The following is a 55,464-nucleotide window of genomic DNA, read 5'->3' as shown; positions in this document are numbered from 1 at the left end:
TACAAGAAGTGATCAACACCAACACTCATCAGTTCACTTGATTGGGATGAGTATTATTAGGAGAATTGTAACATCTGGTCCAGAGTGCTGTTAATGCCATGTTCACTACAGTTTCCTCCCGTGCTGCAATATGAAATCATCTTGCCAAAACGCATGGAATGTGAACATTGGCTTTTGCTGAAAGATGTAAGCTACTTAACCATGGCTTCACAATCCTTATCAGTGTGCAAAGTATTTGTGCAATAGATACTTAATTTTAACATAAACTTCTAGAAACCTTAGATTTAAGGTGAAAACTCCTTGCATCTTTTCTTCTCATACAAACAGTCTGTTTAATGACACAATGCCATTTAATGGGGGAAAAAATAAAATGTAGCAACTTCAAAAATATTAGTGAAGATAATTGCCTGTAACTGTAAGATTATAAACACATTTACCTTGACGTGATGTTTTCAGGTCAAAAAACTGCAGAACAGACAGACAAAATGCATGGCATCCAGGCAGATGAACATACCAGACGTGGTGACAGTTCCTGCACAAACAAGCCAGCTCGGTATGCTTTATTACTTTCTTTATTAAAGAATAACAGTTCAACACTGCAATTACTTCAGCCAAATCAGGACTTAGTATGGTGGTGCCTTTCAGATGCCCTCGTGCTCTTTTAAGGAGAAACTGTACAGTGATACTAGCAGGAATTTTCATTAGAGTCCTTCTGTGGAATATTTAAACATCTTCAGCTCAACAAGCATCCAGTGATATTTTGTACTCAATAAATTATTCCAAGCCATCTACTGGAAAATGTTTGCTCATGTTCCAAGTTTCCGGTTTGTTACTGGAATGCTGGGATAGCTACTTTGGAAAAAATGATACAGATTTTTAAAAGGATTCAGAAAGTGCATATCATTCCTTCGCATATCTGAGAGGCATCACTTCAGCAATTAAGCACGCTTATGTTTAAATAGGGTTATTTTATCATGTTGTAGCAATAGGATACGTAAATTGTGGAATAGGTTGCCTAAATTGTACTTCTGTTAATGGGTTAATAAGATTCTGTTGTGGAAAGCTAGAGCTGGACTGTATGAGAGGAGGAAAAAATTACAGTTGTCATACGACTTCACCGCTGGTTATCAAGTAGTATCACTATCACAAGTAATATCACTAGTATTATCCCTGAAAAATTATTGAAAATGTGTTTCCCTAGGACAAAAAAAAAAGTGAGCTTGATGTTAAAATTACTGAATAGTTTTTACGTGTGGTTACAGTAGATAATGATAATCCTTTTCTGTCCTTCAATTTTATGAAAGATCTAGTACAATTCCGAAATATTAATGTCTTATTTTCTCTGCGCTGTTCTAGGAAAATCAGAGTTTGAGGGGGGAGTTTGGTAGTTGTTACCACATTAAACAAAGAAAAAAAATGTAAAATATAACATGAATTGGAGTTGCTTTAACCTGTGTGTGCTGAAAATATTTATGTTCATGTTTAATATATGCTTATCTTGATCATAGTTGATGAAACTGTGGCACTTAAGCAGAGAGCTGGTGAATTTTTCAATCCTGCTTTGAATGAGCAACAGAAACTGGCAGTGAAAAGGATAGTGAGTGGTGAATGTCGTCCAACGCCTTACATTCTCTTTGGGCCACCAGGAACTGGAAAAACAATAACGGTAGTCGAAGCTATTTTACAGGTAGAGGTAGATGACGGTTGGGTCATCTATAACCATTTCAGTGTTAGAACACTTAGAGTAGTTCTGTAAGTACCATCACATTTTTTTCCCAAACAAGAATTCATGAAATGCTCTTGCAAGCAATTTTCTTGAGCTATGCAAAATAATGAAAGATTTTGATAGGAATTTTACAGAATTCCTGAATGACTTATTTTCAAGTCTTTCCGTTTTTATATTTTTAAAGCTTTTGTGTCTAGTACCTGACTCACAATTCCAGGACTGCGTAGTGCATTCCTAAAACACAGGTATACATCAACATGGTAACCATGAAATACTTCTGCTGTTGGTACCCTTAGGTTATGATTGTCAAGACTAGTGTTCTTGAACTGCAGAAGTGTGGATGAGTATAACGTGTTCAAAACTCATCTGGATTCTGTATTCAGTGGCACAACATGAGCACATTTTAGCTATTGCTGTATCTCCAAATTAACCTTACTTTATGTCCATCTTCTCGAACGTAGATACATTATACTTTACCAGATAGTCGGATCTTAGTTTGTGCTCCATCAAATGCTGCAACAGATCTGATCTGCTTGAGGCTGCATCAAAGCAATCTCTTAAAACCAGGAGCTATGGTCCGAATCAATGCTAGCTGCAGATCACCAGAGGTAAGTATTACAGATAACTACCAGTTATTATTTCACTTCTAATATTTTATCTAAAACTACTGATTTATTAATGTAACTGTCAATGTTTAATAGGCTGGTTAGGCTTGGTGGGTAGGATCCAAAGTAATAAGTACTGTAGCCGTTCCAGAGGATGAACTGGAAAATGTGTATATGAAATATATCTTAAAATTTGGATCCCTAAGATGAAGGAAATGCAAATATATTGCTTAAGCACATTCATGAAGAATTCATTTCAGCTTCAGGTCTAAATCAAAACGTTTTGTTTAGCTTCCAACATAGTTTTCAGTGCTTTTTCTTCAAATGAAAACAACAAGTAGCATTTTTGTTTTACAAAATACCTTTTTGTTTCTGCAGCAAATTGATGACATAGTGAAACCTTACTGCAAAGATGGTGAAGATATTTGGAAAGCATCTTGGTTCAGGATAATAATTACCACTTGTAGCAGTGCAGGAATGTTTTATCAAACAGGAGTAAGGTACTGTACTACAGACAGGAGTATTGCCGACGTAGCTGGAAATTACAAAATCGCAAGCCTTAGATTCCCTCTGTATTGTAACTTCAGCTGTTTTAATGCAGTTTATTGCATGTACCTCTGTTCCTAAGTTGTCTTCCTGGCAAACCTCTTGTTTTTAGTAATGTTTCAGCTGAGACTTTCTCCATACACAGGAAGCTTAACAAATACCTTGAATAAAAATAAAAAGTCTTGATGCAGTAGTTTTCCACCACCAGCAGTTGTATCCTTAGAAACTATATTGCTTCTTACAGTCATATTGGCTTAAAAGTATTGTTGTAGGAGTTCACACTAAAAATTAGATTTTACTTAGTAAAGGTGACCTGATGAGAAAACTAGCTGTAAACAACCTCAATATAAAGTGCTATTAAGCAAAATCAGAGGAAACTAACGTTTTAGAAGAATGCTTTAAGTGTTTAGCTGTCTTAAGAGTTGTTTGGTGGAAACAGGGCCTAGTGATTGTCTTTGCATAAACCAAGTGCGTTATTCTAATTACGTAGCTGAGGGAATTTGAGAACAATTATTTTTTTTTTCCAAGTTTTTTGTTTTTTTTTTTTTAATCTTAGCCTTGCCCTAACTAATACTTTAAGATAAGCAGTGGTTGCGTATATGATAGTGTGGATGAGAAATCACAGATGAGGAATCACTTAGTGAGTTGTTTCTTCTACCTTCTGTGTTTGAAATACTTTAATCTTTGATGTATATGTGGAGGGGAGGTTCCTGGTGCACATGACAAGGAAGTTTACGGAGCTACTGAGGTCAACCACAGGGTGGCAGAATGAACTAATCTGAAAAAAAAGCCCTCTTTTGAGTTCATGTTACTTAATTGTAGGCTTGGACACTTCACACATGTGATTTTGGATGAAGCTGGGCAAGCATGTGAACCAGAGAGTCTGATTCCTATCGGGTTGATTTCAGAAGCTAATGGACAGGTAGGTCTCTTAGAGTCATCTTCTGAAAGGAAGAACAAGTTTTTTGCTTGCTGTTCTTACCGTTGTGAATGTTGTAGAATGCAAGCTGCTATTTTTTCATACTTCTGGGCCTAAACCTGTGCAAACAAATTAGAAGTCTGAGGAAAGCAGAGTACTTAAACACATCTTGCGTTTCTTGAAGTGTGCATGTTACTGAAACTACATTTTCTAATAACTGTTATAATACAAGATGGTTTTTTTAATCTATATATACAGATAGTTCTTGTTGGAGATCCAAAGCAGTTAGGACCTGTAATAAAATCAAAAATTGCATTGGCATTTGGATTAAATATGTCCTTGCTGGAACGACTGTTATCAAGGGATATGTATCTGAGAGATGAGGATGCTTTCAGTGCCTCTGGATCATATAATCCTTTGTTGGTGAGTAAAACCAAATTATTTTAGTGTATTTCTCATGAAGAAGGAGAAACTGTGGTTGCTGATGTTTCTTTTCCACCTTTCTTTACTCCTTAATGCTTAGACTTAAAACTAACTCTAACAGTTGTTTTTGCAGGAAGATTTGATTATTTTGAATAAATACTCAGAATATCAAGGACGTTCAGCCTTCTAACCTCCTAAAGTCCTTTTTGGCTTAAAAACAGACAGCCCCTTCAGAGTTGGTCAAACGTAGTACACACAGCATAATTCTAAATAACAGCTTAAAATTCCCTTCCATCTCCATTTTCCAAACTTGCTCATAATTCTCCACAAATGCACAAGCTTGAACAAGTTATTTCAGGAAGGGGAAAAAAATAAACTTCCTGTTTCCTTACCTCTTCTTCCTCTGAAGGATAGCTTTGGATATTTGTCATACAAGCATAAGAAAACAGTGTTTACAGGGTAGCTGGAAATAGCTGAATGTTCCATGACATAGAGAAATACTTAAACTATTCCTTTCATCTCTGAGCTGTAACTACACCTAGCAGCCCAGTACATGAACTGGGGTATCAGAAGCAAGTTACCATTAGTGAAATGTTTTTAGTACAGTTGGTGAACACGTTTTGGTGAGCATATTTCAGAATCAGGATCTGGCACCCCGTTGATATATCCTTGACCAGAGTAGCCCCTTAATGTCATTCCGAAGTATGGATTTGAATCGAAGAGCCTCATAAGTAGATTTCATACGACTCACCAGAACCATTACTTCTTACTCAACATTTGTTGAGTAAACACTTAAATTTAAACAAAGTAAGCTCAGTCTCGCTTTGTGGTCTTGCATAGCTCTGAAGGTTGAAAGGTAGAGAATGAAAAGCTGGGGACAAGGGCACTATTTGGAGCAGTAAGTTCTTGAATGAGGACAACTCTACACATGCATGTTGAATATGTTAATTCTGTTCTAACTGAAACCAGGACATCCATATATGGAGTACTAAAAACATCCTTTTTTGCTAGACTCTGTGTCAGTTTGACTAGTAGGGAAACAGTTCAGAGTGTCATTACAGTTTCCTAATGCTCTTGTACGGTGAAGTGCCTAAAGTCCATTTCAAGTGCCAGAGGTAGCATTGCTAGGTAAGTAAGCACAAATGTTTCAGTGGCTTTAAGTTCTTGTCACAGGCTGAGATACAGGGCTAAAATGTAAACTTGATTTATTAAAGTGCCTTCTCATTCTTCTGGTACTATACTCTGAAAAATTAAAACCAAAGGTGACGCAATAATTGTGTGGCCAGAGGAGGAAGTCTGATGGCAGTTGCTGGAGGGGACAGGGAGTGGGTGATATTTAGCTCTAGCTTTTAGGTTGGGTTCAACCTAATGAAAAGTTACTTCAAACTTCCTCTTAAAATCTGCTACAGCAAACTTCTGTTCTTGTGTTACATATACAATGCTTAAGGCAAGCTGGCATGGTGAGAGAGCACAAAGTGAAAGCTTTAGTGCTCTTTGAGCTGGCTATTAATGGCTGGAATTGCTTCTTCGAGGCCATTTTTTCATTTAGAGACAAGTAAATTTTCCAAGGCCAGATTCTGTTAGCTGTTCTAATAACAAGCTCGTCTGATGCTTTTTCTCTGCCCATCAGGGCTTCCCCCGAGAAGCAGGTTACATCTATGGAAACTCCAAGAAAAGAATCTGACTTGATTAAAAAAGGAAATGGGCTTGCAAATAGGATGCCTTAAACTGGAGAATGCCAATTTCATCTTTTGTGTAAATTTCATTCTTTCATTTTGTCTCCTCTCCCCTTAGAGGAAAAAGAGATGGTCCTTCTTAAGACTTTTTTTATTTAGTATTTACTTACAGATCACAATTACAATTTTTCCCTTTAATGCAGTTCTTTGGCAGCTTTAGAAAAGCTAAATACTACAGGATGGCAAAATACCTGTGTGGGAGCTGCTGCATGCTTTGAAGCTTGATGAATAGCTGCCTGTTTCAGTAACAGATTTGTATTTTTTTGGTCTCTGCAGATCACAAAGCTCATAAAGAACTACAGGTCACATTCTGCCTTGCTTGCTTTACCATCTAAACTGTTTTATCATAAAGAGCTGGAAGTTTGTGCAGACACTTCAGTAGTAACTTCTTTGTTGCATTGGGAGAAATTGCCCAGGAAGGGATTTCCGTTAATTTTTCATGGAGTCAGGGTATGTAAAAAGTTCACGTAGTCAAGTATAAACAAAGGGGCCTCACAGAAGTTTTCTGATAATGTAGACAGCAAATTTTATTCTTATGAATGAATTTCAGAAAGGGTATGAAAACAAGCTTTTTGTAAGAAGTGTGGCTTCTTGGTTTTGAAAATCTACTTGTTCAGTACTTGGTTGGGTTTTGATGAAACAACCACTGAAGGCAGATGTTTACAAACAACTTAAGTAGCTGCAGATCGTAGCGTCTTGTGGAGACATTTTAATATAAAAAAAAAAATCAAGTTGGCAAATAAAGCAGCAGCACGGAGCTACAGGCAGCTTCATTAGATTTAGATAATTTCTGATAAGAGTTTGCTGTATTAGAATGAATACAATCCCCTACAACTGGAAGATTATTAAAGATGAAGTTGGAGGGAGGAGAGGGAATAGTATATCAGGAAGAAAAGTTTTCTTTGGTCTTCCAAGAAGTGGTGAAGTAGCAAGTGGTATATCTACTGTTGGAGGTGCTTTTTGAACTCCTACACCTTGCAGAAAAGCAGGATAGCAGCTTGGTAACACCTGTCACTCTGAGTTGCGGTTTGCATCCTCTGTCATGTATACAGAGCACTGTCATCTGTAAATATACTATAAATCTAGCTTTTAAAAAAGGTGTTAAGTGATGCTTGTTCGTTCATTGGAAAGGATTTATAGCAAAGAAGTATATAACATTAGTCTCAAACATCGTAAATGCAAAAAATAGATGTGATATAATCTGTTAAATACATACTAATTTCTGCACATTTTCTTCATCTGCTCGCTTTGCTTCCCCTAATCCAGGGCAATGAAACACGTGAAGGCCACAGCCCCTCGTGGTTTAATCCAACTGAAGCAGTCCAAGTGATGCAGTACTGTTGCCACCTGGCTAAAAATGAAAGCACTGCAGTGTCTTTGACTGATATTGGAGTGATTACACCATATCGTAAACAGGTATCAGTAGTGTTTAAAAACTTCAGAGTTAGTGTATTTCATGTTGTGGTTTGTTAGAGCAGGAAGGCCTGTGTCAGGATGTCACTGTGTCATTACATAGCGTGTTATCAATCTTTAATGATGTTTCCATTGAACTGTAAACCTAGATAGCACTAATGGCATTCTGCTTTGCTTCGTTTCATAAATTAGGAAGTGATAGGGAGAGATCTGCTTGTGGTTTCAGGGATCAAAGCAGGTATTTCAGTTGTTGGGAGTAGGGAGCAAGTAAAGAACTTAATATCTGACAGCTGGAACAGGTATCTGATATCCTCACTTACCATGCACACTGAGGAGCGGAACAAAAGGGAAATGTAGCAAGTAGAGGGTATGTCGCTTTGTTGTGACCTTGAGGAAAGTACAGGAATTGGGACTTAGCAGTCCAGCAGTCAGGCTCGAAGCTTGTACTGCTCTTTGAACACGTACAGAATGTTGGATGGCAACTTCAAGTCTGTTAAGTGCGTGATGTCTGCTTTCATTTTTAAAATCTTTGATTTCCAGAGGATGATCTGGACAGGTTGCGTTCAGTTTTTTTTTGATGTGCGCATCTCAGTCTTTGTGGTCATGCATGTGAGGGCTGGGGCAAACACAGTAAGGCATGTGGAAAAGACCAGCCCCCTTTTGAAGAACTCTGACTTGCAAATTAGAGTTGTCTGTGCTGATTCCACTGTTGAAGCATATGCACCCACCTGTATTTACAGTTACTACTTATTTTTCAAATACTTATATATGGTAGAGATGTGGCTGAACCTCTTATATTAAAACCTGTGAAGTGGTTCAGGGAGTATGATTGTGTCCTTCATCTGCCTATGGTGCAAGGCATACTAATAATGTCTGCTTCAGGAAAGTCACTTTGTCTTGCAAGAATGCTGATGTGAAAAGAAGCACTGTAACCCTTGGCTTAGCCGTGGTTCATTTTTCACTTAATTTGGAGCACTTCAGCTGCAGTCTCCAAGCAGCTTTTTCCTGGTGGTCGTATGCTTATCCCAAACATACCAGCATTGTGGTGGAAAACACTGCCTTGTACCCTCCAGAAGAGAGCAGGCACCTGTAGGCACACCTAGCCTCTGCTTTTCACTCTGCATGGTGCAGCTGGCAAGCAGAGGGGGAATCTCTGCACAGTCTTCTGGAGGGATGGGGGAAGCTGCTTGCCCTACCACACCTGTTTTTAGTCTTGGTTTTGGATACATTCCACACTGGAAGAAGGATTCCGATGGATAAAATCCTAAGATCTAAGTTGTTTTTCTCATTAAAATCTGGATTTATCAAAAAAATGTCAATTTCTGTACACATGGTGAAAGCATTTCACCTGCTGCGTCATGTAAGAAGTATTAAACGTCTCAGAAAAAAGCTGCTGTTTCATTTTTAAATTTCACTAGTAGCTAATGGCTAACCTTGCTGCGGGCATTTCCTACAACCCGTCTGCGTTAAATTCCCTATTTTTGTGAGGTATGTTTTGGCTTTGAAGTAATCCACTCTCAAATGTGGAAAAAAAAAATCCTTCAAATCTTTTTTTGTAGGTGGAAAAAATCAGATTTCTTCTGAGAAGCATTGATTTGTCAGATGTTAAAGTTGGCACGGTGGAAGAGTTTCAAGGGCAGGAGCACCTGGTTACCATCCTATCAACGGTATGTATTTTTGCTCTGGTCCTGTGTAGAATACTTTAATATATTTTTAATTCTCTAGCTCCTTTGGCATGAGGCTTAGGGAGGGAAGGGAAGGAGGAAGCTATATTTATTATCAGTAGTCTGCAGTATTTGGGAAAAGTGCTTATTTTAAGCACATGTGAACAAGGTGCTGTCTGGGCTTTTTGAAGTAAACTTCAAACCTTTTTGGATGTTCACACTAAGTTTGTTTTAGAGTTTTATGCAGATAACATACCTTCAGTTAAACATGTTTAGAGAAGATGCAAACTGGAAGCATTATAAATATTAGAGAACTGAGTGAATCACAATGATTGATTACCACACTCCAGTCAACAGCCTGAAAACTGTCTGCAGCAGCTGAGACACCAGGCCTCAGAAGACTAGGGAGGAGCTCCACACACCAGTGTTTACCACCCCTTTGTTTTTGATTAGGTGCAGGTGTGTGCCAGTTCCTGCTCTAACTGTAAATGCTAGATGTTCACTCCAGAGCGTATGCACACATCTTTGGTATGTGGATTCACATGAAAACCCCATAAGGAGAAAAAAAAAAAAAAAACATCAGGAACAGAATTTCTTCTCAGGAACAGAATTGTTGGATGGGGCTCTTGATAGTGGAGGTTTTTCTTGGTGCTTGTAAGGAGAATTCAGTGTGGAGTCAAGAAGTAGAAGCAGCAGCTGCTATAAGCAATTAGCTGATCAATCTTGACACGTTTTGCAGATGCCTTTATACAGGAATGTGTGATATTGATCCTTTACGTTCTGAGCTAACATCCAAGTACACTCTGAAGATATTGTACATACATGCTGAACTGCTGGCCAGGAGTAAGAAGCTGTGCTGAGTCAGCAAAGAAGGTGGTTGGGAAACTTGAGAGAAAAGCTAACCTGACACTGAACATCCCAGTGATAGCAGTTCAGTGTATGTGATTGTGTTTTGGGGCTTTAGACTTTTTTCTGGTGGGTATTACAGGCCCATGCGGACCTTTATAGACCTTTATCTCTGCAGTGTGAAGCTGGGTTCAGAATGCAGTCTGTGTGCTTGCTTTTGGTTCAAATGGTAGGATGTTTTTGGAGCATTAAGTCTTAAAGTAAAGTAAACGATGTAAGTCTGGAATGTGGAGTTCTCGAGGCATTTGTGACCTGGGATCCTTCAGAACTGTTCAAGAATGTGCACTATTACAGGCTGTGCCCCTGTGAGTCTGGGTAATGACACAGAGGACAGACTGGTGAAAGGAGGCAATGCAGACCAGGAATGTGTGGCTGAAGATACACTGGACTACTTCTAACAGCAGTGCATAGGATCTCTAAGAGAGAGGACAAAATAGCTATTAAAACAACCAAAGACCTGGAAAACAGGATGACTGGGGAGGAAAAGGAGGGAAGAAATCTGTTTGGGTGAGGGATTGTCTTGTGGGTTGGAGGAGGCATTTGGGGGTTTGCTTGCTTGTTTTTTTCCTAAGGGCAGCAGAACCATGCTTACTCTTCTTCATACTTTATCATGTCGTGGCTTTTCACTCCAGCATTGTAACTATCTTAAAAATAGTTGTAGGTATGTACTGTGCTCCTACTTACACAAACCCATTATTAGTGATGGAAAATTACTTTATCAAATATGAGTTCAAATATTGATTGAAATAAAGGTGAAAACTTGATGAGAAATCATTACAAAGCACATTAGTTGCTTCAGTGGCATTTTCCTCTAGGCTACGGCAAAGCTCACTGACGAGACACTCTGAAATATCATTGAGCTGTAGAACTTAGAAAACCAGTAACTACCATTTCTTCTACTGAAAAGATTAAAAATAAAAAAAAAAAAAAAGGTTTTTCAGGATGTAGTGTTAGTATTTTGCGTTTCAAATTACAGTGGGTATTCATGATCCTAAAATAAAGCTAATATGCCATTCTTCTGAAATTGCTAAAGTTGTGTTAGGGGACTATAGGAGAAGAGACCTCTGGGAAAATCCATCGTGGGAAGTGTGGTTATGAAGCTAGCTTGTGCATTGCTCACACTGACCTGTGGTTTGCTGCAGTGAGCAAATCATATGTTGCTCATCATAGTTACTCTATGGCTAGGGAAGTTGGTTTCTCATTATTCCAATTCTGAAATTAATTTCTAGGTGCGATCTCATGAAGGCATGTTTATGGAAGAGAAATACTATTTGGGCTTTCTCTGTAACCCAAAGCGATTTAATGTAGCAATTACTAGAGCAAAAGCTTTGCTGATCGTTGTGGGAAATCCCCACGTTCTTGTGAAAGTAAGTGTTTGTTTGCTTTTATTTTTGATTTGCATGTGATATTTGCCATGATAAATGACTAATCTATGGGGTTATCTGATATGAGAGAACATCTTTTATGTTGATAGTTGGTGTGCTGTCCTCAGTCTGCATTTGGGATTGCCTCAGCTCCAGAGGTAAGGGTGGACAGTTCAGGCACCTATACAGTAGACTCCCAAGCACTTCTTAATATCTGATAAAATAGAAGAAAAACAGTATTCCAGAAAACAAGCTGAATAAAAAGCTTAGTCTCCCCACACCTATATGCAACAAATGTAACACTGCAGCTCTCAGGATCTTTCTCCAATGTTATTCCACACCTGCACTGTTTGCCGCCTTCTGTTCCTTGAAGAGGTCCAGTTAAATCTCCTGCATTCGTGTGCTATGCTAATTTGTTTGAAAATTCATTACACACAGTAGCATGATTTATGTTAAACATTAATCTTTTCTTGTAGGATCCCTGTTTTTGTGCACTGCTGGAGTACAGCTTAATGAACAAAGCTTATGTAGGTTGTGACCTGCCTTCTGAGCTGGAATGCCTGCACCGGTGAGTGTTGCTTTAAAAATATCATAGATTGCTCTATACCATTTGAAAGATGACATATAAAAACCTCTGCTACAATATATTAAGATTTGATTTTTGCAATCTTAAGTACAGTAAACATAACATGTAACAGTATTTTCCCTCACTCTGTAAGAAAAGTCTGAGCATTAAGTACAGGGTATTGCTGACTTTGGTATTTTGCATACCCCCAAATGAGGCATCATGTATTTAGGGATCATAAGGGGAACTTCGGTGGGATTGTGGTTCTGCAGGGGGAAGTATTTATGGTGGCTCTACTATAGTCAAAGAAATTTGTTTGAAAGATTGGTTTAAACGTGTATTACATCTTGCTAGAAGGGAAGTTCCAGAAGAAAAAATTATTAAAATCATTATTTATGTAAAGGTAATCAAAATTAATTTCTCTTATTTCCTTTAATTGACAGATGTGAGTGATTTTTCCAGTGTTGAAGATGCATTCAGTCCTCTTCTGATTTTAAAGCTAAGAATGCTTAACAGAAATCCATTCCTAAGCGAATCCAACACCTTTTGGCCTCAGGGAAAGGCACACGTTCTGAAATTCTGTGAAGTTTATCCAAGAGACACTTGTAATACTTCTGAAAAGTGTAAAGAGTGGCAATTAGTCTGCTTTTTTTTTTTTTTTTTGGAGGGGGAAAAAAAGTGTATAGCTTTATGCTTCTGTTTAGAAGTGTAGACGAGTCCTGCAAGCTTCAGAAGATACTGATGAATTATGTTAATTTTTTCTTATTCTGTTTTTTTTTTTTTTTTTTTTTGAGTTTCTCAATGTTCTCAGACTTCTGTAATGACTTCTGAGACTGGTCTGTCCCAAGAACATGTATGTCTTGTAATCTTGTTACGGGAGCGTTACAGTAATATATATCCGCACAGTGAACTTGAATGATGCATGATTCATTCCAGTTAACTGATGCTGAATATCTTAAGCTAAGCAGGCTTAAAAACCCTACTTGCTGGTCTAACAACTTGGAGTTCATACAGGGTTCTCCTGTTTCTTTACTGTAGTCCAGATGTCTGCTGTGGTGGATGTCAGAATGTGTCAGATGACGGATTTAAAAAGGAGGCGGTGGGGTGAAAACTGTTCTGTGTTTTTGCAAATGCACTGTAGAATAAAGCATTGTATTTTACTTCAACAAAATGAAAAATAACTGATGGGCTGGCTGATGGCTTAGCAGTAATCTTGCAGTCACCTTAACTGTGTGCTGTGCTGTTCCCTTAAACTGAGTATTCTTCTCTTGTTCTCTCCTTGTTAACTAAGTCTCACCGTACAACACTGTAGAAATAATAGTGAAGTAGTATGTGCACTTATGATGTACCAGATCTTACAACCACTACTCAGCCCTACTGCTGCTTACACCTATTGTCAAGTGTGTTCATGCTCTCCTTGAGGAAGAGATTTATTAATTCCTTGCTTTACCAAGAAATGGTAGAGGCCAGAGTGCTGCAACCATTTCTTGAAGAGCAAGATGGAGGTGCATTAAGTAAGAGAGCACAGGAATACCTCGATGTTTTTCCCTCCTTGCCCTGGATTAGAGATTGATGGGTTACAAAAAGCAAGAGGTAGCCTGAGCCGTTCATGAGCCGTTAAGAGTTGAAAAATCCTTCAAAAGACCAGTCAAGACACTGCAACATCCCAGAGGTTTTCTTAAAATTTAAGCATGTAGTATTCAACTGTGTACTCATCAGGTTGTTCTGTTTTTCTCAATATGTTTCAAAAAGTAATTAAGGTTTGAGAAGTGCGTTCTGTTGTGGCTATTGCAGCCTTACAAGTAGTCCAGAGTTAAAACTGTGCTGTGGCAAGGAGTTCCCTCAGTGGCTTTCTTTGTTTTTGAAAGAGATTTTGAAAGAGATACTTAAACCTGTAAGTGGCTGCATTTAGACCTCAAATAAATAAATAAATAAAAGCATGTTCTTTAATGGCATTTTAGAATATGAAGGCTTTATCAGTCATAGCCTCTCCTATTGCTCATTCTAGTCTTCTGCTGTTTTCAACCTTTTAAAGTTCTGATTTAATGGAATTGCTGTCATTGATCTGTTCAGAGTGGTTCAGGTCAGGTCAGGCCAAATCATTGGCGTAGGAGTTGCTGGGCAAATAATTTTGTTTCTGCTAGTTCCATATCTTGTCATAACAGATATTTGTTTTATCTAATAAAAGTTGCATCCCTAACAATTACATAGCAACATATTGAAGGTCAGGCTGTGGGCTTCCAGCATCAGCCAAATTATTCAAGCCTGCCAGCTCAAGCAGTCCAAGATCCACGTGTGTGGCTGGGTGCTAGCCGATGCTGTGCTGAACCGGCTGCACAGGCAGGTGGGTGTATTCCAACAAATAATGGGGGGTCAGAGCCCTGTTAAATTTGTCTTGCTCTTCATTCTCTTGAAAAGCGGTCAGTTTGTACCTGAATGAGGAAAAAATAAATAAAATCAGGTTGTACTTGCAACCTGTATTCTACACCTCCCGTGACTGTATTTTTTCCATTCCCAGTAAGGATGTTAGATCAATGGGGCAAGAAATAGATTCAGAGTGTGCACCTGCTGTATACTGTCTTCTGAAACCTTGATTTTACAGTGTTGTGAAAGTTTAACCCACTCTTCTTTAAATAAAATAGTTTTAAGTTGTCTAGGGATATTGGGCTGCATATTTTGGAGTTCAAATACAGAATACTTATTTTTCTGCTATCTTAATAAGAAACAGACTCTTAAAAAAAATGCAGCATTCATTCACAGATTTAGAAACAATTCATTTGTCTCTGTTTTACTAGGCTGATTATTTAAACAATTGGCTCTTGTTGTAATGGTAATAAACGTGCTATAAGGCTGCAAGCTTGAGGGGGGAGATGTCTTCCAGCATATGGTGAATAATGGGAGTATGGAATAATCCTTTTAAATGTCTTAATATTTCCTTACAGCTTTAGGCAGTGTTACATCTCAATACTTCTTTAAAGATCTATCAGTACCCTAAAGATATACCTGTACCAATTTCCTGAGAAATGCTCTGTAAGGGTAAAAGGAAGCACTTCCACTGCTGTGTCTCACCGGAGCACAGTACGGATGTGATGTGCTATAGAGGGAACAGAAGGCAAACTGCAGACCATGGAACGGACAACTGTCTATAAATAGAGGACAAAATGCTGTTGAAATGTTCATTTTGGAAAGGCTTGGAATTTGACCAAAAGGCACAAACGAGCAGAATAGTTCTTCTAAGAAATAGTAACGTCAGGGAAGAAGAGCTCAGGAACCAGGAGAGACTAGAGTTAAGGAAAAAAATGCAGTCAACAACTGGAAAACAGAAAAAAGACACTTCCCAAATAGTCACTTTTTCTAACCACTACATGGTTATCTCTGATTTTCTTCATATATGACTTCTCTTACCTATGTAGAAGGTGCATGTGGCAGGGAGGTGCTAGAACTGAGCAGAAGATTCTTACCTGGTGTCTGCACAGCTGCAGCTGAATGCCTGAAAGTTGTGTTTCGACTACATTGTCCAGGCTACCTTTCTAGCTAATGGAGAGAAACGAGGTGGTTTACTGCATCCTAAAATGTGTCTGGAATATGTGAATGAAGGCCCCAAGGTGCCTGGCTCCCTGCACTGACTGGAGAGGGAGGCCAGAGGCTGGGAGGAGCTGGGTTCTGGACAACTGAAGATAGGTGAGCAAAAACCTGCCTCAGGTGCCCGTCTTCTTTCCCTAGGAGCACAGGAGACAGATCTTTTCCTGGAAGTTGATGAAAAGAATCACAGAATGGTTTGGGTTGGGGGACCTTAAAGATCATCCTGTTCCAACCCCCTGCCATAGACAGGGATGCCACGTGGTAGATCAGCTTGCTCAGGGCCCCATCCAACCTGGCCTTGAACACCTCCAGAGATGGGGCATCCACAGCTTCTCTGGGCAGCGTGTGCCAGTGCCTCACCAGAGTGAAGAATTTCCTTTTAACATATAATCTAAATCTCCCTTCTTTCAGTTTAAAATCGTTCTCCCCCACTATCTGCCTATGTAAAAAGTATAAAGAGATAAGTGTTACTAAAACCTCGGCATTTTATGGTTTTTGCTCATGCTGAAGAAGCAAAGCTTGCAGATGTAGAGGTGGACCTGTTTACCTCTCCGTGGAGCACGGCAGCACAGAATTAAACGCCTCAATGCACTTTTTAGTACGGTGACGCTTAGCAGAAGCGTGTATTTTTGTAAGAGATCAGAGCGTTCCCAACAGCACACCAGAGGAGAAACAAAACAGTATCAGTGTGTGGCCACTGCTGCGGTGGGGCTGGGGCAGAGCAGCCCCTCCACAAATCCCTGCAGCGAGGTTGGGGGGGAATGTGTAAAGTATGCACGTGGGCTGGAAATGCTGTGGGAAGTCTTGTGGTGGTTTCTGTTCCGCTGCTAGCAGGCGTACCCTGGGGTAACAGGGAGAACGGGATAGCAGGGACAGAAGGGTAGTGACAATTTCCCTTTTGGCTTCCCTCAAATTAATGTGCAAACAGCACAGATGGGATAAATGAGGCAGAAGAAGAAATGCAGCTTACATTTCCTGTAGAGCTACTAAAACAAAAGCAGTCTTTATGGAATAGGACAGTGACCAAAAGGCATTTTAACCTCTATCATAATTTCTGTTTGGGGCAGAATTCAAAGTTATGCTGGAGCTCCCTGGTTTAACGCCTGGTGTTTGTCAGATGTGGTGATATATAACTGAAGACCCAAGGAGAAAGTACGACTGAATTGCTGAGAGGTTGGCAAATGAGACCAAAAAAATTCCTTAACATGTTTAAACATGTTCATTCTGTGTGGAGTCACTGCTGCCACCACTGAAAAATCCAGCAAGAGAAAACCTAAAAAAGTGATTTTTTTTTTAATGGCATTGTAGAAATATACATGGGAGGAAACATTACAAATGAGCAGAATTAACTTTTATAGGATTTATTAATAGTAGAAATAAAAATGAATTTGTTACGGATAATTGCTGTGTAATCTTTATCCAGACTATCTGCACATCTGCCTGGGATCAAAGCCAGTAAGACTTGGTCTGGAATCAGAAGTCAATCTCTGTTGTCCTGCTTGTAGAGATACCCTGAAATAAAATGCATTAATGTTTTTTCAGCAAGAAAAGAGAAGGGAAAGGTATCTTGAACTGGTAAAAACTGTTTTTCACTTTCACTCCCTAGTGTTCGTATCACTGTGTATAGGTGCAGGTTCACCTTTAGTCGTAACGTGCCGAGGAGGAGCTAAGACGTAGTGAACAAGCATTGGCCCTGCTTATGCCATCAGTGAAGACATGGTGGTAAGCAGGCCAGGTTCAATGGTCTGAACTGCACATTAAAGAGGTTTCAAACACATCCTTGTTCCCTGTATAAATGATTCCTCGGGCGTTTTAAGAATAAATTATTCAAAGAACCAGCTGAAGTTCAACTTACTTCACGTGGTAGGTACATTTTAAAATCTCATGAAGATGATGAAGTGCTTTAAAAGTACGTTCTCCTTTCTTCTGTTAGTCCCCAGTGTGCCAAGCTCATCATCATTTTCTACCAAGTAAAGCTGTGCCTGTGATCGTGGAGTAGCTCTGTTCTAAAACGTATTTCAGGAATTACTCGGATTCCTACTGCAAAAGGAATTCGTCATTTCCACGTTTTCATAATATGAGTTTTCACATTGGACTTGGTGCTGGAAAGCCCAGCAAGCATGCCTTCTTGTTAGCTCCTAGGCCTGAGGAAGCAGCTATTGGTACTTGGGGAAAAAAAAAAAAAAAAAAAAAAAAAAAAAAAAAAGCCCAAATAAAAATCATCAACAAGGCTTTGGCTGAAGGACAGAATGCCTCCTCAAAGGATCACCCTATGTAATATGAGGATAAGGCCCAAGAACAAAGAAGAAAATTCACTCACGTGAGCAATGCCGTTGAAGTTCAGGCATTTGCCTAGACAGGGCTGAGCACTTCATGCCCAGAATCAACATCATTTAATCCTGTGAGTAACCTCACTGACTTGACGGACTTCAGAAAGGGCAATGGTAGAACTTCCTTATTTCAAAAGTTTCAATTTCTCATCTCCTTTTTGTGCCATATGCTAGGGATGTATGCAGAAAGCTTGACAATGCTTGAGGAAGATGTTGACTCGGTATCTTGTGTCCGAATATAACGGTAGATAACTAATGGTGTATTAAAAGTATGAGCAAGCTCTCAACTTCCATGCAGTCAGTCCTGTGGGTTATTGCTCTCTGTAATTCACTTTAAAGATTGGGAGCTGCAGAACTGGTTAAGGACATGAGAAATAAAATAATCCCAGTTTCCAGTTTATCCCAGGCAAACTTTTAAAGAGTTAGAAATCTTGGGATTTCAGGATCTGTGCGCTGCTTGCATCTGTTTTTGCTAAGCATTTTTGATGTTCTGAAAAACGTGTTTTGAAAAACTGCTTCATATGGTGCAGATACAGGCTTGTGTAAGGACATCACCCACTCTCTATGGACAGCAGGAGTCCTGCTATAGGTTTTGGCTGGGGAAATAAAATTTAAAACCACAATTAAAGTTTTTGGAACTGGATTGCCTTTACATCAGCATAAATTTTCAGGCATTGAGGCTGACAACCTTTAAATGATGAAGTTTTGTCAGGTACTCGTGTAACCTCTCCCTTTCTCTTGATCAGAACATCGCAGATCAAATGTGAGATCTGTGACAGCTGCCTGCGTGCCCTGCGGTAGCCATGTACAGCTGAACAATCCGGTAGGGCCCGAGCAGTCGGGTGCCCCAGACAAAGGAGGAAGGTACCTCAGCAATTCTTCCACCTCACCGACATTGCACCAGCACAGCCTCTGCAGTGCATCAGGCTGAGTACATCCATCGTGATCAAAGAAACTGCACAGCTGTATTTAACTCCCCCTGCCGCTGGTTCCTGCCACGTGTATCAGACTTGGGTACAGCTGCTCCATTAGGGGAGGCAGATGGAGGTTTCCACAGGCATCTTGTTCTTTTCTTCAGGTAACATGTCCATTTTATGCAGGTTTAACCAGGATGACTGGTGAAGACTTTTACCACTATGATGTTCCTTTAATATTTTTTTTCCAGTTTCATTTATTTTGCTAATTAAAACTGTGTATTTCTCATACATTTATATAAGATATTGCAATCTAATATTGCAAGGACTAATTTCTCTTTCATGGCTTCAGGATCATGATGAACAACTGCAGTCTGCAGACACTAGGCTGAATGCCCTGAGGGCGGCACCACACTTTCTGCAGACATTACCTGTCTCGCTTGACTTGACTTTTTTCTCACTCGATTTTTGCTTACTTGACATTTTTCTTCTAATGTGAAAATGTCATTATATGCTAATTTAATTCTGCTGCAGCAAAAGCTTTATTGAATACCCTAAACCTTTAAGCCTTTGCCATCAAATATCTGTGCTGTTTGTATTACCTAGCAGCTTGTGAATCAGCATGAAAAGTTATTCATATGCTTTAATTTTCTGTATTGAAGTCCCCTAAGTACATATTCAGTATCTTAAAAATGCCTCTAAAAAGGCTATTACATCAAGTAATTTTTCCAGAGTTTATCAACCAAGTTTCTAATTTTGGCCCAATATATTTGGTAGAACTTGCTTCAGATTTCTGGATTCCTGGTGTAACATCTGGATTTCTCTTTAGCTTCTCAGCAAAAATCCATCAGTTATAAAAACCTACAGGGAAATTAGGTCTCTGCGCAGAGCTGGGCAGCCTCTGGCCCCTACCAGCAGAAAATACTGCGTGATCTGATCTTAGGAAGGTTGGGAAGAAGCCACATCCCAGGGCAGCACTTACCTTCTTGACTGATACTAGTTACAATACCATAGGCAGCATATTCTCTACAACTTCTCCTCAGGGAAGACTGCCTGGCCTGTAGTTCCTTGTGTCGGGGCACTCACCCATTTTAGTTACAGGTGAAATGATGGGGGGTTTTCCAGACTTAACAGAATTCCAGGGTTCAAGCAGTTTTTTAATTCAAGCCAATTCAGATTATTTTTAGTTCACTCATTAATAATATGTCTGCAAATTGACTGGTTCCCTTAATTTGCCCCCCCTTTTTTTTTTCCACATGACTAGTTATTTTTAGCAAGCTCTATCAGATAATGATCAAATACAAATTATCTCCCCATTGCAGCCGTATAGAAATCGTATCTTCCTGCTACTTGCTAAAGAATATGCTGATTTCGTGCAGCCCCACTTTCTGCACTGTGACTGGCAGCTTTGCCCTCCTTGCCCACTATCGGAGCTGTTTGCCACTGGGGTTTCATTTGTTCCAAGTCCACACAAGGAATTGTGCCCGTTGTCTTTATCCCCACAGACAGAAGGATTTTGGTCAGTAACTAACTTACAGCTTTAGGCATTCTGTTTAACTTCAGCAGCAGGGGCTTATGCCAAAATGAGTGTTTTCTAATACAAATGCAGCAAAATCAGAAACTATTCAGTTGCTGATATCCTCTACTCAGAGGTAAGTAGCTCGGTGCAATCAAGTTAATATCGCAGGGCACCGCGTTATTACACCCAGGGTGCAGCAAAATATACAGCAGCACCTAGAGAAAGCTCAGGCACTGTGCTGATAATGTATAAACAGACTATTTGCAAACACATGCAGTGGTTTAGCCTTACTGATATTTCCACTTTTTTTTTTTTTTTTTTTTTTTTAGTATTTCCACTGTTCAGACTTGTGTCCTTTGCCTCTCATGTTGCCAATTCTTTGTACCCTCATTAGGAAAGTGAAGAGAAGAGTGTTTCTTCAGTAATGTTCTCAAATAAGAAAAAGTCAATTACAAATACAAAAGCTCTCTATCTGAAGCAAGTGGAAATCCATTATAATGCATCTGGAAGGATTTGTTTGCAACTTTATCCTTTACTGTAGGACTTCTAATTACTAACTTTCTCTGGAACAAGACAAAATATTTTGTGATAATATCTTTTTAACACTAAGTCAGTTAAAGTACTCAGAAAACGTAAAATCAAGAAATTATATTTATTATTCAGGTTTGGAGTTGTAGTTTCACTGTGGCACATGAGACTAGGATACTCCAGGTAGCAGTAAAATCTAGGTGATGCACATGCAGGTAGCAAAACCCACAGAGTCACACCAACAGCCCCAGCACTTCAGATTCCCAGGCAACTGGTTTCTGCCCTCCCCAGCCCTTCCCTTTGTCCTGCACTGCCCCTGAGCCAGAAAACCCCATGCAGAACTGGGACAGAGCTGCTGGATGGACTGGAAGGACTTCGCTCATGACTTCCAAGATCTGGGCAGTTCAATTGTAGCAACGTTTCCTGAAGAAACCTTGTTGCTATATTGCTATTAAAAATGGCTTTATAACTAGCTAAGCAAAGCACTGGTTTTATTAGTTTTCTTCCAATCTTGTTGTTCCAGAAACATATGTTTTGGCATCTGTGAGAAAATGTGCCCGTGTCTGGAAATAAAAGCCAGAAAATCTCCACTTGTACTTGCCCATTTGCAAACACCAGACAGCAAAAGCCCCTGAAGATTATACTCTGGTTCTGCAACATCTTTTCTGTGATGTTTTCTTCTAACAATGAAGAATGTCATCAGCTGAAGTCCTCTGGATGCCGAGTCCTTCCAGTATCTGGTTCAGTTTACGCTGAAGTTAGCCTGGTGCCCAAAGCAATTCACGCCCAGCAGCATCTGCCCAAAGGTGTGATGAAGGCTGCCTGACCTCGTGAGCACACAAGAAGTCACTGACCGTACAAGGCAAGCACTTGTGAGGAAATATCCACGCATTTGCACATGTGGATGCCAAGCTCGAGGCAGGGAAGCTCCTTTTGCTCCCACACTTGCTGTCTTGCCTGGCAGGCACCTACCAATGGTTATTTGTGCCCACGCGGTGACTGCCGGTCCGTGTGATGGTTGGGAGGCGCAAGTCCATCCTCTCCATGAGAATGCAGAGCTGTTCCCGGGAGGACTCTCCCCTGTGGTGCATTGTGAGGCTGGCTTTTTTCTTAGCTGCCCCAAGGGCAGCCGGCTGCCAAGGCATATGGCTTTGCTGGGCCTGCGTACTGTTTGGTTCTGTGCTCGCTGGCAGTTGTGGTTTGGGACACCAGATCAGAGAGACAGTTCATAATTCTGTGAAGGCATTGAGTATGGAGGCTGGACACAGAGCGGGTGATAAATCTGGCAAAGGAGATGAATGCTGCGGCTGCTTTCTCATCCATCAACACTTCAGGAGCAGCGGCAGAAGGCGCAGCATGGTAGGTGGGATTATACAGCCTTGCTGACATGGGACGGCTATCAGTGGCTCCACGGTGTCTGAAGGATGTCATGGCTGAAAGGGGAGTACTCCAGTCTTCCAGGGCCGTGGTACATGACTGAAGAAATCCATGCCAGTACTGAAACAGGCTCTCGGCAATTTCCCTTTGCAGTTCCAGTTCATTTAGAAGATTTGGGAGGGGTTGGCCAGCACATGTGGAACAAAAAAGCAAAATGGTACCAGCCTGGAAAGCACCTGGATGTTAAGATGGCAAAGGCATGTAGGTATAGCCATGGCTTGCTGGGTCATGGTCCACAGCTGGAAAACCAGAGGCGAGTATTTTTGCGTGGGGCAGAGCCCACATACCGATGGATCCCTTAAGCACACGCTGCTCCCTCATAAATACTGTAGAATTAAGGTTGAAACAGGCAAGGGAAATTGGGGATACCATATGTGCTCAAATCCATGCCACGCCTAGCAACTGAGTTGTTGCTCACTGCAGGCACATGCGCTGCTTTGTGGGCTGTGAACTGTCGTTAGGCATTTTACATTGACAGGTTACAGGTCTGAGGGGCCTCGTTTGCCTTCTGGGGTTGTGTGGGTTGGTTGTGGGTTTGGGTTTTTTGTTTGTTTATTTTTTTTTTTGAACGCTCCTGGGATGTTAATCTTTGTAGACTATTTTGTGCCTAATTAATTGTAAGGACTTAGGTAGCTGAGGGCTTTTATTTTCCTTCACAGAATAAAGTATCAATTAAAATGTAAATTTCTCCAATTGCTGGCTTGGGGACAAGGGGATCTGTATCACTGAACTGTGTAGATTACTCACTGTTTTCAACTGCATCAATAATAACATGCCAGCACAGCTGCTCCTTCTCATTTCCGTACAATTAAATGGACAATATCAAGTGTTAAAGACCTATATGAATTTTACTAATGTATCCAAGAAGGTTAAAATAGCCACAGTAGTTAGAGCAGCTGATTGATATAGTATGTTAACAGTCCCTATCAAAAAGACTGCAACCTGCATGAAAAAGAAAAAAAAAAAAAAAAAAAGAGAGAGAGAAAAAAAAAAGAAGAAGAAGAAAAATGCAGGAATTTCATTTATCTCCTCACTTCTCCTCACTTCCTCTCTTTCACATCTTTACTTGGGCTTGTGATACAGGGCTGGCTGGAGAATACCTGGAGGATAAATGTTTCTGCCTTCACTACCTTGAGCCATCCACCTCCCTGGAATTATCTTCACTTTGTGGTACAAAGTAAGGAAGGCTGGATTAACTCCCTTTTGAGCATTTGCAAAGGAATCTAACAGTGAAGGACGTGTATCTCTCCAGCACAACACACCAAGGTCTGACCCACGGTGGGGGGAGAGGGGAGCTGTGTACTCATAACCCATCACAGATCACAGACCCACCAGAGAACATGCTGGAAGTAGTTTAGGCTGGCTGTGAACCAGCATTGCAGTTCCTCACAGACTCTCTCCTTTTCTTACACTGTGTGAAATTCTCTGCTGTGTTCCTCCTGCATTTCTCCACCTTGAAATGCCCTCTGTCTTTTGTCTCTGTGGCGGTATCTTCCACAGCCCTCTCTGTCCTTTCCCAGCAGTACGTTTGGGTTCCTGCAGCACAGCTTATCCTGCAGATCTCAGAGCTCCTTGCAAAGCCCATCCAAGTAGAACTCCTTAATAAGCAGGCAAGAAATGGAGTCCCTCCCATACTTCTGTATGCCATGATGCAGGGTTAAAACTTTTCTTGTTCTTAATATACCAATTGGTTGAAGGCTGATGCACAGAAACAGCAACACAATTGATCATAATTGAATGCTTTCAGCATCTGTAAGATCACATTAGCATTTTCCTTTGTTTTTCCTTAATGCCATTCCAATATTCCCTGCCAGAGGACATAACGTGATATTGGAGGGGTTGGAATGCCTCCCTGGGAAGTGGGAAATGTGAGCTTTAGGTCCACTTCAGCTTGAAGAATTTGAAGCTGTACTTCTCAGTAAAATGCCTAATCATGCTACAAAATGGGCTACAACAGTGCTGTTCTCCATCTGTCCTGCTGAAGCAGAGCCAATGTGCAGCAAAGAGTGCAAGATTAATGGGACCAGGGAGAGGGGATAAGCAACAGAGATACTGCATGTAGCACAGCAAGATGGGGACAACCGGCGTTTATGAGTCCTGGAGATTTTTGCTCTTTGCTCTGAACAGTATTTGTGCATTTTAGTTTGTGAATAGCAGCAGGAATCATGTCTTGTACACCTTCACTCAAGTTTAATCAGGAAAAAATAAATAAAAAGCCATCATCACCTCATCTGCACTTCCTTGTTCATTTGCATTATGAGTCTACTTCAACTTTAAATGCTCTTTGCTACACTGAGCAGGAATTATGACGGCCTTCCATGTGATGGCTAATACCACTGCCTGGCAGGATGAAGCCTTTTCCTTGGAAGCTTCAGAATGGAGTTTGGAAAAGTGTTGCTGATTGCAGTATGTGTTGAGCAAAGCAGGTAAGCGAGAGCTTGGTTTTCTTATGTCAGATTTTGAAACTTTGGAGCAGGAGAATAAAACAAGAAACAAGCGATCTTCTGGTAACAGAAAAAAAAAATAAACTAAAAAAATAAAAAGACACCACCAACTAAATACCCAATACATTTTTGTCTCTAGCCTCCTCTGAAGTAATATGAATTACTAGAATTAAATTCAAATGGATTTTTAAGATGCTTTTTTTTTTTTTCTTCGTGTTAGTTTCTCTACTTCACTGGGCTCTGTCTAAACGTATCATCAATCTTACATTGGTAATTTCATCTCCAGGTCCCACGCACCAACTTTCCTAATATTTATGGATTTCCTGAAACACGAAACCTGTACATAGCTGTGGTCTCTGCTACAGAAATATTTTATCACCTTGAAAAAGGAAAAAAAAAACTCTGTTTTTTTCCAATTTATTCAGCTACAGTATTAACTGCCAGAAAACATCTGCATTTGGACACTGGGCAGCCTTTTGGATTGCACCACTGTAAGCCCCCTTGACTCCACAATGATCAACATCATAATGATATTACAGTAGAAGTATAGGGTCAATGCTGCATAAAGTCCAATGTCACAGGACACAGAAGTATTCCTTTGTCACATTTTCTTGGTTGTTTTGGATAATTAGTTGGGAAGTCTTTGGGAAATGAAATGTTTTTAGCTTTGTGCATGTAAAATAGCTTTTAAGATAGTGACCAAAGTATATTACATGGCTGGATCTTCTCCTTTAGACTGGAGAATTGTGATGTAATTGGTTGACAGTTATGATGCGTATTGATTAAGAAACATACCAGTAAGTGGCTGATAACACCTTAATTGGCTAATGAAAAATAAAATAAATAAATAAAAAACAACTAATATTAGTGGTATTCATTCCCAACTGTACCACTACAAACACTGCAATACTAAGTTACAATTCTACCTCCTATTAGTACTAGCAATAGTAATCCACAATTATGTTACTATAAAGAAATATTGTAAATTGTATGAAAACTATTACATTACAGTTCTGCTGTCTTTCCTCCTCCACTCAGCACTAGAGCACAAGCCCATCCCACAAGGATCATGGTGTCCCAACTCCTGGCTCCACACAGGACCACCCAAAAATCAGACCATGTCCAAATGTTCCTTGAACTCCAGCAGCTCGGTGCTGTGCCCACTGCCCTGGGGAGCCTGTCCCAGTGCCCGACCACCCTCTGGGTGCAGAACCTTTCCCTAACCCCCAGCCTGACCCTCCCCTGTCCCAGCTCCATGCCGTTCCCTCGGGTCCTGTCGCTGTCCCCAGAGAGCAGAGCTCAGCGCCTGCCCCTCCGCTCCCCTCGTGAGGGAGCTGCAGGCCGCCATGAGGCCTCCCCTCAGCCTGCTCTGCTCTGGGCTGAACAAACCAAGGGACCTCAGCTGCTCCTCATACGTCTTGCCCTCTAGGCCCCTCACTATCTTCGTAGCCCTCCTTTAGACACTCTCTGATAGTTTTATGTCCTTCATGCACTGTGGTGCCCAGAACTGCACAGTACTCAAGGTGAGGCCACCCAGCACAGAGCAGAGCAGGACAATCCCTTGGATCCTATGGATCCAATAACTCATACTGTTACCTAGAGATTTCCAAAACCCCCTTCAGACCCTTTGGTTCATGCTGGTTACATTTCACCCTGGTTACATTTCCTCTATACCATACACTTTCTGGACAGAACTACCTTATTTTAGCCTTGACTTCCCTGCCTAACTCATATTAATCCAAGTAGTTTCTCTTTTCATGCAGAGACAGCTTACACACCCAAGCAGCAGACTAACCCATTTCGTGCTCACATGGTGTCTTTGCCCTTGAATAGTTGCAGTCTCCACCCTAGCTCCCAGGAAAGGCTTTAGATGGTGTTGAATCCCAGGGTTTGAGCAGGGCGTCTTGCCCACAGCATGCTCCTGCACGTGCCACTGCTTCTACCCAAGCGGACCCCTGTGCATGACAAACAGACAGTGCAGCCGTAGCTAAGAGGATGTCTTTCTGCTTCAAAGCCTCACCACAGGCCTTTGTGTTAAAAAAAAGAGGACACAGGAAAGGACGGACATAAAGAAGGCAGAAATTGGTCTCTGCTGGTGGGCCGGCAGGCAGAACGTGGCAGATGACAGGCGGAAAGAGCCCAGGCCACATAATGTCCTCCTGCAGCGATCTCTTCCTTCCTCTGCGCAGAAGAGAGAAGCTGAAGTAGCAGCAGCAGGAAGGAGGGCGAGCAGCCAGCCAGCCTAGCACTCTGCTGTCACCCGCCAAGCCTGCAGTGTCAGCACGATCTCCTGTCACCTGCACCATCCTCTTTCGCTGGAATGTGTTACCCATGCTCAACAGAAAGGAAAGGGAAAGGGACCTGGATTCAGGACGGCTTCTCCAGGCATTTTAATGGGGCTGGTTGGAAGGTCTTCAGACCTGAATGGAAGGGAGCAAAATTGGATTTTGATCACTCACTTCTGCTTGAGAAGCACTATACAGAAAAGTGAGCACAAACTTTTGAGGTCCAGCTGAGCAGGATTCCCCCCAGGGACCTGAGGGATTGAGAGGATGAGACACAAATAAGCCCAGAAGTTGAGATCCATTAGCAGGGAGATGTTTTGTTGTTTTTTTTTAAAAAAAAAAAAAAAAAAAAAAAAAGCTTCGCCAACGTCAGCAACAGCATTACATCTTACCACTAAGAGTGAGTTTTTCTTGACAGGAGAACACAGCCTCCTCGTACTGCCAAAGCCTCAATTCAGTGCCAGCAGCCACATCCAGGCAGCACCGCCAGTTGCCACTTTTTGCTATCATCTGGCCCCTTGCTTCATTTTACTGCCAGAACTCTCACCTCCGTGCTCAGCCCCACTGTCACAACCCCCTGCCAACTGCCGGTTCCCACTGCCAGCTCTAGGCAGCCTTGTCTCGCTGGGTGCATCTGCACAGCATCCAAAGGCGTGCCTGCGGCCCACGTAGGCAGGCGGCAGCACCGACAGAGCCATGGTAATGCTGGCTGCAAACCCAGCCCAGCGAGAGCATCTCTGCTCCTTTCCTGTGTCATCGGGGAAGCCTTATCCTTTCCATAAAGATACCCCGGGGGGCCGCATGAAGGAGTTGTGGTAGCATGACTGATGTTAAAACAGCCAGCTAAAAAGGCGGCGATTCCCTAGTGAGTACGAACTGACAAGGACAGCACACAGTCGCCCTTGAGGAAATGGCTGAGCTGGGCCAAGATGTAATGTAAGAGACAATGAGTGGGATTTATATGTAAACTCTGGACACCTACAATGTGGAAGTGATTCATTTCGTTTTGAAGAGGACATCTGCATTTGGTCACGTGAACTTCGCTGCTACGTTACTTCTCCTCCTACATGATTCAGAATGGTGCTCTGCAATACCTAGCTCAGATGCCTTCAAGTTTGAATAGATAAATCTCGACCTGCACCTAGAGGTGGTGTAGCCTCTTCTTATAGGGCAAATCATTCTGGAGGCCACAGGTTCCCCTGTCAGAATTTGCCATCTATCTTTCACCGCTGTTCATTTTCTTTTAAAATTCTGAACTTTCAGAACTTCAAAAATCAAGGCTTTAAAAGGTCACACATTTTACCTTCAAGAAGCAATGTATTCTAAATGATAAAACCCAGTGGTTTATTCAAACTGTGACTGTAAAATAATACTCCTTTTTTTGATCTTTTGTTAGAATTAATTAGAATTCATTCACAAGCCTTTCCACTTTGATCTGTAAATCAAATTCCGACCCTACCAGCAGCTTGTGAAATATTTATTAACATAGGATTATTATCACAGCCTGATTATTGTCTAGATTATCCAGCAGCATACATACCAGCATACATACCAGCGTGTTATTGCTGAGAAACTTGGCCATGGTGTTTGTCTATAAATTATGACAGTAATTTTTCTGTGTCCCCCTCTCTGCCCTACTACAGGTCTTTGTTTACCCACGTTTTGGTTTGACAGTACCGTTCCATCTTGATTGTCTCTTTGGCTTGCTACAGAGACATAATGTTGCCAAGCAAGATTACAAAATCGATATGATTAAATCAAATAATGGTATTACAATGAATAAAGCTTTGGAAGAGAAATTTAAATTACTCATGGAGGCCATTTATTTTAAAAACCAAGTGACTGATTTATGGTAATTTTCCTATGTGAGTAGGACTCCAAACCTTGCTTATTAAATGTAGAACTAGATATAATTTAGGGGAAAGATATAACAGATGCCTACAAAAGCATATGTGTCATGAAAAAGATGGATGGGGATTAATCCAAATACTTTCCCATAATCAGGGCCCATTGAATTAAAACAAACAAACAAACAAAAGTTGTTGTTTTTCACGTAACAGGTTGTAAGCCTGAAGAAGTCCTTAATAGGGGATGTTGTGGACAAGAGACCCAAGGGAATACAAGCAAAAATACTCTGAGAAGGGGCTCTTTGGGTGTTATTACACCATCACAAGCTCAAGGAATTCCTTGGACACTGTTGGAAGCTGGACCAGTACTATGGAAAAGGCATCAACACAGGTTGCCTCATGTCCCATTACAGCCACTCTTGGAGATGAATACAGGACTAGATGGCCCCTAGATGCTTACACTGAGCTCTTCAGAGGTGGTTACTGCAGGCTGGAACTCTTTCCTCATGTGAAAACATGAGGAAGCACCTAAAGTCAACATCTTGACAGCAAATAAGTAGTAAGGTCTTAGGCTAGGGAAGATATGAGGAGAAACACCACAGAGGCCTCCGAAAACAAAAAGGAAGCAGCTTGTTTTGAATTAAGTAACTGGATGGGCAATAGAGGATTTGAAAAGGAGATGACAAAGTGAGGATTGGGAAAATGGCCTTTCAGCAACACTCTCAACAAGCAGGACAAGACTGTCAGCAGCACGGAAGAGCATGATGAAATGATTGCGATTTTGAAAGCCTGAGCAGAAGTTTTGCAAATCAGCTGTACTGGTCCGGGCTGTCAGCCCACCTCGCTCCGTGTGGTCCCTCTGGCTGCAGCAGCAACAAGTGCTTAAGGAGTTTGCGTTCCTTGTTGCTAGTTCGGAAAGCCAGTATTTTAGAGGCTGACAAAATGCATGCGTAGCCCAAACACAGCCATGGCGAGAGAATCTGGCACATCTGCCCCACATCCTGGGTAGGACGCTCGCTTCCAGAGCTCCTCACTGCATGTCGGCCCTTGGAGCTGCCTCTGCTGCCACGGAGCCTACGGAGGGTGAGGAGCTGGGAAAATGAAGCAAGTGATGGTGACAGCTCTGGGCCCTTCTCACCCCCGGTGCCCTTCAGGAGCGTGCGGCAGTGACAGCTTTGTCTCTGCTGCCTGGGCTCCTTCACCAGGGCTGTCGCCATCAGGACATCCCTCTCGCCTGGCTCAGCACATCCCTGCCCGCATGGAAGGACCCCTGCAAAGCAGCATTAATTTAAGTTTGCATCCCATATTTAAACTTGAGTAATTGAACTTGAATAGCACGCAGTGATCGTCGTATTGTTGGCAGTGAGTGGGGAAAGGGAAATTTCAAGGCAAAGACGAAAATCTCTGCCTTACTCCTGCTGTGTTGCAGATGACAACTGCAAATCTTTGGGAGAAAAAAAAAAAATAATAATAATAGTGTCAGCGATATTTGTTTACGGGTATCTCTGGTTTTCATCCGCGCACTGCTGAATATAAACTCCCTGAATAACTTGGGGGCTGCGACCTGGCGCTTTTGTCTGGGTGCCGCGATGCAGCACACACGTCCCTCGGTGCAGTGTGCCCCCAGCGGGGCTTTAAAACCCTTCCAGCGGGGACACCTCGCGCCGGGGACACCTCGCCCTGGGGACACTTCGCCCTGAGGTGCCCCGGGGGCTGCGGCTGCTCCCCCTCCATCACCTCAGGAGGCGGCGCGGCCCCGGCCCCGGCCCCCGCCCCCGCCCGCCGCCGACCTCCGCGGGCCCCCGGCGCATGCGCGCTGCCTCCAGCGGTGCCTCCCGCGGGGCCGGGGCCGGGGCCGCAACGTGTTGCGCGCTGCAGCCCCCGGGGCTGTGCCTGCTGCGGCTGCTGCCCCCCCCCCTTCCTCCTCCTCCTCCTCCTGCTGCTGCTGCTCCCAGCCTGGCAGGCTCCAGCTGCTCGCATCAGATCCTTAAAGGACCCCTGCGCTCCCGCAATTCATTCCGGTGCTGCTCTCTCCTCCTCCTGCTGCTGCCAGCCCCCGCTGAGCCGCCCGGCGCGCTGCAGCCCGGCGTTTCCATGCATTGCCAGCCAGCCGCGGCCAGAACCGGCACCGGCCCCGAAGCGGCGGCGCGGGGACCTCTCCGCCGGCAGGAAGGGCCGGTGTAAGTTTATTTGCGCCTTCCGCTGCTGCTGGCGAGGCAGCGCCTGCGAACCCAGGGAGCCGCAGCTGCCAGGTAAATGCCCGCTCCCTCGGCGCGGGGGCAGCCCCAGCCCCAGCCCCAGCCCGTGCTGTCGCATGGCCGGGCACGGCGGGGACACGGCTGCTGGGGTCCCCCCCGCTTCCCTCTGCGGAGCTGCGTGGGGAGGCAGCCCTCCTGCAGCACCCGGGGTGCTGCTGCTGCTCCCCGGGGCTGCGGGGACACGGGGAGGTCGGGCTGGGGCGGGCAGCACGGGACCCCCGCAGCACCCCACAGCACCCCGCAGCACCCCAAGGCAGCCGGCCCCGCCGCCACCCTGTCGGTGTTGTCCCCGCAGGCCACCGCCCGTCCCCGTGTCCCCGTCCCCGGGGGAGGCCCGTCGGCGTGAGGCCGCCCGCAGCCACCGCTTATGCAACACATCATCGATAACCACCCCGACATGGCCACCGCGCTGCTGGCGGGCGAGAAGCTGAAGGAGCTGATCCTGCCCGGGCAGCAGGATGACAAGGCGGGCGCGCTGGCGGCTCTGCTGCTGCAGCTGAAGCTGGAGCTGCCCTTCGACCGCGTGGTCACCATCGGCACCGTCCTCATCCCCATCCTCCTCGTCACGCTCGTCTTCACCAAGAACTTTGCTGGTAAGGGCTGCGGGCTCCAACAGCGGCCCCAAAAATAGCCCCGGTGGCTCCCCGCTTTGTGGCCAGCTCCTGGAGGGCAGGGGCAGCGGGAGCAGAGGGGCCGTGGGGTGCCCCAAGGACAGCGGTGCTGAGGGAGGGGAGCAGGTGGCTCCGTGCCAGTGGCCCACCGGAGCGCCTCTTTGTGCTTCGTTACGAGGAGCCAGAGAGGTGTAAAGATGAGGTACGGCCTGAGCGTTGGTCCTGATGTTGAGTCAGGTGTGTGCAGCACGGGTGTTTGACTGGCCCGCGAGGTAGAGGGGTGCCTCGTTATACTGGCTGCTGGTAATTACATACAGGTACACGCCTCTTGGGCTTTCCCGTATCATGATATCTCTGGTATTTAAGGGCTTGCATAAAAATTTTCACAGGTTCAAAAGCCCAGGTTGTTCGCCCATCACAGCCAACACATCGTCCTGCCTGTCAGGGAGGTTAGTCCAGGTTTGTCTGGAAGGACAGTTCAAGTCTTGGTGAGCCTCAAAAATCATTCACCCAGTAAATTGCTGTGACATCGTTTGGGCCATTAGCAGGCAGGTAACCACTGCTTTACTTTCTGAAGTGTCGCCTCCAGGAGTGGAGCTGACAACATGGGACTTCTTTCGGGTCCCCCGAGGCTCCATCCTGAAGATCCCTTTGGAATTATTAGCGCCTTCGTGTACAGACTGGAAGCCTGTAGCTTGTATGGTCAGTGGGAATTAGCTGTGTTTGATCTGTAAGCATATCCAAATCAGGCTCTTACTTAATATGTGGCTTTGGGGTTGACTTCCAACACTGACAGTGAAAGCAAGCATAAAGCATATGTAAGATTAAATTACCTAGAAGAGTAACTGCTTGTGAAGAGCATCTTGATTGAAGATTTTTCTAAATCATAGTTAAAACATTTTGAATTTGCCTTTTTTTTTATGACTTATATATATCTTTTATATAGTTCTTCAGCCGCAGTTGATGATAACATCATTTTTTTGCATGGTCATCTAGAGGTATCTTAAAGAGACCATATTTTCAGGGCACACCGAGCTTGGTGAACATCTGAGAACTGTCTCCTCATGGTGACCTAAAGGCAGGATACAGTCACTTTTGTGGGTCCTTTGTGTAGAATGCAAAAGTGTTGGGGCCCTTCCTCTGTTTGGTTTGTAGAGAAGTAAACATCGATGAAAAGGCAAGCCTACAGAAGGCAACGAGAGTGCTTACTTCACACTGTTTGAGATTTACAAATGTGAATATTAGTAGGCCTAAAGATAACCTTGGGTGCCAGAAAGGTCATGCTCTTTCACTTATGTTTCTTTATTGTAGTGTGAGCTTCCTACCAGAGATCTGTGATGAATCACTGCTTGCGCAGACAGCAGGAGCTTACTCTGTATGAGCAAGTCCTGTGAGGCTGCAGATTGCAGAGGAAGACCCAAGTCTAGGAGACTCAGAGATTTATACAGGGGATGTTACTCTGAGAGACTACACAGTGGTCCATGGAAGTTTAGCAATTTTACTCACTATTCACATCTGACCCTATTTCTGCAATTGGGTTTGTTTTATGCCATGAAAGACTACTCTAGGACAACAGTTGTGGTCTTAAATGTTGCAGTTGTTTTGTTTTGTTTTTCAGAAGTACCAAAAACAATGTCATTTGTGTCTAGTCACAGACCTTGTGTACTCATTTGACCCTATAAGAGCATATGCAATGCTACAGGCTTGTGGTGGAGTGGCTGGAAAGCTGTGCAGAGGAAAAGGATCTGGGCATGTTGGTTGATGCTCGCCTGAACATGAGCCAGCAGTGTGCCCAGGTGACCAAGAAGGCTGATGGCATCCTCGCTTGTGTCAGGAGTAGTGCAGCCAGCAGGAGCAGGGAGGTGATCGCCCCCCTGTACTCTGCTCTGGTGAGGCCGCACCTCGAGTGCTGTGTTCAACTTTGGGCCTCTCACTACAAGAAGGACATCGAGGCCCTGGAGTGTGTCCAGAGAAGGGCTACGAAGCTGGTGCAGGGCCTGGAGCACAAGTCCCGTGAGGAGTGGCTGAGGGAACTGGGGGTGTTTAGTCTGGGGAAGAGGAGGCTCAGGGGAGACCTTAGTGTTCTCTACAACTACCTGAAAGGAAGGTGTGGGGAGCTGGGGGTTGGCCTCTTCTTGCGGGTGATGAGATGAGGGAATGGCCTCAAGTTGTGCCAGAGGAGGGTCAGGTTGGAAATTAAGAGAAATTTCTTCTCAGAAAGAGCAGTCGGGCATTGGAATGGGTTGCCCAGGAAGGTGGTGGCATCATCGTCCCTGGGGATATTTAAGGAAAGCTTGGACATGGCACTTAGAGACATGGTTTAGTGGGTGATATTGGTGATAGGGGAACAGTTGGACTAAATAATCTTGGAGGTCTTTTCCAACCTTGATGATTTTCTGATTCTATATGTGCTATAAGAGCAGTAACCTGTTATGTCCTACCTGGACAAAGTTTACAAGGCAATACAGAAAGCACCCTTATGTCACTGAAAAAACATGGGACAGCACTCTTCTCACATACAATATACATACCATGAGAGAAAGGGGAAAAAAAAATGAAGATACAAGAAAATGTCATACAAACTTTAAAGGGCCGACGAAATGAGACTTCTTTTTCAGGTGCAGTAAAAGAGCTCAAGATCGGTAGATTCAATTCTGCTTCCAGTGATCTCAAGAGCAAAACTCCTCCTAATTTTAAGTGTGACCTGATTTAGATGTTTGCAGCCCTGTTACCAAAACAACATTTACTCAAACTTCTTTACTAAGAAGGTTGTCCAGAGACACTGACCATGGTAACAGCAATAGTCCTGCTGAGTATGTGCTTATTACTGGCTCTGCTGTTTGTGTTAGGTTTCACCCATGCGCTGCCACTGATCTTTTAAAAAAATATATTTTTCTTGCTTTGGATATTACTTCCTGTATGCAGTTTAAATAATACATATGAAAAGTGCAAACTTTGTTGACAAAAGTGCTGGCAAGAGGTTCCTGCTGCCGCTTTGGGTGTTAGTACCATAGTAGCTTCCCAGCCTTTTCCTTGTGCCCTTCTGTGCATCGGTTACAGCCTCGGAGTAGGAAATAAAAGCTGATGCTTATAATTACTCCTAATGCTGTTAATGATATCCAGTGCAAGCTGTTTAAAGCTACCATCATGCTGCTAAGCCAAGAACAAACCCCTCTTCTGGTTTCTGTCCCTTTACTTGAAGAGTCTTGTAAAGGCTCTCGGAAGAGAGGTGCGCATGCTCAGGGCGTACGTAGATGTGCAGTGAACGTGGTTTCTCACAAACCCTTGAGTGCCAAGAGGAGATAAAACCCTACACACTGCTGATCTGCCTGTGAGTTTGTGGAGGATCCAGCTTACCTTAAAGCCTGGTCAGGAGTGACTAGGCACAGTGCAGTGCTGGGCTCCTGGGCCCAGCAACAGCACGCCGTGTGAAAGTTGAGCCCAGCCTCAGCATGTGAAGCAAGGAGGGCGTGCGTTATGCCAGATGGATTTAAAAGGCAATCATTTATTTGTAATTTTAGAAATCGTTATGTCTGTGGGATAATACATTGCATAGTGTAGTTTTCCTGTGGGTGAAAATAAAGTTACTTAATGAATTGTGTTGTTTTAATGACAGGGGCAAAGTGGTTGCTTAGGTTAATGTATTTGCTGTTCATGTACGTGATTTGTTCATCCTCGTGTTTGAGTACTCTGATCTCCACATTGCTTTTGAGAAATTAAATCACAGACGGTATAATGCTTGCACTGGCACCTCTGCAAAGAAATGACTACAGCCTTTCTTTGCACTTCCCTGACTTTCTTTCATAAGAGAAAAGAAAGTCCCTCAACTAACACCTTCTGTTATCGTTTCTGAGTCTCCCAATTCTCCTTTAATGTTTTTCCAACAAACTAGTGTGATTCCAGGAAGGATGCACCTAGAAAAGTAATTAAAGTAAATCTGTGTGCAGTATTAATACTGGGCAAAATAATTGGCTCGATGGCTGTACCCAGAGAGTGGTGGTCAATGGCTCTGTGTCCAGGTGCAGGCCAGTGACGAGCGGTGCCTCAGGGGTGTCTCTTGGGACCGGTGCTTTTCAGTATCTTCATCAATGATGTAGACGATGGGGTTGAGTGCACCCTGAGCAAGTTTGTAGATGCCATCAAGCTGAGTGGTGTGGTTGATACACCAGAAGGAAGGGGTGTCATCCAGAGGGACCTGGACAGGCTGGAGAAGTGGGCCCATGTGAACCACATGAGGTTCAGCAAGGCCAAGTGCAAGGTGCTGCACCTAGGTTGGGGCAATCCCAGACATGAGCACAGACTGGGAGAAGAACTCATTGAGAGCAGCCCTGAGGAGAGAGACTTGGGGGTTCTGGTGGACAAAAAGCTCAACGTGAGCCAGCAGTGTGTGCCTGCAGCCCAGAAGGCCAACTGCGTCCTGGGCTGCATCGACTGAGGAGTGGCCAGCAGGGGAGGGAGGGGATTGTCCCCCTCTGCTCTGCCCTTGTGAGGCCCCACTTGGAGTGCTGCATCCAGGTCTGGGGCCCCCAGCACAAGAAAGATGTGGGGCTGTTAGAGCAGATCGGAGGAGGACTACAAGGATGATCAGAGGGCTGGGGCAGCTATCCTGTGAAGGAAGTCCGAGAGAGCTGGAGATGTTCAGCCTGGAGAAGAGAAGGCTATGGGGAGACCTCATTGCAGCCTTTCAGTGCTTAAAGGGGTCTTATAAAAAGGACAGAGAAGGACTCTTTACACAGGTAGATAATGATAGGACAAGGGGGAACGATCTTAAATTAAGGGAGGATAGATTTAGACTAGACATTAGGAGGGAGGGTAGTGAGGCGCTGGACCTGGTTGCCCAGAGAGGCTGTGGATGCCCCAACCCTGGAGTTGTTCAGGGCCAAGTTGGATGAGGCCTTAGGTTGGAACTGGATGGTCTTTAAGGTCCCCTCCAACCCAAGCCATTGTGTGATTCTGCGATAAAGTCATTCAGGAACAGTGGTCAGCAACTTCACAAAAAGAAAGCCAGACAAGCGTCCACAACAGACAAACGAATAGTCTGCCTTTCTAAAACTCACCCATGCGCAGACTTTATATACCATCAGGATGTCTTGTATTTATGGGCCAGTGTGCACTGAACCTTGAGGATCTCAGGGGAACTGTTGGAGGCATTTGCCCTCTGTGCGCAAAGGAAACCTCCCTGCTAGCGATGCTCTTGTTGAGAGCTACAGTGCACACAGGTGGTAGTCCCAGGGGAATTTACTTGGTTTCATTCTGTTTTCTTTCACAAATTACTGCCTTAAAGATTTATTATTTTATTTAAATCCAAATACTGTTTGAATTTCTTTCAGAACAGTGGCATGCCCCCATTACACCCTGTGTGATTTCCAGTATCCGTTGTAGTGCTCCTGCATTGTATGCACAATGTTTTGCGAAGGTCCATTTTTTTTTTCCTTAGGGGTTTTATTTCTCATATCTGAAGATCCAGAAGCCTGATTTTTCATTCCCTAGCACCTTGAAGAATTAGTTACTCCTGTGCAAATTAGAAGTAAAATACAACTACCTCTGAGTGGAGAGCTCTACTTCAGTTAGTACTGCAGTGTCCCAGTGTAGGGATAGATAACCACGCTGGGTGCCAGCTAGCAGAGGAGCAGACTGTAAGCCTGTAAGTAGAGGTTGTCACTTCTGTTCTTCCCATTTAGCTGCCTTGGAGCCTGCAGGGTTGTTCCCTTCCACATGATAAAGGGTTTGGGGTTCTTTATTTAGTTACCTACCTACTTTCTTTGAAATAAATCATTAAAAGTGTTTTCTTGCTGAAGCAAACTAGCCTTAGGCTAATACTTAGTGGAAAAAAATGATAAAAGGCCAAACTTTAATTAAAGATTAGTAGGTAAGACTCTAAGATATGTAGTTCTAGTCCAGCTGTAGTCTGCCTCAATGTTCAGCAGCTTTTTTTAGTTACGATGTTTCAGTATCTCCTATCAAGGCCTGGTGAGTCTGGGGAGGCACAGATCTAAATACAAGGGACTGGTCCTTTAATATACTGCATTTCCATTTTTACTTCCTTGTCAAAATGCAGAAAATGCGTGGTATTAGACTGCAACATTCATTATCTGTTTGATGGGCATCTGTTTGGTGTTCTGTGGGTTTTTCATCTTGCTCGCTTCGCTACTCTCCCTGGTTTTACCATGGAGCTAGGTACTTGCAAACCACATGGAACTAGTATTCACAACCCACAGCCACAGATAGGGCTCTGATGGGTATTAAACACCTCTCCATCAGCAAGTATAGTGTCTGTCCTCTGACACTGGCAGTGAACAGCAGCCTTCCGTAGTGAAACATCTCACAGCCTTTGCTTAGATTCCAAGACACCATGGACAAGGATCTTCACAATATTAACATATCTTCACAATATTGAAATATTTTGGTTTCCAAACTTTCAAAAGCTTTAGGATTCATGTTGTCAGCCACAGCAATTGCTAAGTCATATCCCTTGTGTACACTGCCTTGTGCTTTCTATTCACAATGAATCATTCTGTATTGCAGTCATGTCTGCTTTTCCCTCAGAAGTTGTTTAATGCCAATACTTAATTAAAATAAAGCAAAACAGTCATCCAGTTGATTTTTATACTCCCATCAAAAGCCAAGCTTTGGTGTTCATTTTCTTGCTAGGTTTATAAAACAGTGCTTACCAAATACCAAAAAGTTGCTCACAGATACTGTATTTCTATGTCTCTTAGCAGTTATGTAGCTCAGCCCTCTACCACCCTTCTGCTAGAAAATTCTCATGAGGAAGTCATGGAAGGAGACAGTAAGTTAAATGACTGAAGAGTTAGGACAAGTTTTATGTTTTATTTTCTGATTTGTAATCATTTTGCATAAGTGATGCTTACTTCACTGTGCAGTACAGTGTATGCATGAGTTCAGTGTCTCTTTATGCATTTCACCCAAAAGTATGTTTGAAGTAGTGTATGGTGAGGATTTCTCTGCTACAAGATGGAATTTTATTTTGTATTGCCGGTCAACTTTTTGAATTTGTATTTCTGTCTCAGGTTGTGGGCAGCATATTTACACACACTCTCACTTCCTGACCTGACTGTTAGTTGGCTTTTGAGCTTATTTTCCATTTTTACTCGGTAGCCGTACTTAAAGCCACATACAGTAAAAAAGTGAAGATGAAGTTTTCCCAAATGGTTACTGTTACTGCTACAAGTACTGGGACAGATTGTTATTTGCATGCATGTGAGGACATGGATGCAGAAATTAGTTCTGAGGCAGTATTAGCTGCTGAGACACTCCTTAAATTCTCTTCTCACACCTCTTGTGTTTTAAGTGCTTTCAAATCGTGTATTTTTTAAAGAACTGCAGTAGTGCAAGCAGCCATGGGCTGGCCGTGGTTCAGCCACTGGCTGTTTGCATTGCAGTTGGAATTCTTACCAAAGGGTGAGGGCAAAACACAAACACAATGTTCATGGAGTATGCAAGCTGGCTTTCTCGGATTTTTGGTCACTTATAGATTTGCAGTTATGCAGTTGAATGTTAAATGGAAAAGTAATCTAGAGGAAACACATGAGCCTCACATAAGTAATCATTCCACTGCAATTCCTAGAGGCCACAGACGTTTTTCTGTCACAAATTCCATCTCTCAGTCTTCATTGACACATACGTGTCGTCTTTTTTTTATATTGACTTGGATGACCCTGTCTACACTATTAACCCTTTCATTTTCTTGTGTCTCATATGTGAAGAGGTCCAACATATGGATAAGATTTAGCTTAATACATACTTTCAGGATAACTTCAAAAATCTGTACAGATAGATGGGTCAAAAGCATTCTTGTTTAAGAGCTACTTAACTCATTCACCTTTGTCAAGAGGGAACCTTTTGAATAAATAAGAGTAAGGCTGAGACTGTTTTTCAAAGCTACCATGAAGTATTTTGAAGCTTTTTCTCTCTAAACTAGACAGAAATTACACATCCAAGATCTAGAGGTCTCAGCTTGTATTGCCTCTTAGATTGGTAAAACTCTTCAAGACGAATCTGTATCATCCGTGAGTTCCCTGGGATTTTTGAACACTAAAGATGACTGCAGCAGGCACCTTCAGTAGGTATACACATTTAATTAAAAAGCTGAAATATTTCACAGTAGACTGTCATCATTCTTGCAGAGGTTTCTTTTGTTTCCCGTGATACAGGATTTATTCTAAGAAAAGGGTTGAAAATAATGCCTTATGTTTCCATCATAAGGGATTTTGTATATTATTCTCCTGTATTTGAACTTGGAAACTCAGTTGTACTTCTTAACGATAGTAAGGTTTGGGGATTTGTTTGCTTTTCTCTTCTGGCAGCAGTTGCTGAATGCAGGGTGCGTCTTTTGCAGCTTGGAGCTCAAGTGACTGTTTTGGAGCATTTCAGCTGTACAGGGAAGTAATTAATTCTGAGGCTGAGGTGCCTTGTCTTCTGTGGGATCCACAAACTGTACAGGAGGGATGGAAACATCCACGCTGGAGGTTGCAGGGTCCCTGGGAGCCTTTTGAGGCTGATTCTCTTTTGCTCTGTCATGATAGATCAGCACAGGTCTGATACTTCACAACCCCCAGTTTCGCTATACCTGGAGGGACCAGTTTTCTAAAAAGCAGTAGACCAGTCATCTCTGCCTCCAAATACTGAGATACTAAAAGAATATAATTACCTAATGAACTAACTACTTGTATTTTTCTTTACTTTTTTTTTTTTTTTTTTTAATATGAAATTTTCCAGGTGCTGTGTTTATGCCAAGAGGTACTTAAAACAAGCCATCTTTTTTCATTTCTGACCATTAAAAAGCAGTAATGCAGTAGAACAAACCTGCTGTTTCCTGTTGTTTCCTGTGCTTGTATTTTGCGCTTGACCCTTGAATTAAGAAGCCACCCTTGTCTGTGTGCCATCAGTTTCACTAGGTATTCATTTCACCTTGGCATTTATGTGTTCTTGCAGTTTGCTTTAGCTGTTACTCTAGTTCGCATCATCCTAGTGTCTGGGTGCCTGTGTAGCTGCTTTGGGGTTCTACTTCTAGAGGGGAATTTTTGAATTGTCCAAAAATGTTTTTTGATCTTTGGGTAACATGAACACACTTGCTTTCATGCATTACTTCTACCCCTATAGAGAAGTTCTGGCATCACCAAATTCCACTTACCTCCTTATACTAGGGATAATTGTAGAAGTCAATATTATTCAGATCTCTTTTGTAGAGCTATCTGGCGGAATTAATTATATTTTGGTGAATGCATTCTGTTAGTCAAATCTAACTTTTCCTCATATCTTAACATAGTACAAAACAAATGATAATACAGAAATACACCTCTAGGTGCAAATGCAAGCATTGTAATTTCCTTCCAGATGTCTTTTGTTTTCACATAAGGCTCCATTAACCACAGGAAGAAATGCTCGCAGTGTTGCTCATCAGTTCAGTCATTACAGAGAAGCTCTCTTTCTAACAACATTGCCACCGTACTGTGTGACCATCATGTGGTGGATGGTAGCTCATTATTGAGGAAACATTTCTCCATAGGAACAACCTCAGGGATTTCATTTAGGTGTTTCTGCACCTTCCGTGTAACGGTTGCCATTTCTGGAGTAATCTTTTCCAACATGTCAACATATGAACCAAGTAGGACTAGGTGCTTTGCTCTCCTGAATTTTGCAGGGCAGGCATTACAAGTCTTGAAGCCTAAGGTTGCTGGTAAGTGAACTTCAGCATACCAGCTAATTTCAGAAGAGCTAATGTACATTACATACAGGGAATATAGTCCTGTAAATTTTTATATCCACTGGGAATGTTCAGTACTGATATAGTTACTCTGCAAATCCAAAATACATGCAGTTTGAACAGCAGTCTTGCAAGAAAAATGGCCCCAAACTGTAAATATGGGGACACCCCTGTGGGAAACCAATTACCTGTTAGTCTTTGAAGCTGTTTATCTCACCCATTACAACTAATTTTTGTAGAATGTGAGTCAGTAAAACTTACTAGCAGATGGTTTCCTGTCTCATTTCCTTAGGGACTTTTCTTTTAAGATTTTTTTCTTAAACAGGACAAGTGATTTCAGAGAGTGGTCAAAAAAGGCTATACCTTACCTTGTTGATCATGGAGAAATTTGTACCTTAGGAAGACTTCATGGGCATGGAACCTTTTTTCAGAGTTGGAAAGAATATTCCCTAACAAAGGTAAAGGTATTGTCTTTTTGTTTTGATAAAAATGATAATTCTTAATAATCAGCTTGCTAAGTTAAGGCTTAGTTCTATGAATGTTTTATGTTCTTATTCATATGAATAAACTGAGTTAAATAGGACCGTATGACTACAATTGATACACAAAAGTAATTTCAGGAATCCATCCTCATACTGTACTAATTTCTAACCTTTAAATAAAGTAGTTGAAATAAACCTGTTAAATTAAAGGAATTTTCTAGTTAATTTGGATACTAGCCAGCATTTGTTAAAGTCACATCCAAAATAGAGTTACATATTCCTTATGGAAACCTCTGGCTGGGATGGAAAAACTGTTTACTGTTTAGATGACATCATTCTTACTTAGACTACATTTTCAGCTTTAGTAATATAAATGTTTTTTGTTCTGTTTTTCCAGAGAGAAGAGGATCCAGGACATTTCTTCTTTTCCTTTAAAAAAAAAAAAAATACTGAAAACTACTAAATAAATAATTTCTGTTTCTCAAAATAAACAGTTTGCTACCTGCTTCCTTGTGCATTCCTTTTAGTACTTGAGATGAATGAGGCATGTACATCTGATTGCTTACACTCCCTTGATACAACATAGGGAAGAGCAGTATGATAGAACTACACTTGTCAAATACTAACATCTATGGCTGAATTCAGGGAGCTCCTCATTTATCTTGGCTATTATAAACTTGTGTTCTAGCATCTGATGGGGCAGGAAGATTCAGAGATCCTACCTAAACACTGATTTTCTCCTTACAGTAAAGTGGAGAGGACCTTATGAGGAGCGCTTCGGAGAACTTGACTGAAATACCAGCTTTTCTTTGTAGGCAGGTTGAGCACTCGCATGATTTAGCAGTCCTCTTGAAGAGGGTGAAAAGCCATAGGCCCAGGGTGAGTCTGCAATATATTTAACTCGGTACTTGTGCTTACCTGATACTTAGTTATGTACCTGATACTCAGGTCTCCAGAGTTGGTGTCTGCTTCCCACTGGCATTCCCTGTGAGCCTCTGTGACAGAGCACGAGGGTTTAGTTGCTTGTCCAGGAGTTGGGAGACCCAGCCTGTTCGGCAGAACCTAAGCAGCTTCTCTGCTGCCTATATCCAGTGTATGTCAGGCAGCACGTTTACTTTGGATCCTCAAAGAATTACTCAGACAAGAGACATACTAACCTTTGTCTTGGTATAGCAAGCACAAGAATTTTAATCTCATTTTTTTCAGTTTTATTTTCTGAAAACTGGATGCCATTTTTTTCCTTTTTTTTTTTCTGTATGCTGTTAGGAAATTGTTCTTTTCCTCCTGCATTATTGAATCACGGTTTAGAATGCTGGAAACCTGCAGTCTCCTTGGAGGGTTAATGAGGTGTGATTTGGTTTTCCAGAGTAAATTCTGAAAGATGGAGGTCACAGGAAACATATACAACTTATTATTATGGTTTATATTTTGCTTCTGGTTAATACATTTTATTTCACAGGGAATATGGTAGGTGTAAAGAGTCAGTTGCCCCTTTATATAGGGGCATATACTGTGTATTAAAAATATCTTACTGTGTTTTTAACATCTACCAAAAACATTGTAAATGTGTTGTCCATATTTATTTAAGTAACTTTTGATTACTGCTTGTAATAAAATTTTAGAAGCTCGAGATTGACCCCCCTACAGCATCAGTTCTTCAAAGAGAGATTCACATGCCTAATTTTATGCACTATGAGTAATCCCATTGGCTTCAAAGAAACTGCATGAAGTCATTTTTAGAAGCAGGGTCTATTTTTTTTTTTACTGTGTTGAATACTGAGAGGCTGGTATTGTTATCTTTATTTGAAAACACAAATGAATGTTTGTGTGAGATCCAATTCACTCACTTTTTCTAGGAAAACTTGTAAAAAATAAACTTTGAAAGATACAGGAGAATAACACATAACTGTCAGCTTGACCGTGTCTTACTTAACAGTGTTGTTTCTATGTACCACATACTAGCTCACATTTTTTGCAAAATTATTTTTTTAATATGTATAGGCACGTGCATACACCCACAAAGCCTCCTTGGTGGACTGTGCTGTTGACATCTTTTCCTTTGAGATGCAAAACTGGGGCCTGAACTGCTTGTATTGCAGTGTGAGCCTCTGCATTCCTTCTGAGATTAATTTCTGCAACGGGAAGCTGCACAGAGGTTCCAACCCCAAACCTCAGCCCCCCAGCCCCTCATTTGAGAAATTTTAGAACTTAAAGTATTGTTTTTCCAGGGTTAAGTTTAGTTAAATTAATTTATCTAACATGTTTAACACTTGCAGCCTGACAAAGAGTATTTAATTCAGGGGCTCTTGAAGAGGGCTGTTGAGTGTATGCTGAGCTGTGTAGAGGTTGGGGAACCACTGGGAGGGGGTGGTTGACCTTGGACTGAGACTAGTAGAAGTGGTAGCCTGCACCTGCAGAAAGTCCCAGGCATTTCTCAGAGCATTTACTAACAGGCAGCACCTAGCTTTCATACTTTGCCTTCACTCCTGCCTTCCACTTTGTCTCTCTAGGTTCTTTCTAAACATTTTACTGAGCATGGTCCCCCCTGCCTTCATCCCTTTCCCTACCTTGCTTATCTTCTCCCAACCATGTTCACTCTTTCATTCCCCTGAAGTATGTCCTTTTTACCACCATATGCCTGGAAGTAATTTCTCTAAGTAGTACTTAAACTGATAGGATGAGATGGTACAGAATGGAGCATGTGAAAAAACTTGGCTGTCAAGGGTTTTTATTTCTTCAAGTGGCATAACAGAATTATTGTATTCCACAACTAACTAATTCTGCTTTGACTATTTTATCTTGTCTGTATATCCAAAAAGATTAATTTGAGATGTCTCATATTTTATTAATGAGATTAGTTTTGTGGACTTCTAAAAGTTACTTACATGAACAATGAGCAGCATAAAATGCATTTCTGTACAACTGTTGAAAACATCTGAGGTACTGCTCACCTGTGATCATCTAACAGTATTGAAAAAGGGAAGCTAAGCTTCCTAGTATGCATCTTTATACTCAACTCAGTATAAGATTAATTAACATATTTGCATAGGTGGACCTAACAGCAGACCTTCAGGCTTTGAGCTTCCTGAGAATTTACTGAGCATGAGCACTGAAAATCTTGCAGTAGGCCATCACATTTAATGAAGAAATGTTGAGTTCAGCATTCCAGCTCCCAATATTGATTACAGGCTAATTGGGTAGTATCTTATTTTTTTGCCTTTGTTGCAGTTGCACACTTGTACAAGTCACAGGTACATGTATACCCTGTACCACCTTTTCATTATTGTTTGGAACAGGCAAAAGATTGTTTTGGAGATGATGACCTTGCTCTCCATGATGTATTTATTTATTTTTTTAATGGTAGGAATTTCTGTCTGCTGGGCTCACGAGCATGTAACTATCAAGGAATGTGTAGGGACATATTATACTTATGGCCTAAGCCCCAACAACACTCAAAAGAGGACCAACACATTCAGCCATCGTAGTATCCCCTAAGCTTTGCAAAAGTTTTTCCTTATAGTATCTTCTTCTTCTGTCATTTTGTCATTTCCTACACAATTGAATAATTATGGCATATCCAATTAAACTGCCAAGTTTTGGGAAAAACATCCTATATTTATGAGTATAAACTACAAATATGTATTTTTTTTTTATTTTATTTTTATATCATATGATCCAATATCAGAACTTTGGTTTTAAAAAAAAATCTGATGTGCCTTCTGAATGCGCATTATGGGGTTCTCACGGCTAAGTGAGCTGTGTATGTGAGAACAACTTGGTACTCCTCCATCCTCAACAGACCTGCATTTTGAGATCCAGCTATATGTTGATGCCATCTTTCATAACAAACCAGATTAGTTATTGATGTGATGCTTTCCTTTCTCATTTATTTCTGATTGACACATTGCAGCAGAGGAGAAATGGTCCATGCCCTAGTATGATAGGATCAAACACCTTCATGGTGTTAAATGCAAGGTAAAATGCTGCTATTGCCTAAGGAGCATTCACAAAAGCTAACTTAAAGCTAGCATTGATCTTACTTGGCAGCCCCTTGTCAATGAAGAGACAGGTTCCTTCAGGCAGCAAGTAGATTAGTCTTTTGCTTTGAATCTTTGTATGGAAGGGTCTTCCCCTCCTCTCCATTTTCTCGATGGTTGTCTAGATGAATGAGCTTTCCAGGACTGATGCTTTGCTTTGTGAGTCATGTCCTTTGCTGAGAAGGATAAGGTAAACTCCCCTGTGGAGTAACTAACAAGATCAGTGACATTCTCTGGCAGTGAGTATGACTCAAACATGTTAAAAAACACTGTTTGAATAAAACTGAAGTGTAACCCTGCCTCCTCTTCAGGCAGTTATCAGAAGTCCCACTGCCTTCACTGAGGACCCTTCATCTGAAGGGTTTTGGGATTCACCTGACACATAATGAAAATCATGTGAATTTAATAAAAATGCAAAGAAAATACAGGAGTATCATCAATAAATAACAACACTGAATAAGAATGGAATACCATGCTCAGCTATCCTGAAAAATTAGAGATCTCTCTCAGCTTACCAGACAGTGGGAGCAGCTAAATATCTTTAACAAGAAAAGTTAGTAAATTCCTATAAAATGGCACTTGCTTTCTTTACTGGGCTAGGCAGGCACATTTTTGAAGTAGCCTCCAATGAAGCTGTTGAGTCTAAACCAGAGTTGTGGAACTTCCATTTTTCAGAGAAGTGGACAAAGTGCAATTAGTCTCCAAGTGATCTGTCCAACATAAATGTAATGTTAAGACATTTTGATATTTTTATTTGTTTATAAATTAAATTAATATTTGGTGTATATATAAAATTTTGGCAGAAGTCACCTTAGTCTTTCAGGCCTCGGTGAAGAGAACTCTTTTTATTTGGTAGTAGCAAATGATACATGAATCCAAAAAAAGTCCCTAGGAATGGTTTGTATGAATATTTGTTGCTGTCGTCTCAACTATTCATGGTGCTGAGACCCAGCAGAAATGAATCTATGTATTTCATGGGAAATTAAGTTTTATGTTGACAGGTTCTACTAAGCTTAGGACACACCATTCAAAATATTTCTGCTTACAAGAAATGCTTGAAGCTATTTGCCATTTTTTTGATGGGAATATATTCACATAGGAATCTTCTGAATCTCCTGGGAAATCATAGAGTAACTCCCTGATAGTAGGAATTGAATATTTTTGTATGCATCCTTTCATGGGCAGGGTTAGGAGGGCATGTAATTGCTGAAGATGAAAGACAATGAATATTTTTATTGTAACTAATGAGTAAATGCACAATGTTATTCTAAATGAGAAGCTGTGTCTAAGAAAGGTAGATCATTTAATCTACCTTCAGCTGCGTTTTATGGTAGATCATAAAATAGTCTTCAGAAGTGATTTTAAAGAATATACAGGACTTAATCACTTTACGTCGTGTCTTGGGTAGTATCATTTATTCTAGCAAGTCTGTCCAAATGGTTATATTTTTAGAAAAGAATCTTCACTGAATCACTTTAAAAATATTTTGTGCAGTCCTAAGCATGTAGATCAGAGAATATGTTTACACATCCACATTTTACCAAAGCACTAGTAAATGCTTTTGATTTGCTTGAATATGAGGAGTATTAGTTGGTCAACTAAGGAGTCTTCTGTTATGCCAAAAGGATTAGTTTTTTTTGCCTGCCTATTAATTTTGAATATTTTACTATTTTCAAATGACATAACATTTTATTATTTCTCTTCATGATTTGTATTATTAAGAGAACAGTACCTCCACTCTCTTCAAGTGAGCTGTTCTCCATCTGAATTGTAGACTGCGTTCAGAACTGGAGCCAGCTTGGTGTTCTTGAGTGATTCTCAATTCAAGAGAACATGCCTTCCTCCTATGGATCTCATTTTAGGATTTTTTTTAAGGTATACCAGAACACTGTAAATTATATTCCCTTTGTTCTACCTGCCAAAACATTAAAATATGGTCTTCCTCTTTGAAGAGGGTGTATTGATAATGGTCATTTGTTTTGGAGCTGTTAATGCTGTTGTAGCTTTCATAAGTTTTTCTGCATTATTGTCATGTCTATTGTTAGAAAAATGTAATTGCATAAGAACATAGTACACCTACTGAGTCAAAGCAAAAGTCCTTTAGCCCAATATCCTGTCTCTGATGGTAGCAAAACTCAAATGCTTAGGAAATAGTATTAAAATAGACAAGCATATGGTATTATTTTCTTGGAAAAACCCTCCCACTGCCCAGCAGCCTGTGACTTAAAGATGATGCTACGGAAAAAAAATGGATCAGTATCTGTGTATTAAATAATTCTTGCTATACTTTTTCTTCCATTACTTTGTCTACATGTTTTCTTGATCCACTATATTTGTTGCTACCATAATGCTGTAGGACAGTGAGTTCCAGCATTTAATTGCACACTATGTAAAAAATGATGTTACATTTTCAAATGTAAAATTAATTTTTCATAGTGGGAAATACAGTTAACACACCAGATTCTGTCTTGGTCAGTCACACTTTAATTCAAGACCATTAACTGGGATACAGTTGCCTAAATGTTTATATGTCTTTATTTTTTTTTCTATTATATCAATGAGTAGATATATCCACTAACTATATTATTTATCTAACTTTTTTTTCTATTTAGAAGAATATTCAGCTGGGATTAACCTTAAATTTCACCTAAATGAGCCTTTCAGCATTTGCACATATGCCAAAATAACATCCTAAGCTATTGTGTAGAGGATATCAGGTCTTTTACCTTTCTAGAGTTAAGACCACACTTTAGCTTAGGATATTGTTCTCAGCAAGATAACTAAAACCAAAATATGTATTTATTGCAGACATTTCTAGCTGAGGTTCATTATAAATTTTCCAGGTAAATAGTTTTGCCTGGAGGCTTGTGAAGATGTGAGCAGGCTGAGCTGTCTGATAGACATTGTGGGCTTAACAGTCATGTGAAGATACAGTAAAGTAAAATTGATATCATTTGAAATGTTTATTTTCCAGAGCTCCTTTTGTAGGTTAAATGCACAGCAGTGACTTTTCTCTCTGTTATACAGAGGAGCCAATATACTGTTACACACCACACAACTTCACCCGCGATCAAGCCTTGTATGCCAGAGGATATTGTTGGACAGAATTAAAAGATGCCTTGCCAGGAGTTGATGCCAGCCACTGGCCCTCCTTGTTTGAGCATAAGTTCCTACCTTATGCACTGCTGGCTTTTGCTGGGATAATGTACATTCCAGCTCTGGGCTGGGAATTTCTGGCCTCCACCCGACTGACTTCAGAGCTTAATTTTTTGCTCCAGGAGATCGATAATTGCTACCACCGTGCAGCTGAAGGACGAGCACCAAAAATTGAGAAACAGATCCAGTCCAAAGGCCCAGGGATCACAGAGAGAGAGAAAAGAGAAATCATTGAGAATGCAGAGAAGGAAAAAAGCCCCGAACAGAACTTGTTTGAGAAATACCTGGAAAGAAGAGGACGCAGTAACTTCTTGGCTAAGCTTTATCTCGCAAGACATCTGTTCATCATCTTTTTAAGCATTATACCGATTACATACTTATCCACCTACTATGCTACACAGAAGCAAAATGAATTTACATGTGCGCTAGGAGAGCCTCCAGACAAAACAAGCAGCTCCAAATTGCACATCAGAGTGAACTGTAAGCTGCCATCTGTCCAGCTCCAGCGGATCATTGCGGGTGTAGATATTGTTCTCCTCTGCTTTATGAACTTGATCATCCTTATCAACTTAATTCACCTCTTCATATTTCGTAAGTCCAACTTCATATTTGATAAACTCAACAAAGTTGGAATAAAGACCAAGAAACAGTGGCAGAAGTCCCAGTTTTGTGACATCAATATTTTGGCCATGTTTTGTAATGAAAATCGGGACCACATAAAATCTTTGAACCGCCTGGATTTTATTACAAATGAAAGTGATCTGATGTATGACAATGTGGTCCGCCAGCTGCTTGCGGCCTTGGCCCAGTCTAACCATGATGCCACTCCAACCATGCGTGATTCAGGGATCCAAACAATAGACCCAAGTGTCGACCCAGCAGACATTGATGGTAATGAGCAGCTCATCATTAAGAGACCAAGGAAGAAGATGAAATGGATCCCAACTACCAATCCACTTCCTCAGCCATTCAAGGAACAGTTAGCCATTATGAAGGTTGAAAACCATAAACCCGAAAAGCCTAAGCCTGTGCGGAGAAAAACAGCGACAGATAGCCTTATTGCTCCTTTACTAGAATCCACTGCAAAAACCTCACAGCAATCATCAGCTCATAAAACTGACTCAAACGCCATCCCAAGCACAGGCAGTGAAAAAAAGCACACACGACACTTTTCCTTGGATGTACATCCATATATACTTAGTAGTAAAAAACCCAAGCCAGAGATTCCAGCCATCCCCTCGATGCCTACATCAAAAAGCCAAGAAGGTGGATTCCTAAACCAGGAAGAGAATGTCATAGTACACGTTACCTCCTCTCTCAAAGGTACAGTATGTTGCAATGCCAGTGCCACCTCCACAGACCATGGTTTTCGTAGTGACCTTCAGGAACTCAAAGCGTTCCTGAACAATTTGACCTACCTTACTAGATTTTGGGATAAGTAACAACGTTAGGATTTGTAGGCCTCAGAAACCATGGTTCTCTCTATCAGAATACAGCTATACAGAGGATAAGCATTATTACACGTAGAGCTGTGCAAAGCAGCCTGTAGGCTGTTGCTATAGGTAATTTTTCAAACACGAGCAGATTTTCACAATTATGAATGTGGTCATGCCTGGCTAAGGAAATGAGGAGGGTTTGGCCTCCGTGACACCCTTCCTGCCCCACCAGCACCTGGTATATTTCAAACCAGTCTTATTTTCAAGTCATATAGAAACAGCCAGTATACTAACCAGTAACAGCAACTTCTTAAGAGTGGGTGAGAAACTGATAAAGGCAGTTAAAGCTGCCTGTAGGAAAAAAAATTCTCTGTAACTACTAATTTGTAGGGGTTGACATTTGCCACCTATGAAGGCACAATTCGAATTATATTGTTCTTCACCCAAGAGACATTTTAAATTGCTCTTTGTCTCATGTGGACCAGAGGATGGATGGTCTGAAGTGTGGGTGCTGGTCTGGGACTCAGGGATTCTGCCATTCACGTCCCGTATGGCCTCACAAGGGATGCTCTTTCTGTGTCTCAGTTCCCTGTGTGTGTCCTGCAAATGCTACCCTTTTTCTGCCTCAAAGGAGTTTTCAAAATATATCAATAACTGTTAGATCCTAGAGTGATGGGGACAGCCATATAAGCACTAAGAAAAGTGATAGACCAGTAGATAACTGACAGAGAGATAGGTATCTTCTTGTTTATTTTTGTAAGCTACTGACATAAGAAAGAAGCACTATGCAGTTGAAGTTACAGAAAGATTTGTACATACTTAAAGCAATGGCTCTCATCTCATTACAAGCTAAGACCTCCCTCTGGGCCTCGACAGACTGACAGCTACCGTCACCCACTGCCCAGCAAAGAAGTGATTTGAGGTATAAACGTTTCTGTCACTTCCAAATCCGTATGCTCCTTAGAGCCCTCCAACTCCCCAATGTGCATGTGAGCTATTCTACAGCTTTCCTTATCTGGTCACCTGCTCTGATTTCAACTCCTCAAAACTACTGGGGTTTTCTGGTCTCAATTACCTTCATCTAAATTAGTGCTTGAATATTTTAAGAGTGAAAAATAATTACTGTAGTTTTGGGGCTCTGTTACTCTCCATTCTAATTAAAAGTATTCAGCTTTGCTTTTGAGTTAGACCAACATTGCAGTCCATCAGGTAAGGCAGACTCCTAATTTCTGGAAAGAGACACCAAATTGCTGAGTTCTTTCTGAAGACAAGTGGCTTACAATCTGTAACCACTATTTTTTCCCATTGAAAATATCAGTGCTTTTTGTATTCCATCTTGTGGTTTTCAACATTCATAGCATTTGTCAAAACATTAAATCATAACATTTCTAAAACACCTGCCAGACCATAGAGGAGAGTAAAAGATACTTTTCAGTTGTTTTTTGTTCGTTTTACAAAAATACCATTCACGTTTGGAAGCATGAGCATGCCTAAAAAAGTGAGATTTACAAAACCCATTTGTTGTTTGTCCTGTTTCCCTGAGCTTACAGTCCTGTTGTTACAAAGCTGTCCTGCTGGATTCCTCAAAGGGTCCCAAGAAAATTCACTTTGGGGTCCACTCCTGCTCCCATTGAAATCAATGGCAGAACTGCCAATGACCCTAATTGGTTCAGGACACTGCTCTGTGGTGGACGGGGAGGATGAAAGGCTACCTGTCTTTTAACTGGCTGTTCTGGTTTCTCTTAGACACCCCTCATCCTGCAAAAGAGATGCTGTACTCATCAGAGACATGCAGAACTGGGCCCGCTGCTGGGGCTTTTGTCACATGCAACCACAACCACATAGCCACCACTGCTGCGACCACAACGATGACTTTGAACCCAGTCAAAGCAGAACCGGGCCCGGCACTGAACTGCAACCCCACACACCCACTGCTGCACATCAACACGCTCTACGAAGATCACGAGGAGGAAGTCCCAAACATCATTGACAACGGGATTCACTCACCGGCCGACACGGGGGAGATCCTCTCCATCCCCACCCCCAAGCAGATAAGGCTGGCAACGTTTGACGAGCCAATGGCAATCGTGAGCTCGGTGGAGTACTGAAGGCCCCGACGGCATGCCTGCTCCCTCAGGGCCGGGTCTGAGGCTGCTGCAGTGAGAAACATGGTCCCCGCCGCAACGCGCTGCACTGCATGAGCATGGAGAGTCCTCATACAGACTGTGATAACAGCTCTTGGTAATAATACCAAAGGGTTTTTCAGGATCACATCATGAGCACTGTCAGTCATTTACCAAGTATAATAAGTAAAATCTGGTGGAAATAGACCTTTAACGCCAAGACAACCATTAGCTCTAGCTCTGAACGATAGCTTCCAGATTCAATTGGTTTTAGCACAATTTATGAACACTGAGTCTGATGGCATGCCACAGTAATTTTAGCGAGTGTTTAAATCCTTTGCATTCAGAATCACTGTCTGAAGTTAAAATGACATGGAGGTGAGGTATACTTTTTTAATGGCAGCAGTTCAATAAGAGTTTTTTTCTAAGCAGAGAGGTGTTGTTTTTTTTCACAATTCAGGATTATGAAAAAGTTATATGCAAGCAAATTTTTGTTTGTTTGTTTGTTTCTTTAGCTCACTAATGTTGGGCTTGATGGAGACTTAGCTGAAAGGGCCTTACTACCACCAGCATTTAAGTGCAAAAAGAATTGATATGTTCAATCTCTTGCATTTATAAATGAAAATACCTGAGGTATGCCCCGCCCTTCAACAAGCTTATATGTTTGATGGAAGATGATGAAATGAAGAGTTTATTTTTTTAAATATATTTTACCATGGGAAAAATTACTTTAATAACTTTTCAAACCAGGTGTTGCTTTTAACAAAATGTGTAGAAGAGAGTCATTGTAGCTGCTTATTTTTTCATAGTGTATTTATGAACCAGGTTAGAAACTTTCATGGGTGCTTTACTGATGAAAAATCTTACAGAGGTTGTTACAGAACATCTTGCAAAATAAGAAACCAGCAAAACTGTTTTCAAATAACACACAGTTAAAGAAAGTCCATGAATTTAGGTCTGCAGACTTGGCTAGTCCCTGATTCAGCAAACACTTAAGGCCATGGATGTCACTGAAACGACTCATATGTCTAAAGCTAAGCACATACTGAAGTGGCTCTGCTGGATCTGGACTCAAGTGCAAGCAGACAATAATCCTGCCATATGTGCTATCATTCTGATTCAATATTTGCCTTCCTTGGCTCAAAGCACATCTTCATCCCCATCTTCCTATAACTTTGATATGTGTGATTTAATAGAAAATTCTAGTATAACTAAAACATCTATTAAAAGTGTATCATGCAATAACCATTCTCAGCAAAATTATAGTGAAACAAAAAGTGACTGTGTTAAAATAATATTACTAGCTGCATTCAGAATTATGGACTATATGTGTTTGCATCAAAATTATGTACAATGGTAGAAGAACCACGCAGCACAAATACAGGATTGAAATCTTGAATTTATTTTTAATTTATTACCTCAGACATGGATATATGATACCAGTATTTAATTAAAATAGCACTGAAAATAAATACATATTATTCTGAATAGCTTAATGTGTACTATTTCCTAGCTTAGTTATGTACAAGTGGGATTTTATTATAAGCAGTAAGCGGGACATATAAAACCACTATTCCCCCATAGATCTCTACAATTAGGCCCAACCTTTTGGGCCTGAACAGCCAAATATCAAGAAGCAAACCACAGGACGTGTGGCACAGTCAGGGGAGGGAGCACTGGGGGTAGCTGAAGAAGGATGTGGCTGTAATTTGCTGAGGTCTCCGTGCTGCAGAGCCGTCCGTGTCAGATTGCCTTGGGTTGAGTGAGGACTTGAGCTGTTCATGAGTGGCCTTTGGCTCGAGGGCCATAGGTTTACCACCCGTCTTCTAACCCATTTGAGTGCAAACCCCAGGGCATTGCTGTGGTCTGTCGGTTGATAACCTGTGTGAAGTTTCTAAAGAACAAATCTGCACCTGCATAGGCAGAGGAAGCCAATGGGTAGCCACCATCCCTTCAGATTCACCAGTGTCACATCGAGACTTTGGAGGTGAGCCAAATGCCCCACTACATTATATTCACTCATCTAGGCAATCCACTAGTTAGATTTTTTTTTCAGGCAAATTAAAACCATTACAGTTCAGTACTTAAATGCCAATAAAAATGAAAAAAATTGAGAACTGTCTCAAGAAAATCAGGAACCCATTAATAAAAACAGAGTGAAAGAATAGGACCCTGAGGCCAGATTTAAAGAGATGCAACTCCCTTATGCCACAATATTTTCAGCTGCCAGAAGTCATCATGGTGAATGTCTTCCTGCTTGCGGCACCTCAACTGACAATGTTACAGGCACAAGACGAACTCTTTGGGGTCGCCTCTTTGCTCTCCACCTGGTATCACACATTGAGCAAAAGGTCAACCACGCTGGCCTGTAGATAGTTAGATGCCAATATCTGAACACACTGGTGTCAGGCAAAGTTGGCTATGTCCGCAAAACCAAGGATACAAGTTGTGTACGTAGTGTACTGAAAATAGCTACATCCAGTAACTATAGGGATTTTCATCATGCAGAACATACAGGGCTGGATTGGGTCAGATAGACATGCCAGCCTCCTGAGAACGCTCCCTAGGAATGGCTGTTCACCTAGGTTGGAAAGCCCCCTGCTCACCCAAGACCAGGACTCACATCTGTGCAGACACACTGTCACTCTATTGCTGAAACACTCTGCTACTGATTTAGGGCCTGCTGGTGCCCTTGTAGGAACCAGTATCAGACTTGACTGGACTGACTCAAGCTACCTGGTAAAGGCCTGGTGGTTGGAGGCCTGGGCACAGGGCATGCAGAGAGTGAGAGCAGCTCAGTCCTGGCTGGGGTAGGGTGGATTACACCGAAGGCATGCAGCAAACACTGCCTTGCTGAAGGAGAGGAAAATGTTAGTGTCCT

General features: G+C 41.8%; 1 protein-coding gene and 1 long non-coding RNA gene across 5 annotated transcripts; both read left to right on the top strand.

Annotated features, from left to right (window-relative positions):
* The first annotated feature begins 11,212 nt into the window (after positions 1–11,212).
* LOC309875108 lies at positions 11,213–12,443 on the top strand. The gene is made up of 3 exons (XR_014316983.1): positions 11,213–11,305; positions 11,779–11,870; positions 12,311–12,443. It is a non-coding gene; the product is annotated as an uncharacterized lncRNA (long non-coding RNA).
* An 18,237-nt stretch (positions 12,444–30,680) lies between these two features.
* On the top strand, positions 30,681–54,020 carry PANX2 (pannexin 2). 4 transcript variants are annotated; one of them, XM_082763682.1, is made up of 5 exons: positions 31,562–31,604; positions 42,579–42,710; positions 47,591–47,743; positions 48,896–50,347; positions 52,207–54,020. In XM_082763682.1, exons 4-5 carry the CDS (start codon positions 49,072–49,074, stop codon positions 52,566–52,568), a joined length of 1,638 nt encoding a protein of 545 aa, XP_082619808.1. In that variant the 5' UTR covers positions 31,562–31,604; positions 42,579–42,710; positions 47,591–47,743; positions 48,896–49,071; the 3' UTR covers positions 52,569–54,020. The 4 variants fall into 4 exon arrangements, with proteins under 4 accessions (XP_082619805.1, XP_082619807.1, XP_082619808.1 ...); XM_082763680.1 differs by having other exon boundaries at positions 48,843–50,347; XM_082763679.1 differs by lacking the exons at positions 42,579–42,710; positions 47,591–47,743 and adding an exon at positions 30,681–31,005 and having other exon boundaries at positions 31,307–31,604.
* Positions 54,021–55,464: the final 1,444 nt, after the last annotated feature.

Source organism: Aythya marila (genome assembly GCF_965140915.1).
Source record: "Aythya marila genome assembly, chromosome: 1".
NCBI lineage: Eukaryota > Metazoa > Chordata > Aves > Anseriformes > Anatidae > Aythya > Aythya marila.
The sequence above is the reverse complement of the archived record's forward strand: the minus strand, read 5'-3'. Positions and strand labels throughout refer to the sequence as shown.

Bases quoted from the DNA above. Each gene is read 5' to 3' on its own strand.
- PANX2 (XM_082763679.1), top strand. From the start codon at position 31,379: ATGCAACACATCATCGATAACCACCCCGACATGGCCACCGCGCTGCTG. The intron at 31,605-48,895 runs GTAAGGGCTGCG...TCTGTTATACAG, and splicing joins CTTCACCAAGAACTTTGCTG to AGGAGCCAATATACTGTTAC. The intron at 50,348-52,206 runs GTACAGTATGTT...GGTTTCTCTTAG, and splicing joins CGTTACCTCCTCTCTCAAAG to ACACCCCTCATCCTGCAAAA.